The sequence below is a fragment of the Phyllostomus hastatus genome, unplaced genomic scaffold, assembly GCF_019186645.2.
Source record: "Phyllostomus hastatus isolate PE091 unplaced genomic scaffold, TTU_PhHast_1.1 phas_contig_98, whole genome shotgun sequence".
NCBI classification, from domain to species: domain Eukaryota; kingdom Metazoa; phylum Chordata; class Mammalia; order Chiroptera; family Phyllostomidae; genus Phyllostomus; species Phyllostomus hastatus.
The window spans coordinates 7,301,767-7,362,714 of record NW_025333999.1 but is presented as its reverse complement, the minus strand read 5'-3'; the positions used below and the strand labels follow the sequence as shown (position 1 = coordinate 7,362,714).

The 60,948-nt window shown below is 53.7% G+C and overlaps 3 protein-coding genes across 10 annotated transcripts; all 3 read left to right on the top strand.

Moving 5' to 3' along the window:
• Window positions 1-508: 508 nt before the first annotated feature.
• Window positions 509-15,339, top strand: ATP13A1 (ATPase 13A1). Of its 2 annotated transcripts, XM_045853379.1 has the most exons (26): window positions 510-930; window positions 3,332-3,421; window positions 3,527-3,717; window positions 5,002-5,074; window positions 5,254-5,409; window positions 5,492-5,561; window positions 5,638-5,744; window positions 6,250-6,379; window positions 6,500-6,555; window positions 7,111-7,237; window positions 7,313-7,450; window positions 7,526-7,646; window positions 8,019-8,176; window positions 8,520-8,695; window positions 8,771-8,881; window positions 10,012-10,137; window positions 10,646-10,754; window positions 12,216-12,415; window positions 12,490-12,586; window positions 13,235-13,395; window positions 13,465-13,579; window positions 13,663-13,859; window positions 14,260-14,402; window positions 14,590-14,701; window positions 14,788-14,931; window positions 15,017-15,339. In XM_045853379.1, exons 1-26 carry the CDS (start codon window positions 541-543, stop codon window positions 15,125-15,127), a joined length of 3,609 nt encoding a protein of 1,202 aa, XP_045709335.1. In that variant the 5' UTR covers window positions 510-540; the 3' UTR covers window positions 15,128-15,339. The 2 variants fall into 2 exon arrangements, with proteins under 2 accessions (XP_045709334.1, XP_045709335.1); XM_045853378.1 differs by having other exon boundaries at window positions 509-930; window positions 13,235-13,579.
• A 1,639-nt stretch (window positions 15,340-16,978) lies between these two features.
• On the top strand, window positions 16,979-26,475 carry LOC123828493 (GEM interacting protein). The gene is made up of 21 exons (XM_045853531.1): window positions 16,979-17,113; window positions 18,038-18,122; window positions 18,520-18,577; window positions 18,686-18,743; window positions 19,033-19,158; window positions 19,236-19,300; window positions 19,403-19,510; window positions 19,944-20,024; window positions 20,099-20,269; window positions 20,357-20,494; window positions 20,817-21,013; window positions 21,334-21,440; window positions 21,514-21,603; window positions 21,865-21,942; window positions 22,037-22,191; window positions 22,403-22,591; window positions 22,694-22,831; window positions 22,932-23,128; window positions 23,460-23,847; window positions 25,445-25,508; window positions 25,646-26,475. The coding sequence occupies exons 1-21, from the start codon at window positions 17,095-17,097 to the stop codon at window positions 26,023-26,025; spliced, it is 2,892 nt and encodes a 963-aa protein (XP_045709487.1). The 5' UTR covers window positions 16,979-17,094; the 3' UTR covers window positions 26,026-26,475.
• A 231-nt stretch (window positions 26,476-26,706) lies between these two features.
• Window positions 26,707-32,408, top strand: LPAR2 (lysophosphatidic acid receptor 2). Of its 7 annotated transcripts, none has more exons than XM_045853708.1 (3): window positions 26,707-26,865; window positions 28,235-28,973; window positions 29,676-32,408. In XM_045853708.1, exons 2-3 carry the CDS (start codon window positions 28,241-28,243, stop codon window positions 29,987-29,989), a joined length of 1,047 nt encoding a protein of 348 aa, XP_045709664.1. In that variant the 5' UTR covers window positions 26,707-26,865; window positions 28,235-28,240; the 3' UTR covers window positions 29,990-32,408. The 7 variants fall into 7 exon arrangements, with proteins under 7 accessions (XP_045709664.1, XP_045709660.1, XP_045709662.1 ...); XM_045853704.1 differs by having other exon boundaries at window positions 28,231-28,973; XM_045853706.1 differs by having other exon boundaries at window positions 28,181-28,973.
• The last annotated feature ends 28,540 nt before the right edge of the window (window positions 32,409-60,948 follow it).

Below are 60,948 nucleotides of genomic sequence, written 5' to 3'. Positions count from 1 at the left end.
GTGCTAACTCTCCAACCCGCCCGCCCCAGCCCGGTCCCCAGCCCCAGGTGAGGAACTTGGGACCCACCCATCACAAGCCCCGCCCCCAGAAGTCCGGAATTTTCATATCGAAGACCAGTGCCCAGAACGCCGGGACTTCCCTGACTGGCTCGCCTCCATACTGTACAAGCTTCGCCACTGATTACCCAGACAGGCCGACGACCATACTATCACGGAGGAGAGCCGGCGGCTTCCGGTTCGGGTTGTCGTGTTGGCGCCCAGCCGGCGTTGCCTCGTCTTTTCCGGTCTCCGTCTGGCGTGGCAGGGCCGGAGTCGGCCCTAGCCCGTTCAGATCCTCTCTGTCATGGCGGCGCCCTGCCACTCCTTCCGACCAAGCCTGTCATGGCCGCACCCTGATTAGTCACTTCTGGACCCAAACCCTCTTGCTGCACCAGCTCTTCTTACTCTAGGCTGCCATGGCGGCTCCCAGAGGTCACCGGAAGTAAAACTTTGAATGTGAGGCGGAGCCTCTGCCCGGAAGCAAGCGCGGCTCTGGGAAAGATGGCGGCGGCGGTGGGCAACGCGCTTCCTTGCGGAGCCCGGTCTTGTGGCGCTCGGCCCGGCGGGCAGCCCAAGCCCGTGCCGCAGCCACGCACGCTGCTTGCGGCCGGGCCGGCGCTCATAGCAAGCGGCGACGAGCTGGTCGCCGCCGTGTGGCCATGCCGGCGACTGGCGCTGTTGCGGCGCCTCACGGTGCTGCCATTCGCCGGGCTGCTCTACCCGGCCTGGCTGGGCGCCGCGGCTGCAGGCTGCTGGGGCTGGGACAGCAGCTGGGCGCAGATCCCCGAGGCCGCGCTGCTAGTGCTTGCCACTATCTGCCTCGCGCACGCGCTCACCGTCCTCTCGGGGCATTGGTCCGTGCACGCTCACTGCGCGCTCACCTGCACCCCGGTAAGTGCGCTGGCAGGAGCCGGACCCCCACAGGGTCGGGTCTCTCGGCGGGTCCCAGCCACGGCGTTTATGTCGATCCCCAGCCAGGCCCCGGCCTCCCATCATTTGGGCTTAGGTCCCCAGCAGCTCCCTATACCCTTTAGCGCTGGCATAATTTTGGTCCCACTGCTGACTTTCTGTGCCACCCTGGCACCGATTACGTCCTTTCTTGGAATTCTTCCCAGTGCTGTCCTTCAAATTTCATAAGGTAATGCCTGTAAAAAGCTTCGTGCAGGATCCAACACATGTCGCTGTTTGATAAAACTCCCATGCTAGCGAACTCGATTGTTTCTGCTGGAAACAGTCCTATCTTCCTTTTCGTCTGCCTCCCACCTTGATTTTCCGTCAAGCTGGTTTGTGATGCTTGGTTTGAAAACTGAACATCAGTCCTGCTCAGAGGCCTCCAGTACTGTGACCAGAACGAGCTTGAAGTGCAGTTAATGGTAGTGTTTAAGAGAAGCGTGGAGCTATTTGTGAGCAAGCAACTTAACTGCTTGGGGTCTCTTTATGTCTGTCTGCAAGATGAGGGTGGTGATGGCATGGACTGCTGTCAAAATGTGATCCTTAGCCCCAAGATGCAGAGGAGTGAGAGGTGCCCTGGGGTCGGCAGTTGGTATCCAGGACTGCACCACCACTCTCTAGGCCTGCCTGGTTTGGAGCGATGGATGTGGAGGTCAGCCTCGGGCCAGCCTCCCCTCTGATCCCAGGTGGGTGTCTGCTGAAAGAAGAGGGAAAGGAAACAACACCAGGGTTGCAGAAAGAGGCAGGAGCTGCCATCTTTGACTTCTAAATTGGACTGAATCTTCTTTCTCTTCTGAGTGTAACCAACAAGCCTTATTCCAGGGGAGGGGCTCAAACTTTGGGGCTTGATAGATTCAAGTCAGTATGTAACCAGAAAAGACACCGGCATTCAGGCTGCCTGTCACTACCAAATCCAATAAGCAATGACAGTGATTGAATCTTTTATAGGCGCTTTATTCAGATGGCCGGCGATCCAAGAAGATGGCAGGTTCATACCCTAACAAACTATCTCGCTCGTTCTTTCCCAGCCAGATCTTTTATAAGGGGGTTGGGGGAGGGCAAACAAGGTGTCAGTGAAAGCCTTTGAAATTTAACAGTTGCCTCCAAGGGGGAAGGGTCCTCGCTTGCTTCTTCCTGGTACAGAAGTCTCCAGATGAGGTAATCCCCAGTCAGTGCCCCAGGAGGTCAACTGCTTAAAATTTAGGCCCCAGGATGGGCCTTATCTGTAGTTGCTGAAACAAAAACTTAACATACACATTACTTGCTAGATTTATGACTATTTACCTTAAGTTAAATTTTCCCAAGTCTTAAACCCCTGTCATGTATGGTGAAAGACCCCAGCAAGAGAGAGGAAAAGGTGAGGGTAGAGGGAATTTGACACCCCCTAAACTTCCAACTGCCTTCAGACCTGCATCTTAAAAGTATGACTTAACTTCCTTTGCAGAGACGGAGAACAAGGAGGAGTTAAGCAGCTGTGGGGTTAAGACAGATAGATCTGGGTTTGCATCAGAGATCTCAGACACTGGAGTTTCAGTTTCCTGGGTTTCAGTTTCCCTGTCTGTAAAGTGAGAGCCGTAACCCCTACCTCTGGGTGCCATTGTGAGAAAAAACATGGCATCTGCACAGCTCCGGGCGTGGGCCCACGCCCAGGAGCGCTTTGCACTTTTCTTCCGTGGCGCTACCAGAGAGTTTATATATGTGTGTTACTGTTTTCTGCCTACTTCCATTGCCCATGGACCCTCCGAGGATCGGGCTTTGCTTTTCCTGGTCACTGCTGTAACACCTTCCCCCAAACCCATGCCAGCAGAACGGCAGTGGGGGCGGGGGCAGCTCATGACTGAAAGGGTGCTCATTGAGCTCCATTCGGTGCTTCCACGTCTAGGTGCTGAGGAAACAGCAATGGACAGAGCGAGCAGACAAAACCCATTCATTGCCTTCACAGTGTTAGTGGAAGAGACTTGTGTTCAGCAGTCGATGCTGAATAAAGAGAGAATAGGGACGAGGATAGGAATGTGGTGACAGAACTTCACGTGGGGCATCCAGGTGTGGCCTTCCTGAGGAGAAGACATTTAAACAAAGGCCTGAAAGCTGTGTGACCACATGTTCCAGACAGAACAACACAGGCCAAGGCCCTCAGCTGGGGCAAGGACTGTCGCTCCTCTCCTGGAGAACACAGCAAGAATAATAATAGGGTCGGGGGAGGAAGCCAAGCATCAGCAGGCCAAGTGAGCTCTAACAGCGCTGGGTTCACATGCATCAAGGGTTGCTCCTCATGCTGGGCAGTGTTCTTCCTACAGTGGGGGTTGGGAAGGGGTCAGCAACACCGCTTTGCCTCTCACAGGAGTACGATCCCAGCAAAGCGACCTTCGTGAAGGTGGTCCCGACCCCCAACAATGGCTCCACTGAGCTCGTGGCCCTGCACCGAGATGAGGTAGGGACCACCTGCCAGGCTGCCCAGTGCGGGACTTGGGTGTGATTCCCAGGCACTGACATCCCCCATCAGGAGCATCTGCCACAGATGGGCCTTCTCCCACAGGGTGAGGACGGGCAGGAGGTGCTGTCCTTTGAATTCCAGAAGATCAAGTATTCGTATGATGCCCAGGAGAAGAAGCGCTTCCTCCCCGTGGCCTTTCCTGTGCGAAATTCATTCTCTTACTACCAAAGCTACAGGGGGTTCCAGGAAGATGCGGAGATCCGTGCCGCTGAGAAGAAGTTTGGGAGTAACAAGTGAGTCATGGCACCCCTATGCCCCCTCTGCTAACAGGGCCAGGCCTCTGTCGGTGGGCACAGGTCTTGCACTGTCTCAGAGGCCAGTAACCCCTTTCCTGTTTCTGCCTCTTTGTACTCCTGGGTTGGGGGGCCTGAGGAGTAAGGGGGAAGAGTTGACCTTTCCAACAAAACGTCTCAGGTGAAAGGGGCATCCCTGGGGCAGTGTGCTGTAGTCTAGTCTCCCCTGAATTTGCACACTGACAGGAATCTCATGGAGGGCTCTCAACCAGAAGCCCTTCCTGGGAAGCCTGGCCCATGGCATACAAGAGTTGGCTGTGGGTCCTCGTCTTGTTTTTGCAATTCCCATTTTCATTTTAAGTTCTTTCCTTGCCCTGCCCAAATAGCTTAGTTGGTTAGGGTGTTGTCCCGATACACCAAGGTGCGGTTCGGTCACCGATCAGGGCACATACAAGAATCAACCAATGAATGCCTTAATAAGTGGAACAACAAATCAGTGTTTCTCTCCCCCCCCCTTTAAAATCAATAAATAAAAAATAATACTAATTTTGAAGTTATTTAGAAAAAATAATAAAATATTGCTTTAAATGTCGGTTCTATCCAAGCACTTAAAGAATGGTGATAAAAAAGAAGTCAGTGAACAGGGTAGCTCTTAACTGTATTAGACAGAACGGCAGGTGCTGCGTGTGCACTTTCTCCCTTAATCTTCACCTCAGCTGCCAGCGGCGGCGTGAGCCTGGGCAAGGACACAGCTGGACTTATGAGCCGCTGTCCTGGCCACCGTGGCAGTCATCCCTGTGGCCCGCAGAACCTCTAGGGAATTCTCTCTGGACTTAATTGTTTATTACAACCATTAGTCTAATAGGAAGATTTGTAAGGGATGTTTATCAGTTCCCATGTCCTCCCCGCCCCTCCCGTCACATCATCCTGGCTCCTTTCAAGGCTACAGAGCGAGGGCTCGGTTCATTGTTATCACAGTGGTTTCCCCTCTTTCCCCCATCCAGGAGCCCACTACACACAGTGCTCCAGGCCATACCCCTCACCCCCTTGTCCCATTCCTGAAGCTTTCATTCAGGGAGTTTTGGGGAAATTCTAGCTCCAGACCTCCCCTCTTCAGAGTGAGGTGGGGCTCAGGCTTTGTATTTTCAGGCCTTGGGGCCCAGAAGACATCTGGCTGCTAGGCCTCCTCTCATTTCCTAAGGAGGCCTGCAGTGCCCCCAGGTGGAGGTGTCAGGGTGGGGCCTCCGAGGCCTCCCAGCACAAATGGGGTCTGGTTTCTTGCAGGGCAGAGATGGTGGTGCCTGACTTTTCAGAGCTGTTCAAGGAGAGAGCCACAGCGCCTTTCTTTGTGTTCCAGGTAAAATAGCAGCTCCAGCCCTTTTCCCCCTGCCCCATTCTTTAGAACTTTCATAGCCAGAGTGACACATGTCCAACTCCAAACCCAAAAATCTTCGTCCTCGGGTCAGAGTCCGTCAGTGGAATGCCCCTCGGTGTGCATCCAGTTCTCAGCAGGCATCCTCACTGCATTCCGGGCAGGTGTTCTGCGTGGGACTCTGGTGCCTGGATGAGTACTGGTACTACAGCGTCTTCACACTCTCCATGCTGGTGGCCTTCGAGGCTTCCCTGGTTCAGCAGCAGATGCGCAACATGTCTGAGATCCGGAAGATGGGCAACAAGCCCCACACCATCCAGGTGCGGCCAGCAGGGTCCCAGAGGTCTTGGTGGGCCCGGCACAGGTGCATTCCCAGAGCTGACCATACACCACCCCTCACAGGTCTACCGAAGCCGCAAGTGGAGGCCCATCGCCAGCGACGAGATTGTGCCCGGGGACATTGTCTCCATTGGTGAGGCCCAGGTCTGCTCTTTCCCAGTGGCAGCTTAGCCTTGGCTTCTGCCTCACCCTCTGGCGGTACCCCGCAGGTCGCTCACCACAGGATAACCTGGTGCCATGTGACGTGCTCTTGCTTCGGGGCCGCTGCATCGTGGACGAGGCCATGCTCACAGGGGAGTCGGTGCCACAGATGAAGGTGTGGGAAAGGGGAGTCCTCAATCTTGCTGACCCATTCTTGGAGGGGCCACCGGCCAGGAGACTATTGGGGTGCTGCCCAGGTGCACTTAGAGGAGAGAGGGGATCCTGGCCCAGGAGGCTGGAGGAGGCTGTGGGTGCAGCATCTGGACAGAGCTGCCAGGTCTCTCTGCCCTGGGAAGCTGGGTGGTGATGAGGAGAGGAGAAGAGAGTCCTAGAGCATTGGGGGCGCCCAGGTATCCTGAAATAACAGACTGAGGGGGACTGCAAGAAACGGGGAGAGTGAGTTCTGGGGAGGACAGGTGCAGGGTCACAGGAAGTCAACTTACATACTAGTGGCAAGAAGACAGCAGTAGGACCTCTGTCCCTGCTGAGATCCACTGAGCCAGGCAGCAAGCCCTGTGAGGAGCAGGAGGGCCCTTCCAGCCCCAGGCCCAGCTCTCCAGAGACCGGGTAGAGGAGGGGGCCGAGGTGGGACCAACCATCGGCTTCACTGTCCTCCCCAGGAGCCCATTGAAGACCTCAGCCCTGACCGGGTGCTGGACTTACAGGCTGACTCCCGGCTCCATGTCATCTTCGGGGGCACCAAGGTGGTGCAGCACATTCCCCCGCAGAAGGCCACCACGGGCCTGAAGCGTAGGTGCCTTGGGGGTTTCTGGGGGTGTCCTGGCCCCACCTCCCACCCCCCTCCATGTCTGCTTGGCCATGAGGGAGTCTGGACAGACATGGTGACTGTGGCTCCAATTGTTTCCACAGCGGTTGACAGTGGGTGTGTAGCCTTTGTCCTCAGGACTGGATTCAACACATCTCAGGTGGGGCATCTTGCCTGGCTCTGGGGAAGGTGGGCTCCATGGCAGGTGGTGGACACTTGAGATTATGGCCCTTTTAGACCCCAGGACGTTCACCCGACAGGCTCACTCTGACAGCAGGCACTGGGCCAGAGGCCGTGTGGAGGTGATCCCAAAACCAGGCCCACTCTCCCCAGCTGAGGACCTGGTTGGGGATAGACAGCAGACCAGCTGTTACCATGTGTTTTGGGGTCATGAACAGAGTTGAGCCCATGAACTCATTAAAGCAGCAAAAACACTGACTGGTAGAGGTGATAGCCAGACCTCCTTCCAGAAACTTCTGCCCCCATCTCAGCCACTTCTTTCTCCCACCCCCTGGCCTTGGCCACTGGTCTCTATAGCTCTTGGCCGAGTTACAGCCACCCATGTGGTCATGTGGTCCCTGGAGCATTTGTGTGGTGGATTGCAGGATTCACTGGTGGATCCCCAGCTGAGGGTGGATCTGCTCCTGATGCCCTCAGGTGGGAGAGGCCACCACCCCCCACCCCCCAGGAAAGGCCTCTGACTCCGTCCTTCCAGGGCAAGCTGCTGCGCACAATCCTCTTTGGGGTCAAGAGAGTTACTGCCAACAACCTGGAAACCTTCGTCTTCATCCTCTTTCTCCTTGTTTTTGCCATCGCGGCAGCCGCCTACGTGTGGATCGAAGGTAAGTGCCACGTTCCCCACCAGATTGCTGGGTCCCATGCCCATCGCCCCAGGCTGGCAGGCCCTGTCTCCACAGGCACCAAGGATCCCAGCCGGAACCGCTACAAGCTGTTCCTGGAATGCACACTGATCCTCACGTCCGTCGTGCCCCCGGAGCTGCCCATCGAACTGTCTCTGGCTGTCAACACCTCCCTTATTGCCCTGGCCAAGCTCTGTGAGTGCGTGGGGCAGGGCTGGGGCACCAAGGGCTGGGGCCTGACAAGACCCTGACACTGGCTTCCCCTCCCAGATATGTACTGTACAGAGCCATTCCGGATCCCCTTTGCTGGCAAGGTGGAGGTGTGCTGCTTCGACAAGACCGGGACCTTGACCAGCGACAGCCTGGTGGTACGAGGCGTGGCTGGGCTCAGGTGAGTGTGGAGGCCTGTCCCAGGAGGTGCCCAGCCAGCATCAGGAGGCTTCCTGGGAGCTCAAGAACCTGACAGCTGCCCACCCACACCCCGAAAGGGAGGTGTCAGAGGCCCTACTGTAGGGGTCTGATCCAGGGGGCTGCCTGTGGAGTCTCAGTGAGTGACAGCTGCATGAGAGTCACCCTGAGCTTCGAGCAAGCAGCTACATGACGTCTAGGGGCATCCATGAGAAAAGTAAAGGCACCTCGAGGACCAAATGACACCCTACTGCCCCTGAAGTGACTGGCATGGAATATGGGGGCTCATACCTCCTCCTGGCTGGCAATTCCAGGGTCCTTCCACCCTGTAACCAGCTGTTCCCCTTCCTTACAGAGACGGAAAGGAGGTGACACCTGTGTCCAACATCCCCGTGGAAACGCACCGGGCCCTGGCCTCATGTCACTCCCTGATGCAACTGGACGACGGCACCTTGGTGGGTGACCCCCTGGAGAAGGCCATGCTGACAGCTGTGGACTGGACACTGACCAAAGGTGAGGGGCTGCAGTCTTGGGCCCAGTGCAGACAGCTGTCACAACCCCGGGCCAACAAGACCAACCCTCCAGAGACAACTGTGGATCCAGTTTAGGCTGGCGGGTGGATGGAGGCACCTCTGACCTGGGACCTTCCACCCCTTTGGGTGTCCCCTGGGTTGGAACCCACCCTACCCAAAGCTACAGGGCAGGGTCCTCCAAGCCCTGGTCTCTCAGCTCTGACTCGCTGGAGCCAGGAGCCCATAGGGTCTGGGGATGGGGGTGGGAGGAAGGAGGGACAGGCGGGGGCCTGGCTGCCTCTTTGGAGCGAAGGCCCTCAGGACTCGTACTTATTTGTTTCCAGATGAGAAAGTATTCCCCCGAAGTATTAAAACTCAGGGGCTGAAAATTCACCAGCGCTTTCATTTTGCCAGTGCCCTAAAGCGAATGTCCGTGCTCGCCTCCTACGAGAAGCTAGGCTCCACGGACCTCTGCTACATCGCAGCTGTGAAGGGGGCCCCTGAAACCCTGCACGCCATGGTGAGCTGAGCCCAGGGCTCGGTGGTGGGAGGTCAATGCGAGGTGGTTGGTGACGTCCTCCTGCGTTCCCTGCAGTTCTCCCAGTGCCCACCCAACTATCACCACATCCACACGGAGATTTCCCGGGAAGGAGCCCGCGTCCTGGCTCTGGGGTACAAGGAGCTGGGGCACCTCACCCACCAGCAGGTAAGGGCCCAGGCTCCCCACCTGCTGGCCTCTCCCACATCCGTCAAGGCCGCATCACTTTGTACCCTCTCAGCATCCCTGTGAGCAGGCATGGTTTCACCTTCCTCCTCCCCAATCTCTACCTCTGGAGATTGCAGGTGGCACTCAGTCCTCTGGCCCTTCCCCTCCACGGTGCCCTGCCTCCATGGGACCCCATCCCATCCCAGAGCCTAGAGCTCCTATCCCAACACCCAGGGGTCCTCATTCACCCTCAGGAAACATCAGAAGACATCTTGGAAGCCCTGGCTGGCGTAGCTCAGTGGATTGAGCGCGGGCTGGGAACCAAAGTGTCCCAGGTTCGATTCCCAGCTAGGGTACATTCCTGGGTTGCAGGCCATAACCCCCAGCAACCGCACATTGATGTTTCTCTCTCTCTCTCCCCCCGCTTCCCTCCCTAAAAATAAATAAAATCTTTAAAAAAAAAAAAAACAACTTTAAAAAAAAAAAGGAAAAGAAAAGAAAAAGACATCTTGGATTACTGTCCAGTCTATCTCTGCCCCTGCCCAGCCTGGCCACCTGGTTCCTGCATGGTTTGGGGACATCCCCAGTTGTCAGTAGTACCACCACATGCCATCTGTTCTTCTGTAACCTCCACTGCCAGCACTCCTTTACCTGCATCCACCTTGACCTTCATCCAGGCCAGCTGCACCCAGTGGCGAAGAGATCCTTCCAGAACAAATGCCTGATCGCATAACCACTCCTGCTCAGTGCCACCCCTGACCCTGCCTGCCCTGTTCCTCTGCCTTCATCTGTCTCGTGACACTCAGCACTCTGATTCTGTGGTTTTACTTATTGCATGCCTCCCCTAGGAGACAGGCTTCATGAGGGTGGGCATTTTTGGTTTCTGGGATGAGGGTGAGCACATGTTGGCTGGTTAACAAAGCAGAGTTACTGATGGTTACACAAGGCCTTTGCGACAACGTGCCGTGTCCACACCGGGGAACAGAAGTACCATTGGTGACAGGGACCACCCAGCCGTTGCCAGGCCCTCCAAGCCCTTCTCTGACCTCTCCACCCAGCACACTGTTGGAGCCCGGGAAATGGGGAAGGGACAGGTCACAATTGTGAGAGCCCCCCATGTTTGTCCACAGGCCCGGGAGGTCAAGCGGGAGGCCTTGGAGTGCAACCTCAAGTTTGTCGGCTTCATCGTGGTCTCCTGCCCACTCAAGGCTGATTCCAAGGCTGTGATCCGGGAGATCCAGAATGCCTCGCACCGGGTATGGCTACAGGACCCCTCTCCACCAGGTCCCTCAGGCAGGTGGGCGGTAGGTCTCGGCTCCTCCTTACAGACAAGAGGATATGGAAGCAGTACCCAGACAGCTCACATCTGTCTGTGTCGGTGTCTTTAGTCTCTTCACTCTGGTGGTGTGTGGCATCTAGTTTGGGACTCAGGATGCAGTTTAGCGTGTGGGAGATACATGGGCAGTCTCAGAGTGTCCCCACCCACCCCACACACACCTCCTGGGCACCCACCAATCTACAAAGGTCCACGCCAAAAGCTGACTCATAGTCTACACTGCAAGGAAAGGTACGGGTGTTCTCAGAAAGACACACATACCAGCATTATTTTTATAAAACATCCCCAGGTGGGGGTACATTGTGGTCTTGGAAGCCCAATCCTTCTGGGGGCCAGTACCTTCCTCTGTGACCTTCCTTAGAGGGGACTCAGACACCAGGTCACCAGGCTGGAGTTCTGCCCCACTGAGCCTCCGCCCCTCTCCCTAGGTGGTCATGATCACAGGTGACAATCCGCTCACTGCCTGCCACGTGGCCCAGGAACTACACTTCATTGAAAAGGCACGCACGCTGATCCTGCAGCCTCCTGCGGAGAAAGGTGAGACCCTGAGGGGCTGGGGGAGAACACAAATCCAACCCAAAATGGCTCCTGGGTTGCCAGGCCTGAGTGAGCATGCCCAGTGTCATCGAGTACCTGTGATGGTGGCAGCAGTGTGACATGGGCCTGTGGATCACAGCCCTGCTCCTTAGGCCATCTGGCCGAGGACCTCCACGCTCATGTGAGTAGTCATGGCTCTGGATCAGCAGTGACTTAAAATGTTGAGGCGGTTGACTACAGTCATGCCATCCCACGTTTCATATTGTCCATCTTCCTCAGACCTGACAGGCTGCCTGTGCACAGCGAGCACCCTCCTGCCAAGCTCGGGGACTGCCGGTGCTGGTGCTCAGCATGGCCAGGCCCTGAGCAGAGGGCCCGGTGCACGTTACCACACTGTCCCTTCACCCTGCGCGGAGGGCTTGCCATCCCCCTGCTGTGTAGGAGGGGGCCATCCAGAGCAGCTGTCGGCACCCAGCTTCATAGATAAGGAAATAGAAAGAGGTGAACCAACCCACTCAGGTCACTTGGTGCCACTGTGACTAAGCATTTAAACCTGGACAGCCTTACTACAGCCACTGGCCACTCCTAAGAAACCCAAAAGCTGGTCACTCAGTTGACTGCAAGTAGTACCCCAGAGTCAGACCAGTCGAGGAGCAAATCCAGCCCCAGCACTTTCTGGCTAGTGGGATGGCGTCTGTCAGATGCTGAAAGATGGTGCCCAGGGCAGGACCTGGCTAGGGCACGGCATGCACCAGGGTGTCACAGGGCTACAGGCCAGGGGAGGGTGTTGGTAAGGCCCAGCCAGGTTGGCTTCTGGAACCTCCTGGCCTTTCTCCTAGCCTGCACTGCTGGTTCCAGGGCTCTGTCCAGCTCCAGACTCCAGGCTCTTAAGAGGGCAGGGGTTGTGGGCAGGCGATCCAGAGAGGCAGCTGTCAGGGCTGTTGATTGGCAAGTGAAGCTGCTCCAACAAAAAGGCAACAACAAAAGCCGATAGAGGTTTCCTGCCCAGCCGAGACAATCCCGGGTGAGCCGCCCAGTGCCAGGAGGACGAGGGGCCAGCCATCTGGAAAGAGGAAGTTGGTAGCAAGTGTCTGGCCAGAGGAAGTGACTCGAGGTTCCCCAGCCCTGAGAGAGTGGGGTTCCGGGAAGGCCAAAAGGGTGGAGCTAATTAAATAACAAGCTTGGAGTATGCCTGGGTTGGAGTTTGGCGCCTTCACATGGTCTCGGGCCCTGGGTTCTGGGATCTCCCATCTGTATGGGAGCGTTCTGAACAACCTCTGTAGGGCAGCCAGGGGTCCAGGGCACAGGGGGTGTCGGTGAGGCTCAGGAGAGGTGAGGACAGGTGTGGGAGTGGAGGTGGTACTCCAAAGTGGAGAGACTGGGGCCAGGCATGTGGAGTCCGCGTGAGAGGTCTGCCTTGTGTCGGAGCCCCGCCCCTGACCCTGGGTACCGGCCCTGCAGGTCGACCCTGTGAGTGGTGCTCCATTGACGGCAGCGTCGTGCTACCCCTGGTCCAAGGCTCTCCAAAGACACTGGCCCAGGAGCATGCCCTGTGCCTCACAGGCGATGGCTTGGCCCACCTGCAGGCCGAGGACCCTGAGCAGCTGCTGCGCCTCATCCCCCACGTGCAGGTGTTCGCCCGAGTGGCCCCTAAACAGAAGGTGCGTGCACGGGTGATGGGCAAGCAGGGCCTTAAGGCAGCACACAGCATTCACTCAGTCCTTTGCTCGCACAGGAGTTTGTTATCACCAGCCTGAAGGAGCTGGGCTACGTGACCCTGATGTGTGGGGACGGCACCAATGACGTGGGCGCCCTGAAGCACGCCGACGTGGGTGAGCCACATGGGCAGGGGCTACTCCTTCCTTCACTGTTCTGCCAACAAGGGCGCATAAAAGGCACCTCCCCGAGCAGTGGAGAGGGCAGGGCTCACAGGGTCAGGGAGCCAGGGGTCTACAGGAACAGGGAGGAACAGTGTGGCAGGAGCCACCACAGCCGCGGGGAAAGTTCGGGGAGCCAGGGAAGCTCTGCGGGGCAAGTGCAAATTGGTTTGCTCAGGCCCCCTGGGCACCACGTGGGCACAGAGGCCAGGGAGAGCTGGGACAAGTGGGAGCAGACAAGTTACTGGAGCTGAAGCATTTGCCAGCGGTTCACAGCCTGGGATTTCTGTTGACAATAAATTTACTTGCCAACTAGAACATTTACCAAGTGTTATTTACCTCTTAGAACTATGATCCTTGGCAGTAAACTTCTTTGGAATTCAGTTAGTCTTGACCCATTTAGTATTGGGGGTTTGGGGGACTTTTGTTTTTTCTATTTTAAGCAGTTTATAGCAAGTAAGATAAATGCTCTCTAAGGTACTCCTTGGTGGGAGGTTTGGCTCCAAAGCCTGTGGCTCCATCTTGACACTGAGCAGACACCCAGCTCTGCCCTGGGGCCGGTGGGCTCCCCTGGACCCTAACACACATCTCCCCACCCCTCAGGTGTGGCACTCCTGGCCAATGCCCCAGAGCGGGTTGTTGAGAGGAGGAGGCGGGCCCGAGACAGCCCTGTCCTGAGCAACAGCAGCGTCAGGGCCACCTCCAGGGCAGCCAAGCAGAGGCTGGGGCTCCCACCCCCAGAGGAGCAGCCCACCTCTCAGAGGGTAAGTCTCGGGAGGGGTCGCCGGCTCCCCCTTGTGGCCAGGCCTCACCCACTGCGACCCACCCCACAGGACCGCCTGAGCCAGGTGCTGCGGGACCTGGAGGACGAGAGCACACCCATTGTGAAACTGGGGGACGCCAGCATCGCAGCGCCCTTCACCTCCAAGCTCTCATCTATTCAGTGCAGTGAGTCCCGCCACTTGCCTTGTCCCCCTGCTTGACCCTGCATGGCACCCGTGCCCACACTTGCCGCCCTCCTCCCCACACAGTCTGCCACGTGATCAAGCAGGGTCGATGCACACTCGTGACCACACTGCAGATGTTCAAGATCCTGGCACTCAATGCCCTCATCCTGGCCTACAGTCAGAGTGTCCTCTACCTGGAGGGCGTCAAATTCAGCGACTTCCAGGCCACACTACAGGGGCTGCTGCTGGCCGGCTGCTTCCTCTTCATCTCCCGCTCCAAGGTGGGCTGGGATCCCAGGCAAAACGATGGTTCCTGCCCCATGCAAGGGCACCCTCTGTCTCTGGGCCATAGCACCTGCCCTGGAGGCTTCGTGGGTTGATGGCAAGGGACACTTGGGCCTGGCAGGACAGGCTGTTAGAAGTGCTACCGGATGTCATCTTTATGGGAGTTGTCCCCACATTACAGATGGAGGTGCAGAGGGGAGCCCACTGAGGTTCTTCCGAGTAGCACAGTTGGGGCCCCAGTACTGTCCGTGGGCAAGCAGGGCTGTGGAGGCTGGCACCAACCCATGGGCCCAGGATGTACTGGGTCTGCAGGCGACGTGGTGGGTGGGTGGCCCAGAGCATTCTGGGCTTTGACACTCGCCCATCCCCTCACCACACCCCTGCCCACCACTGCAGCCCCTCAAGACTCTGTCCCGAGAGCGGCCCCTGCCCAACATCTTCAACCTATACACCATCCTCACGGTCCTGCTCCAGTTCTGTGTGCACTTCCTAAGTCTCGTCTACCTATACAGTGAGGCGCAGGCCCGGAGCCCTGAAAAGTAAGTGCCACCCTAGCAGCAGGTGCACGGGGCACCCAGAGGAGGCAGCATCCCTTGTGATGGGAGGTGGGAGGAGGATGCAGGTGCTGCAGGCGTTGGCCTGGGGCCTCCAGGGCCAGGCCGAGCCCTGGCTGAGGGCAGGGGCAGTGGGGCAGCAGAAAGGCCCTGACGCCCACACATCCTGCAGGCAGGAACAGTTCGTGGACCTGTACAAAGAGTTTGAGCCGAGCCTGGTCAACAGCACTGTATACATCATGGCCATGGCCATGCAAATGGCCACCTTTGCCATCAACTACAAGGTGCGGTCCAGCTCTAGCCCAGGCTTGCCCTTGCCTACCCACCCGGCCCCACACAGCACACAGCTGTTCTCTCTCTCTCTCCGAAGGGCCCACCCTTCATGGAGAGCCTGTCTGAAAACAAGCCTTTGGTGTGGAGCCTGGCCGTGTCACTCCTAGCCATTGTGGGCCTGCTTCTCGGTTCCTCGCCTGACTTCAACAGCCAGTTTGGCCTCGTGGACATCCCTGTGGAGGTGAGTGGCCCTGTGGTCGGGGCCCTAGGACTTGGCCTGGACCCCTCTGCAGACACCCAGCTCATCATTGCTCCCTGCCCTGCAGTTCAAGTTGGTCATCGCCCAGGTCCTGATCCTTGACTTCTGCCTGGCACTCCTGGCCGACCGTGTCCTGCAGTTCTGCCTGGGGACCCCGAAGCTGAAAGTGCCTTCCTGAGACAGCAGTGCCAGCACCCAACTGCCCACCCTGCTACCACCAGGGGCCCCATGTGGGCCCCAGAAGGGAACACTGCCCCCGTGGGGCCGGCCCAGCCTTGCCCACCAAGACTGAGCTGGGACTCCCCCACAGCCCCCAGTCCGCTGGCCTGGCTGGCAGAACCAGCCCCCAGCCAGCACCTTTGGTAAATAAAGCAGCATCCACAATTTTAAGAAGCCCTGTCTCCACATCTGTCCGTACCACACAAGGTGTCACCGGGAGGCTGTGTGTTCACCAAGGAAGATCCTGGCACCCTCCTGGCTGTGTGAGGTTCTTAACATTACTCTCTGCCACGGTCAGTGCTTGGATGGGCTGAGCTTCCAGCACAGAGAACTCTGCATAGTTCCTGGCTTAACAAGCACTCCCATATTTCCGTGGTCACTCAGCTTCATATTTTGACCCCTCAGGTGCCGGGGGAGCCTTAGGGTCTATGGCATTTTTCCCTTTTCGATAATACGCAAAATGACAGTGTGCCTCCACCACCACCATACACCCCCCATCACTCCCTGCCCTGGCTCTGCCCTTATACTGAAACTCAGTCTTTTTTTTTTTTTGTTATCCTCACCTGAGGCTAGGTTTTTGTTAATTTAAGAGAGAGAGAGGAAGGGGTGGGGTGGGGAGAGAACCATCAATGTGAAAGAGAATCATCAAATGGTTGCTTTCCATATGCACCCCGACTGGGGACTGGAATCAACCTGCAACCTAGGTAGGTGCCCTGACCAGGGGTCAAACGTGCTCCAGCCAACTGAGCCTCTGGGGCAGAGCAACGCTCCTTCCTTTCAAAGCACTCACTGCAACTCAGGAACGTCAGAGTCGGCATGCCATGTGAGAGGTGAGAGTCACAGCCCGCTGGCAACATGCCTTCTCAACAGCAAAAAATTCCAGGAAAAAAGTTACAAACATGGTCTTCATTTACAGCCAGAAATTCTATGGAGTGAAAAATGGGTGTGTTTTTACAACTTTTGACAAGATGCATGTGACACCTACAGGCCAGGGGACCTAGGCCCAGACTCCTGGAGACCCTCTCCCCACCAGTGCTCATTAGAGTGTTGCTAGTCCTTCCGGCCCCACCCAGCTGGTCATCCTCAGCAGCCCGCTGCTGTCTGGTTCCCCAGTCAGCCTAGTATTGTCTGCAGTCCGAGGAGCCCTCGGGAAGGGGCCCGGATGGCTGTGCACGCCTGCAAGCGTCACGTGAACAGGACTGGCCAAGGTCTCCAAAGCAGTGGCCCCAGACCCCAGCCTGCAGAGGGGTGCCAGTCCCTGAGACAATTTGAGGCGACTCAGTGGGGAGCACTCAGATTGGGCAGGTCCCAGTGCCACCCTGCCGCGTGCCTGAGAAACACCAGGGACACTTCTGGCCAACACTGTAATAGGGCCTCAAGATCAGCTCTAGCTTTTGAAGGCCACTGGGAGGCCCCCAGGCGTTAGGGAATTTCAGATTCCGCTGTCATTAGGCAGGACTGCAAGCCTCCACAAGGGGCTCCATGTCTCTGGCCAGGCTGGGATGGGTTCAGGGGTCTGAGAGAGGCTGTCACTGGGTGTTTGGAAGGGTCGGAAATAGACGGACTCTGGGGTCACTCCTGAGGGAATGTACTGGGGCTTTGGGGACACGCAAAGAGCTGGGGAGGAAAACCCTGGCCAGGATGGGATCCTGGAGTGTCCATGTCTGGGGCGTTTCGGGCTGGGGTGATCGCCCAGGATACAATTGGCCCTGCAGCACCTCCGCTCACTGCTCTGGGCTTCTGGGCCTTGGAGGCGTGGCCGGGGGCAAGGGCGTGTTTAGAGTGATAAGCTCGGGGCGTGGTCAGCCATGGGGCGGGGCGACGCTGAAAAGGAGTGGCTGCTCTGGCAGGAAATCTGAGCTAGGCCCCGCCGGCCGGCGCACGATCCCATCCCAGTCTTAGTCCCCACCGAGCGATCCCTGGGCCATGGATGCAGCAAAGCCGGGTAGGCGGTCCGGGATACGGGATCCAAGAGGGGCATCCCCAGCCATACCTCGCTTCCTAAACTGAGGAACCATGGTTGTTTCTCTCCGTACATAGGGCAGGGAGAGGAGTTCCTGAGTGGGGAGGATGCGGGGATCCACCATTGTGGGGACCCCCAAGCCGAGAGGGGCCCGGGACACCAGTCCCTGATCCCCTCCCCCTTTGGAGTCTTCACCCCGGATGACTGGGCGAAGGGGCCCAGGAAGGGGAAGTGGCTGCTTCTGCTTCTGATATTCGTGATGGGGGCAGGGTGTCACCACTGCTGATGAAGTGAGGAGAGGGCGGCAGCACAGCAGGACCCCCCACCCCGCTGCTCCATAGCCCAGGGAGGGGCAGTGCGGATCCGGGCCCCCTAGAATGGGGACCTTTGCAGAAATGCAGCAAGGTTCCCCTTGTGTTTTGGGGCTGTCTTTTGTGTCCCTGCTGTGCATGTTGAGTGTCAGTCTTTATGGCCCTCATGGTCCCAGTCCGCCAGTGTTCCTGCCACAACTCTGTGCCTGTTTGTCCCACGTGTATTTTCATCTGTCTGGCCTGAGAGGCCCATGTGATTCCTTTGTCAAATTAGCTGTCTCCCCTTGGGACAGCGTGACTGCATCTGGGGCATCATGTTTGTCTCTTTGCTCCTGAGCCCTGCATTGGTGGGTGTCTCTGTGCCCTGTGTTGGGCTGTGCCTGAGTCCTTCTTCCTGCCCTGAGTCAGCCCCACCCGCCCAAGCCTAGGCGCCCTCCATCCCAGCTCAGACACGCACTCCATCACGCATTCCCTACAGAACCACAGCTTTTCCTCTCTCTCTCTCTTCTTCCTGTCTCCCCACCCTCCAAAACAACCAGTCGAGGTCCTGTGGAGGGAGGCTTTTGTGTGCCCATGTTTGACCTCCCCCCTGCAGGGCTACCCCCAGTTCCTGATAGCAGGAAGAGATACAGTGACATCTTCCGGAGCCTGGACAACCTCGAGATCTCACTGGGGAACGTGTGAGTCTGAGACTGAGCCACCCCCACCCAAATCCTGCCAGGATCTGCAAAACACCTGGACATCCCAAAGTTCAACCCCCTAAATCCACTGGAAATCCCCAGAGTGGTCCTAGAACCCCCATATATCCTTCTTGTGACCCCTGAAAACATTTGAGATCCCTATAATCCCATTCTCTGAACCCCAAAATTACCTATAACCCATCAAATTCTGTCTCAAGTCCCATAAAAAAAGTTCACCTCGTTCTCCCCCAAAACCCTACCCCATAGATGTCCCAAATACAAGATATGTCACTGAGGTGATATCCAGGACCATCTGCCATACCACCCTGGGACCCTCAGCTCCCCTAGGTGGGACAAGCTGGGTGGAGGGTGGTACCCTGACATCCTTACCTCCCAGGACCCTTGAGACGCTAGTTGGAGACACAGAGCCTGACAAGACTCCCACAGCCACCGAGGTGAGAGGCAGAGCCAAGGAGGCAGGGCGGAGGGGGCCTCCAGGAGGAGGGATTTTAAGGAGGTGGCCCCTGCTCTGCTTGCTTCTGAATCTGTCTCCTCCCCCTCAGACCAGTGAAACCAGCCATTGGAGTGGCACCTCCCCAGAGGGTCCTGCACCCTTGACAGGTAAGGGACTTTGAGGCCAGGGTGTGGGGACAGAAGGAAGCCCTTCCCTTAGCCAGCCATCGCTGACTGCCTGCCCTACAGTGCACACAGCCGAGCGGAGCCCCTGCCTTCAGGGAACCTCCAGTCTGGGTGGAGGACCAGTGCAAAGTTGTGACTCATTGTAGAAGGGCACTTTGGGGAGGCTTAAAGTATAGAATAAGGTCACTAGTCTGGTCTCTGGGCTCAAGTGAGGCCAGGGTTCCATGGGAGTTTAGGATTCAGAGTTCAGAGGTCCATCCATCTGCCCCAGGGCAGGAACTGGACTTACGGCTCATTCGGAACAAGGGTGGTGTAGATGCAGCCCTGGAGTACGCCAAGACTTGGAGCCGCTATGCCAAGGAGCTGCTGTCCTGGACTGAGAAGAGAGCCAGCCTTGGTGAGGGTCCCTTCCACCAGGCCCCAGGCTCCAGGCAGCATCCGTATCCCGCCTAACTCCCCTGCTGTCTCCCCCAGAGCTGGAGTTTGCCAAAAGCATTATGAAGATTGCCGAGGCTGGCAAGGTATCGATCCACCAGCAGGTAACCAGGACCAGACCATCCCCCAGGGAGCAAGCCCTCAAGAACCCCTGCCCGATCCCGCTCCCCCTAGATCCTCAACATCCTCCAACACCCCCACCCCAGAGCCACATGCCACTGCAGTACATCTACACCCTGTTTCTGGAGCATGACCTCAGCCTGGGAGCCCTGGCCGTGGAAACGGTGGCCCAGCAGAAGAGAGACTACTACCAGGTGAGGAAGCCGTGCTGTCCACAGCCGCCCAGCAGGTAGGCATGGTTACTGTCAGTGCCGTTGTGCGGATGAGGAAGCGGAGGCCCATGGACGCTGAGGAACTTGCCTAAGGTTACACAGCAGAGATTCAAGCCCGGCTTCCTGTGCAATTGCAAAACTGTGCTTTTGTTTGTTGTTGGGACGCAGGGTGAGGTGCTGAGTGTTCCCAGGAAGACAGTCTTGGCATCTCTGGGTTGAGACAGAAAGGCTGAAGTGACCACTAAGTCTCTCTGTTGGAACAGGGGGTTGGGGGAGAGTGGGTCTGGGTGAGAAGACTCCCCACCCTCAGGAGAGTCCAGACCCAGAAAAGGGTCCAGAGGATGAAAGGCACATGGCCCTGGGGAATGGAAGGATCAGGTGGCCCTGAGACATTTACATCCCCCACCATTGCCAGCCCCTGGCTGCCAAACGGACTGAGATTGAGAAGTGGAGGAAGGAGTTCAAGGAGCAGTGGATGAAAGAACAGAAGCGGATGGTGAGGCCCGGGGTGCGGGAGGGCAAGCCAGGGGAGGAGACAAAGGGGCACTGACTGCTCCTGCCCCGGCACAGAACGAGGCGGCGCAGGCGCTCCGGCGGGCCCAGCTCCAGTACGTGCAGCGGAGCGAAGACCTGCGGGCCCGCTCCCAGGCATCCCCAGAGGACCCACCCGCCCAGGCCTTGCCGGGACCCACAAAGCAGCAAGAGCGGCGGCGGCGTTCACGAGAGGAGGCCCAGGCCAAGGTGGAGACCAGCCCCTTGCCCCTCCAGCGCTCCGGCGCCTCCCTCCCCACGCTGTCTCCCACACGTTCCCTGCCGTGGTTTCTCCAGGCACAGGAGGCAGAGGCGCTGTACCAAGCCTGCATCCGCGAGGCCAACTCTAGGCAGCAGGACTTAGAGGCCACCAAGCAACGGATCGTGTCGCACATACGGAAGCTGGTGCTGCAGGGGGATGAAGTGATGAGGCGGGTGAGACCCTTCCCTCCAGCTGAGTGCCCCGCCCCCCTGCTCTCCCTAAACTGCCTCCAGGACACAGGACTCCTCCATCTCCACCCACAACCAGTTCCCACCCCCAGCCCCTGACAGCGCCTCTGCCTAGGCCCCACTCCTCTGGGTCCTACCCCCAGGGTGACCCTGCCAGCTCTGACCAGACACCCCCACAGCCGACTACCCTCAACCCTGAGCTGCCTCCCACTGCTGAGCCCCACCCCCCAACCCTGACTATGCTGGTGTTTGTAAGAGTCAGCACTCCGGCTCCACCAGCTCCTCATTCTTGGTCTCTGCCGGGCAGGTGACCCTGAGACTGTTCGGGCTGCGGGGGGCCCAAGCAGAGCATGGTCCCCGCGCGTTTGCCGCCCTGGCCGAGTGCTGTGCGCCCTTCGAGCCGGGCCAGCGCTACCAGGAGTTTGTGCAGACACTGCAGCCAGAGGTCCCACCACCCCCACCACCTGCCTTCTCTTTCAAGGAGTTCACACCTACCTTGCACAGGTGAGCCCCTGGGAGCAGAGTCAGGAAGAAGTGCCCCCAGAGGCAGTGCCAGCTGTTGGCACCATGGGGCTGAGAACTCAGGGCCAGAGACTCAGAGCCCCAGTATTTGGAGTTAGTGCCCGAGGCTCTCACTTGGGAGCGGGGTGCCAGTCCTGGGAGAGTCAGGACCTGAAGTCCCTGCGCTAGCCACGGTGCTCCTGCACACCAAGGCGTGCAGACTCAAGGGCCTGGTGTTGGATCTGAGGAGCAGGGCTGGGGGCTGGGGACTGTCACCCCTGCCAGTGTCTTGGTTCTCAGAGCCCTCAAACCTGTGCTCTCAGCTCCCCTCTGGACACAAGAAAAAAGCTTCCTGGCCCCTCACCTCCACGGCTGGACGAGAGTACAGCTGAGCCAGGCCCATGGGAGGATGCAGGCCCAGGATGGCAGGGTGAGTGCGGTGAGGGGCTGGCGGGAGCGGTGATGGGCAACAGCCGTCCTAACAATTGACCTGTCCCCCCCAGGGACTTCAGGCCCCACTCCAGGCAGCGATGTGGACAGCGTGGGCGGTGGCAGCGAGTCTCGATCCCTGGACTCTCCCACTTCCAGTCCAGGTGTTGCCAGGACCTGGCCCTGACCCACTCTTAACCTCTGCCCATCCTCTGGTCCCAGCCAGGCTCTGACCTTTGATCTCTAACCACATTCCTATCCTATTTCTTCAGCCTCTAACCTGTCTGACCCCCTCCTGACCTCCAACCCTTTCCCCAAGGTCATCTGTGGGTGGTTCTGAAAGGCCTGAAAACCAGGAAGGTATTCTTAGCCTTGGAACCTCTCCATGGCCCCTATGACCCTGAACTCTGACCCTCTGACTCCAGGCCCTGGTACGAGGCGGCTGGTAAAAGTCTCATCCACAGGCACTGAATCCTCAGATGACTTTGAGGAGCGGGACCCTGGTGAGGCTGGAAGTGGGTGGAGCAGGGCTGGAGGCAGGGGCAGGGGGCAGGGGGCCGGGACAAGCCTCCCTGACCTCCTCTCCTTTTACCACAGACCTGGGAGATGGGCTCGAGAACGGGTCAGGCAGCCCCTTCCGGAAGTGGACTCTGTCCAGCGCAGCCCAGACCCACCGGCTGCGGCGACTGAGGGGCCCAGCCAAGTGCCGAGAGTGTGAGGCCTTCATGGTCAGCGGGACCGAATGTGAGGAGGTGTGGCCCAGGCCAATGACCCAATGCCCTCTGCCGACCCCCAGTGACCTCCCTGACCCCAGACACCTCCGTGACCTGACATTCCTGTGACCTTCCCATCCCGGGAACCAGCCCTGATCTGATGATTTCCCATGAGCTTCCTATTCCCTAAGGACCCTTACAACCTCCACTTCTCCTGCTGACCTCCCTGACCCTGTGACTTTCCCCCTAGTGCTTTCTGACCTGCCACAAGCGCTGCCTTGAGACTCTGCTGATCCTCTGTGGGCACAGGCGGCTCCCGGCCCGGACATCCCTCTTTGGGGTCGACTTCCTACAGCTGCCCAGAGACTTTCCAGAAGAGGTGCCCTTTGTAATCACCAGGTGCACGGCTGAGATAGAACAGCGCGCCCTGGGTGTGCAGGTGCCACCTTGACCCTTGACATTTGACCATCCCCAGCAATTGCCTGTCCCTCTCCATGACTGGATTACAACCCAGGTGTTAATTTCCCACCCTACCCTGCAGGGCATTTACCGGGTCAGCGGGTCCCGAGTCCGAGTGGAACGGCTGTGCCAGGCTTTTGAGAACGGGCGAGCATTGGTGGACCTGTCAGGGAACTCACCTCATGATGTCTCAAGTGTCCTCAAGCGGTTCCTCCAGGAGGTGGGTACTCAGCGGACAGGGGCAGGGTCTGGGCAGGCTCAGGCTAAGGACCTTCTGTAGCCCACCCTCACCCACGTTCCCTCTGCCATTCCACCCCCAGCTCACTGACCCCGTGGTCCCTTTCCACTTCTACGATGCCTTCATCTCTCTGGCTAAGACCCTGCATGCAAAATCCGAGCATGACCCTGGGACCCCCAGCCCCAGCCCTGAGGTCATCCACTTGCTGAAGGCCCTCTTGGTGCAGCTGCCTGACTCTAACTACAACACCCTGCGGCACCTCGTGGCTCATCTGTTCAGGTGTGCGCTGTCCCTGACCTTGAAACAGACTTCTGACCTGAGGCACAGATCTGTGAGCCCTTCCCTGGACATGTGACTACTGACCCCTGGCCCTGACCTTTGACCCTTGCATGTGTTTTCTGAGCTCTGAACCTTAATATATGTGACTCTCGACTTTGAGTGCCTGCTCCTGACCCCCATTGCTGGGCATGTACCTGCTGGTCTCAAACAATGACGAGGGCCACGGACCCGTGACTTGGGCAGGTTGACACTAGTGTGGCCTTCAGGTCCTACCTGATGAGTGATGACTGTCCACGCTGTGCCCTTACCCTTCTCTTCACCCCATCCCCAGGGTGGCTACACAGTTTGAGGAAAATAAGATGTCTGCCAACAACTTGGGCATTGTGTTTGGACCAACGCTGCTGCGGCCACCAGATTGTCCTGGGACAGCTGGCACTGGTTCTGTTACCTGCCTCCTGGATTCTGGGCACCAGGCCCAGCTTGTCGAGTTCCTCATCGTGAACTATGAGCAGATCTTTGGGATGGACGAACTCCCCCTAGTCACTGAGCCCCCACCTCCAAACCCCAGCCCGGTCCCTGGGCCCCTCACAACCAGCTCCCAGCCACCAGCCTCATACCTTGCCCCAGATCCCCAGCCCCCAACCCTCCCCTCAGACCTGCGCCCAGATCCTGAGCCCCACGGTGCCCTGGACAAGCATCCCGAGGCTGCGACCCCCGAGGTAGGAACCTGCTGAGCCTAGGGGCAGGGGAGGGTCTTCTCTCCATTTAATCTTCTCACTCACTCTCCTTTCTTCCTTCCTTCCCCTTTAAAATTTTCTTTCATTCCTTTCTTCTTTAAAATATATATTTATTTTGAGAGAGACAGGGGAAGAGAGGGAGAGAAACATCCATGCGTGAGAGAGACATCTATCAGATATCTCTCTCTCGCCCCCAACTGGGGATCTGGCCTGAGACCCAGGCATGTACCCTGACTGGGAATCAAACTGAGGACCTTTTGCAGGCCAGTGCTCAATCTACTGAACCACGCCAGCCAGGGCATCATTCCTTTCTTATGTACCCTGTGCTCATTCTAGGAAGAGAAGTGAGGAATGGAGTGGGTGGGGGGGTAATAATGAAGTAACAACAGGATATAGCCCTACAGAGATACTAACATGGGTGATCATTTATTCCTCCAGCAGAATATTTATTGAACACCTACTATGTACCAAGCACTGTTCTAGGCGTTACATATACATCAGTGAGCAGAATATTCAAAGACCCCTTTCTCTTGGTGCCTACATTCTGGTGGAGAAGAAACCATTAATAAACAAGAAATACGATACAGAGTTAGTTCTATAGGATGTTACATGGTGACAAATATTGTGGAGAAAAGAAAAGGCAGCATATCAAAGGTAAGGGATATCAGGGGCACCGAGGTGAGAGGTAATGGACAGTTTATAGCAGAAAGTAGGGTGATGTGGACTTGTCTCAAGGTGGATTTGAGCAATGACTGGGAGAATGTCGAGGAGAAATAAGCCAGGTGGAGACCAGGAGAAGTGTGTTCCAGGCGAAGGGAATAGCCGATGCAAAGGCCATGAGGTGGGAGCGTGCCTGGGGTGTTCAAGGCACAGCTTCATCAGATTGTGACGAATGAAGAGAAGGTGGTCAGGATAAGAGCCGAAGAGCAGTCTGTGGGCTGGCACCAACTATGCATGGGCACTCATTAGGCTTCCTGTCAGTCTCCCCACAGCCCTGAGTCATAGACACTATTAGTGAAAAGCATTTACACGTGAGACTCCTAGGGAGGTTTCCCTGACCCTCATTCTCTGCTGTACCTGCCATTCCCGAGAGCACAGACCTCCTCCATGGAGGCCCCGGGCTGGGAGAGGGGCTGCCGGTGTGCGGCCGGACTCTGCGCGCTGGGGTGGCTCAGAAAGGGCTCAGGACAGTGTCTGACACATAGAAAGAACTCTCGCTGCTATTAGCATTTAGTTAAAGACAGAACAGTGAAAATATACAGCTAAAAAGCAGGCTTAATATGGCAGAGAATAGAGCAGAAAGGAGATTTACCTCATCCCTGTGTGGGGATGGTTAAGTCACAACCTGGCCTGGCCCTCTGCTGAGCCAAGGAGCCGCTGCCCTCACATCCCGCACCAAGACCAATGACAATGCCCTGCACAGCAGGACAAGCAATGCACTGTTAAGGGCGTTACCTCTCCCCAGACACCAAAACTACAAAGGAATTTGCAGATCCAGGAACAAGCCCTCAGTTCTCCAAGAGTCTCAAAGAACTGCGATTTCATTGTTAGGGTCTTGGTCTTGGGTTTCTCCCTACAGATTCCGACTCTACAGAGTGACCAGAAAGAAGTGGCCAAAGATAGGACAGATGAAAGAGGGGAAGGTGAGTGTGTTGGAGAGTAACCCAGGAGTTCTGTGGGTGCCCCTGCCGAGGATAGTTTGGCTGAGAGATGACTCCCTGGGGGGTGGGGACATCTAGAGGACTTGGGGATGCTCAGCAATGACCACCCCATTCCACAGTGTCCAGCCAAGACCCCGAGGACTCACTCCTGGGGACACAGTCCCGCAGCTACTTCAGCCGCCAGCCAGTGAAGTATCCCAGGGGAGGCATGCGACCTGTCACCCACCAGCTGTCCAGCTTGGCCCTGGTGGCTTCCAAATTGTGCGAGGAGACCCCTGTCACATCAGGGCCCCAGGGGAGCTTGCGGAGGAAGGGGCTAGGCCCTACTGCTGCTACCCCTGAGGACAGCCCCCTGCGCCGCACCACGCTGCCCAAGCATTTTGAGATTACCCAGGAGACAGCCCGGCTACTCTCCAAGCTGCACACAGAGGCTGTGCCCAAGGCCCCCTGCTGCCCGGCCCCCCAGCCTGAGGAGGAGGAAGCTGAGGACCATCTCTGACCACCCCAGCACTCTGACCAAGTGGCTCAAGACTGAGGAAATAGACCCACTTCTCCTAGAAGTTCAATGTTGGGGTTCTGGAGAGTTCCTATAAGGAAAAACCGCATGGCCTGGGGGAAGACCGAAACCCTTTTTGGCGCAATGTACCGGGCTCCCCCCACAAGACACAGGTCACTGTCAAGCATCAGGGCCACTCAGATTCAGAGGTCACTCAGGGCCAATACTCAGGTTCAGTATAGATCACAGGATCCTTGGGGTCCACCCTGGGATCCCCTGGGATCCTCTGACCCCTGGGACAGGGGTGCCTTTTGCTACTTCGGTTGTAGCCACTTCCCCACCTCCGCCTGCCTCCTTAGCTGACCGGAAGTGACCAGCTCTTAGAGTGGGAGAGCGACAGCTCAGACGAGACATCTGGAGGTGCCTGGGGTCTGACAGTCCCTGAATAAACTGTGTGTCTTTATGCCCTTGAGTGTCTTTCTTCGCCAGGTGAGGGCAGCATCCTCAGGCCCCATTTTACCCCTCAGGGAAACCGAGGCCCGCTCTCCTTGAGCGCCTGCGGGCAGGCAGTTGAGCTGGACATGGGCGCTGAGCTGAGTCACACTGCCCAGCCCTCCTCGAGCTCCGTGTCTCGGATCCGGTCCTGCATAATCAAATAGGACAAAGTGCAGATAACCGGGACAATGGGGCAGTGTTCTCTGGGCCGGGGCCGTGGGAGCGCAGGGCCGGCGCAGGCCTGGGCCGGGCAGGGGGCAGTGCCGCCAGGGACTGGGGGCGAGGGGGCGTGATTGCAAAAACCCTGAGTGCAGCTGGACGGTCGGGCGGGCCGAGGAGGTCCGCCGGGTAAGAGGTGGCGGCACGCGGTAGCTGCTGGCTAGGGAAGCCGCGGTGGGGCGGGGGTCCGGGCGGTGGGAGCCTGGTCGGATCAGGGCGTGGCTTGGAGCTCGGCGGCGGATTGGACGCGTGGGAGCGGGGTTGAGTGGGAGCGGGGGTGCGGACCCTGGGACCACCCGGCGCTGAGCCCGGGCAGCGTGAGGTCACGGCGGGAATTCTCCCGCCCCGACTGACTCAGCCGCCCCCAAGGCCCGAAACTGAGGTCGCGTAGGTGTGCAGGGGCGGGGAGGTGGTCTCGCCGGAAGTGGGGAGGAAATGGGGGGCTGAGGTTCCGGGCGACTCCAGCTTCTTTGGGCCGCAGAGGCCGGGCTCCCCCAGGTGGCGGGGGCGGGGCGCCGGGGCTGGGCTGGGACAGCGCGGTAGGGGCGGGACTCGCCTTCGGCGCTGTCTACGGCGCTAAGCGCCCCCAGACTCGCCACTTCCTACACGGTCGCTGGGCTATGGGCCTCTGACTCTGCCCTACCCCCTGTGAGGCCGTCCTGTCTGCGGCTTGACGGGTGGCCTAGGTGAGACTGGAATGGAGGGTGCGGGTGGACGCGAGTTCCCGGGAGGGTGGGGCAAGTGGCTTCGGGGGGCCGGGTGCTGCCCACTTCTCCCCTACCTACATCCTCCCTCAGCCTGGGGCTCCGGAAAGCCCCGCCAGCTGCCCCCTTTGACGCGGAGGCCAGCAGGGTCCTCCGTTCCACCCAGAATGGCCCGATACCCCGCCCGCTTCGGGAGCGCCCTTGCCCAAAGCCTGCCTCCCAACTTCTGGGGCTGGCTCGCTGCCTTCCCAGGTCTCCCCAGTCAGCTCCACACCCGAGCACCGACAGCCTGCAGGGTCCCAGCACTGATCCCGCCTTGCGCACTGGTGACTTCTGAGCTCTGCAATCTGCAGAGACCCCGACACCAAACGGACCTTCCCTCCCCTACTTTCACAGTTCACACCCCTTTGTCCCACCCTAGCCCCCACCACCGACAACACAGACTGAACACAAATTGGCAGCATGTGGGCAGATGGGTTTTGTTTTGTTTCTTTAAACTACAAAAGAAAACCAACTGGAAAAGAAAAAAGAAACCCAGCTAGTCGTTTGATTTGGGAGATACCTTTGTAACAGTCTTACTAGTAAATAAGCAACAGCTGATCCCCCCACCCCAACCCATAGAACTTGCTTTTCTAGGACACCCCGGTCCCCCCAAACACCACTTTGCCCAGAGGCATTTGAGTTTGAGAGCTTTGGCCTACCTGTCTCGACCCTATCCTCTGGGTGCTATACCTTTCTAGGTCCTTTGGATGATCTCCGCCTGCACTGACCTTCTCCTGTGTGCCTCCAGATAGGCCACCATGGGCCAGTGCTACTACAATGAGACCATCGGCTTCTTCTACAACAACAGTGGCAAGGAGCTGAGCTCCCACTGGCGGCCGAAGGATGTTGTTGTGGTGGCGCTGGGGTTGACCGTCAGTGTGCTGGTGCTGCTCACCAACCTATTGATCATCGCGGCCATCGCCTCTAACCGCCGCTTCCACCAGCCCATTTACTACCTGCTCGGCAACCTGGCTGCAGCCGACCTCTTCGCTGGTGTGGCCTACCTCTTCCTCATGTTCCACACTGGCCCGCGCACAGCCCAGCTCTCTCTCCTAGGCTGGTTTGTGCGGCAGGGTCTGCTGGACACAAGCCTGACTGCGTCAGTGGCCACACTGCTGGCTATTGCCGTGGAGCGACACCAGAGCGTGATGGCCGTGCAGCTGCACAGCCGCATGCCCCGCGGCCGTGTGGTCATGCTCATTGTGGGGGTGTGGGTAGCCGCCCTGGGGCTGGGGCTGCTGCCTGCCCACTCCTGGCACTGCCTCTGTGCCCTAGACAGCTGCTCACGCATGGCCCCCCTGCTCAGCCGCTCCTACCTGGCCGTCTGGGCTCTATCCAGCCTGCTCGTCTTCCTACTCATGGTGGCTGTCTATACCCGCATTTTCTTCTATGTTCGTGGGCGGGTACAGCGTATGGCAGGGCATGTCAGCTGCCACCCCCGCTACCGTGAGACCACGCTCAGCCTGGTCAAGACTGTTGTCATCATCCTGGGTGAGTGGAACTCTGATCCCCCCCAGCTCCTCCAAGATCTGGTGGAAAAGCATGATGGGAGGAGATGATTTGGGTGGGGAAGGTTCTCTAAGCGGTGATATCTGAGCAGAGACCTGAGTGCTGGGGAAAGGAAAAAAGTTCCAGGCAGAGGGAACAGAGAGCCCCAGACAGGACCAAGCAGGCCTCGAAGGGCACAGATAGAAGTCAGATTTTGTTCTGAATTCCGTGGAAGCCCTTAAGAGTTTTTGGCAGGGAATAACGTGGTCATTCTGGCAGTTGAAATGTAGGCTGGTCTGGGTGGGACAGGTGGCAGGAGACTGTCCCATTGGGATATACCCCCCACACACATAAGAACAAGGAGTGACTCTTCCCAATGATCGCCTTCCCCCCACTGGGTGACTGGCCTGTCCACAGTGACCTGCTATCCCCCACAGAACACACATCCACATAGAAACATCCAGGGCGCTGCCCACAGTGTACCAGTTAGGAAAGGAGTCCCTTCTGGCAAACAAGTTAGAGTAAAGAGTCCCTTCTTATCACACCTGCCCCATCACTCTGTGGAGGCAGCCAGACGAGCCTCTCTGGCACCGTAAACCACAGCTGTTGTCTGAGTTCTGGACACCCCTGCAGCCCTGAGTTCAGAGCTGTGGGTGCCAGGCTCCCTGACAGCTGGCCCTGCTCACCTTGGGCTTCATCCCACAGGGGCATTTGTGGTCTGCTGGACGCCGGGCCAGGTGGTGCTGCTCCTGGATGGTCTGGACTGCAAGTCTTGCAACGTCCTGGCTGTGGAGAAGTATTTCCTGCTCTTAGCCGAGGCCAACTCACTGGTCAACGCTGTGGTGTACTCCTGCCGTGATGCAGAGATGCGCCGCACCTTCCGCCGCCTCCTCTGCTGCCTGTGCCTCCGCCGGTCCACTGGTGATTCTCCCGGCTACACAGCCTCCACCCAAACAGGCGCCAACACTCGCATCATGCTTTCCAAGAATGGCCACCCCCTGATGGACTCCACCCTTTAGCCAACCTCGGACTTCAGTGGGGTGCAGCAAGTGCTGATTGCACCCCTGACCATTCGTGGATGTGCCTGGTTCAACCTAATCTGAGGGACAGAATTAAAGGCAGACCCTTGGTCTGGATGACACCAGAGCCCGGCCTCCCCAGACACACAACTCTGCCTGCTTCGGGGCCTGGGGGTGTGTGGTCATCTCCAGTGCCCAGGAGAGTGTCAGATGGGGTTCAGGAACTGGCTCTTCAATCGTCTCAGATTGTGGGGTTTTCAACAGACATTTTCCTGTTTCTACGCACCCCTGGTGCACCCTGTGGCTTGCTTCTTTGTGTGTGTTGGTGTGGGTTAAAGGTAAGAGAGGTGAGGACTCTCCGGCCACACTGCCGAAAATCATAAGGATGGATCATGGATGCGCCGTCTGCCTGAAGCTGCTTCTTCAGTGGCATGGGCTGAAGGGTGCTGAGCGAGAGCTGGGAAAGGTGTGTGGCCCCGTAAAGCCTCCGGGGCTTGCCTGTCCCTGCTGGACTTGAGGGTGTCCACGAGGAGGGCATGTTAAGAAGTAAACCTTTCTTTCTCCTCTGGGATTTCCAAAGCATTTTCTGTCATTAACTCAGTCTGTCACTGTGTCCCAGATTGTCCATCTCAGCTTTCCCTGGCAGGGACCCTTCAGCCCTGTTCTCACTCCCCTTCAGTCTCTGGCCAGTTGTTACTCCATCTGCCTTGGAGTTTTGCGTTTTGCGTCTGTTCCCTCGTGTCTGTCTTCTCTACTTGTTCCCCTGCTTCACTCCCGCCAGCTGCCTGTCTTCATCCTCTGGAGCCCAGAGGAGTCCATGGCCCACGTAAGTCCTCTCGTGCCTGCCCTTCTGTCCCAGTCCAGGTTAACAGTCAGGTGTGTTCATCCCGTTGCATGCCACACACCAGGGCCAGGGGTGGTGGGATCCGTGCAGCAGGGTGTCAGCTTTGAGTGTTGCCATTTCTCAAGCTCCTCTGACGTTGCCTGGCACACTGATAAGCACTTCAGGAGCATTATTTAATCATCACCTGCAAGCATTACACCTATTTCACGTGAGGACAGTGGCTCTGAGAGGCTGAGGTCTGGCCCATGGTTACACAGTTTTGAAGGGACACAGAGATGCATCCAGGGACTAGAGAGGCCCCTGGGGAAAGGGCTTCAGATTCCCACAAAGTATGGAATTGGTCACAGCTCAGCCTGGATTTTTTCTTTTTTTTTTCTTTTCTATTTTCCTTTTTTACTGTTTATTGACTTTAGAGAGAGGAGAGAGAGAAAGGAGAGAGAAAGAAACATCAGTTTCTTGTTCCAGTCATCTGTGCATTCATTGGTTGATTCTTGTATGTGCCCTGACCAGGGATCAAACCTACAACCTTGGCATATGGGGACAATGCTCCAACCAACTGAGCTAACCAGCCAGGACTCAGCCTAGCTTTTCCCACCTCACCACATAGTCCCTGAGGGCCTCAGATGGGTCAGACTCCTGATGATAATAAGTCCTGTCTCAGATGCTCATAGAGCTATCCCGCTAGGCATGGTATAGACCAGAATCTGGATTCTCTGCTTCCACCTAAGGAGACAGGGTTATGTCCCTACTTCAGGTTCACACACAGAATAACAGCCAAATGTGAAACCAGGCCTCCCAAAGAGGCCCAGTTCTTAAGCTACTAATGTAAACATTGCCAAAGAACCAAAAACATCTAGGTCCTGCCATGTTACATGCGGCTGGACTTCCCTTTGGGAGAACCCCCTGCCCTCAGGCAGCTTTGTGAGGAGGCAAGAATGAACTGGGGTGCTGGGTACTTCTCTAGGGCCCAAGGGGGGCAGCATGGCTCCTAGGGCCTGGGGCCTGAATATCCAGAGGTGGTGACCCAGACCAGCAGCTTCCACCATGTGCCTGGGTTCACGCCCATGAACGATGCAGTCCTGCCTCCACCGAGCTTTGGGCTTGCTGGGCAGACATATCACTGCAGGGGTCGAGGCAGCCAACAATTCCTATGACCTCCGAAAGACAGCTCTGTGTTTCGCCTGCTCTGAGCTGGCTGCTCTCACATCGGCATCCTCCAGGTCCTAATTCACATTCTGGGGTTCTGTCCCACCAGTTTTCCCCTCTCTTGTAGGTCTCTCTTCTCTACCAAGCTTTTGTCTCTGCTGGTCTTTTAAGCTTTCAAATCCCTATCCCCTACCGCATTCTCAGAAGGACACCAAAGTTCCCCACTATTTTCAGGCCTCCTGTGCAAGTGCTGTGCTAACAGCTGACCTTTCAATACAGAGCATTGGCTCTCAATGGCACCCACACATCTTCTAGTACTTCCTGTTATTGGGGCCAAGTGTCAACTCTCATCAGGAAGCCCTCAAGGTTGTTCTTACACAGCCCACATCACCCATTTCCATTCCCTGATGTCTCTTGGAGTCCCCCAATAAAATCACTCCACATGATTCTTGCATTTCCTCTCCTGCCCTGCCCGAGGGGTTGGCAGCCAGGCTTGACCAGGCTAGACCTTTTATGATCCTGTGCCTGGAGACTACCCTTAGAGCAAACATGCCCCAGGAGGTCCCATGGAGTTGGATAAGTAATTCTTGTCCAGTCTGTTCCTTTTCTCTCGAATGAGGAGCTGCTGTCTTGGGGTGCACCGCAGGGTGGGTCTTCCATTCATTAATTATCCATGTGGTAGTGCTTTCTAGACCTGGAATACTGCAGGGCAAGAGAATGAATAAACAAGAGAGAGGTCATGCTGAAGCCAGACCTTGAAAGGTAAATAGAACTGACTTACACAACTAAGAAAATGACTCAGTTCTAACCTCCCAGCCACCAGCAACACACACTTGTGACCCTCACGGAAAGCTTCCAGGCAAGAGCCAGAATGCAGGGAGCCCCATGACCCATCCGAAGGGGCTGAGGAGAGCTTTAGGGGACTGAGCAGGGGGCTGGGACTGAGCCTTCTGGAAATGAATTGGGGGGTGTTGATGGAGTCCAAGGGAGAGTCTGAGAAGGAAGGGATGGCTGGGAGGAAGAGTGGGCTGCCCTGAGAAGTGGGGACGCAGGGAAGTGTGGGTCCCTGAGGAGTGGGGGGCTCAGGTATGAAGTCCTCTGAAGAGGGGTAGGATCTCTGAACAGAAGGTACGGAGAAGAGTTGGGATCTCTGAAGCGGGGCAAAGCTGGCCTTGGCCTCTCTAGGGCTAGAGGATGGGGGTGGAGAATGCCGTTGCCTGGGCAAACCAACTGACTCCTGGCTATTGAGTGGGGCTGTTGGGGGCGTGTCCGTGGGCGGTGCTCCTCGGCCAGGGCCGCGGCGTTTGGCTGAAAGCGGCGGCGGGGGCTTGTCCAGGCGCGCGCAGTGCACACGTGGCCGAGGTTGGCTGCCAGGTCTGCGCAAGTTCTCTAGACCCGGTGGCCCCCCATCAGCACCCGCCGTGCCCCGCAGGCCCTGGACGCCCCAGACTCGGGCGACATCCTGCAGCAGATCACGTGCATCACCGACCAGAGCCTGGAGGAGGCGCAGGCCAGGTGCTGCAGGGGCTGGGCTGGCCGAGGGGCCGGGGGCTGCTGGTGTGGAGCAGAGGAGGGGCCAAGGTGACGGCGTGAAGTATCCGAGTCGGGAGGGCAGATGTTGGGCGGAGGGGTGGCGGGATAGGAGCTTGAGGAGAACGACGAAGGCATTTATGGGGTTGAAAGGGAACGGATTGAAAGGTTTATGGGGCTAAGCAGTGGGGTAGTGAGTTTTAGGAGCTCATCCTGGAGAGAGAAAGATGGGTTTAAGGGGAGTTTGTGGATAGGGAGGTTTATGGTGAAAGATGCTTTCAGGGTTTATGGAATTGTAAGGAGGTAAGAGGAGTGCTGAGGGTGTAAATGGATGGGTTGGTGGGATTCATGAAGTGGGAAGTTTTGAGGACAGGTAATGGTAAGCTGAGGCATGGGACTTGGGAATGAAGAGATGGGTGACTGAGTAGATGTGGCAACCATCAGGAAAAATGGTTAGTGGGGGAGTGGGGTGGAAGCCAGACAGGATCCCCCCTTTTAATTAATTTGGCAAATATTATTGGATACAATGTGCAGAGCACTGAACTGGCTGCTGGCAAAGTCCTAGTTCTCAAGCTCGTGGTTTGAGGGAGAACGCAAGTGCAAAAAAGTTACTGTAAACGGTGAGAAAAGCTGTAAGGAAGGGGGTGACATGCTGTGGGAAGCCAGGTGGAGATGGCGCGGCACCTGCAGAGGCCCTGAGGTGGGAAACAGAAGAAAGAAAGCAGAGTCAGAGACTGAAGGTCCACAGTTGAGTTTGGAGACAGGGTGGAACTGCATCCCAGTAGGTCTACAAGTCTCAGAAACAGTTTGGGTTTTATGCCAGTTGCAGTGGGAAAATCACAGCAATGATCAGACCCCTGCACAGCCCCATTTTCCTACACCCACCGCTGTCAGCCAGCCAGGATTGGCAAATGCTCCTCCAGAAGGCAGCCCATCGTGTCTGGGTTCTGCCCAAATTATTAGAAAATGGGAAAGGACTGAAGTCCTTTTGGAGGATAAGTTCTTGTTAAATGGGGGCCCGTTTGGGGGAGAAGAGTGGCCCCTGGGGTTGGGACCAGGGTCCAGTCGTGTAGCCTGTGCAGTCCATCACTGAAGCTTTCTGGAGAATAGGGGTCACAAGGCCAGTTGAACGGCAGCCCAAGGCAGTTTCACAAGCTCTGTCTGAAAAGTTAGGGGTGTCACCCCCCCACCACCACCATGTTTACTCTACTTTTTGAAGTACTGTGCTAGGTGCTAGAGAGGCCAAGATAGCTAAGAGAGCTCTGCCCTCTTGGGTCTCACTGAAAAGTAGAGTGTGTGGGATTATAAATAGCTGTCATATCAGGAATATTCTGAGTAGAGGTATTTCCTGGCACGAAAGAGCAGGGCTGGGAGAGGGCACCTTTGTGTGATTCACAATTTGCTGGGCTGGTCGGAGAGCAGGGGCCTTGTTGTACTTTCCTTCGTATTGCCGGGGCCTGGCACCTCGCAGTCATAAAGTTTGGTGGCATTTAGATTCTGGGAGGATTAGCCGGAGCTGGGGGAAGGGAAAGTGGACTGTTCGCCCTCAGAAACCACAGAGGCAGTGCTCTGGGTCTTCGAGTTCTTTCTGTTCCTTGGTGCAGGGTAGCTTGATAAGTGAGCTCCGCCCAGCGATGGCCTTCCTCAGGAGCCTATGGCCCCAGCACAGCCCCTGGCTGCTGCTGTTTTCCTGTAGCAATCCCTTGACACTCCCCTAGATAGGCTTCAGAATAAAATGCAATCAGTCACCTCTATCTGCTGTTCTTCAAGACAGCTCTTTTTCTTTCAAGGCTAAAAAAATGAATAGTGGAGCATTATATGTGCTTGACAACATGACTGTTAGGTATCTGGTTCCTGGTTTCTTACTGTGGCAGAAAGGCCTCTGGGGTTTTTATTTTGAGACTTAGATTCTTTGTTTGTTTGTTTGTTTGTTTGTTTTTAGAGAGGAAGGGAGGGAGAAAGAGGAAGAGAAACATCAATGTGTGGTTGCCTCTCATGCACCTCCTACTGAGGACCTGGCCCACAACCCAGGCATGTGCCCTGACTGGGAATTGAACCGGTGACCTTTTGGTTTGCAGTGCAGCACTCAATCCACAGAGCCACATCAGCCAGGGCTGTCCCCCTTCTTTGGATGTTGCGTTTAGATGAACTCAAGGCCCTAAAAGTCACCCAAGTCCAGACAACAATATTCAGTTCTCAGGGGGGCCACTTACTCTACTGTGCCAAGAACAGCCTGAGTGGGTCTTTTCCTCACAGTAAACTCTGCAGCGGGTAGGTTGTGTGTCTCCAGGTCAGCTGCTGGGGGGAGTGAGGCTTCTATAAGTCTTTCTGACCCTGTTCTCTCACAGTGTGCCTGCTGACCCCTTCTCAGTCCCTGGGGTCAGTTTTACTCAACTGGCTAGCAAGAAAGAATTTTTCCTCTCAGCTGTGAGGCCCTCTCAACCTGTTTTGTCACCATAAGTGTGAAAGCACACCTACTCTCCTTAAACCTAGATTCTTGTATCTTTCTGCATTATTAAGAAGGCAGCTCCAGCCCTGGCTGGTGTGGCTCAGTGGATTGAGTGCTGGCCTGCAAACCAAAAGGTCGCCTGTTCAATTCCCAGTCAGGGCACATGCCTGGGTTGCAGGCCAGGTCCCCAGTTGGGGGTGTGTGAGAGGCAACCGATCAATACATCTCTCACACATCAGTGTTTCTCTCCTTCTCTTTCTCCCTCCCTTCCCCTCTCTCTAAAAATAAATAAGAAAGGGGAAAGATTGTACTTAAATGACAATTTTAAAAAAGAAAGAAAATTACTATAAAAATATAAATAAACAAATATTTTTTAAAGGCAGCTCCAAGTTCTTATGCATAATTCATTCCTTCATTATAACTCAATAGTCTGAGGACAGTGAACTGTGTGTTGTTCTTCCTTCTGACTACACAGATAGTGGAGAGACACTGGGAACTTTGGGATGCACCTTCTTTGTTTAGATTCAGCCCAAGACAACTGGGGACTTCCTGTGTGAAAGGTGACCCTGGTCTCCTTGAATGGTCTTCTGACCTCCTTAGGCCATACCCTGAGCCCTTCCTGGAGAAGGGGCAGTTCCCCGTCTTCTCACTGGAACCTTTCACTGATCGTGTTCTCATTCATCTCTTGTATGGACCAGTAAGGCAGACTTTTATAACCCATTTGCCAAGGATTGTCTGAATATTTTGCTTTATCATGCATAGCCTTATCTTTTATAATAATATATTTTATGACATTTTACAGTTTACATAGTTATTTCATCTGCTTTTCTCAGCCACCTTTATGAGGGGTTTATGAGGGTTTCCAGACTAGGGTTGAGAGCTCCTCTGTTAGGATTGTCAAGCTCCAAAGTTCTTCCCACTTCTCAGGGTCCTTGGCCAGTGTTTCACTCTTGGGCCCTTTTGGAAATTTCTTGCCTGCCCTGGGCCCTCCTCCCGTCCCTTTGCAGCCTGGCCCTTTGCCATACCTTCAAGGGTCCTCAAGCCTCAGGTGCCCTAGAGCCTGGACTCCTCTGTCTAGTAGCAAATTTCTAAGGAGTCAGTATGAACACTCTAGAGCTAGGAATGGCTGAGGGGTGAGTTTTGGAAACCAGATCAAAAAGGGAAGCAGAATGGTCAGCAGTGTCACCCTGGAGACCCAGACTCCATACCTGCTGTTCTGGTAGAAGCAGCTGAAGAGGATTGACCCTTCTTCAAGTCATCCACGTGCTGCGAGGACAGGTGGGCTGTGTTGCAGGACTGACAGATTTGGCTGCAGTGGTTACTTCTTGACCCTTTGCTTGCAGGTGCACCCAGATACGCTAGAGAGTTGCACTGTCCATTGTGGTAGCCACTCACCACATGTCTTTTTAAATTAAAATGAATTATGCCCTGGCTGGTGTGGCTCAGTGGATTGAACACCAGCCTGCGAACCAAAGGGTCACTGGTTCGATTCCCAGTCAGGGCACATGCCTGGGTTGCAGGCCAGGTCCCTACTGGGGGGCACTCGAGTGGCAACCACACACTGATGTTTTTCTCCCTCTCTTTCTCCCTCCCCCTCTCTAAAAATAAACAAATAAATCTTTTTAAAAAATTAAATTAAATAAATGAAACATCCAGCTCCACATTTCCATAATTACAGGTGCTCAACAGCCACAACGTGTGGCTAGTGGCTACCATGTTACCTCAGAGAGAGAACATTTCCATCATTGCAGAAAAGTCCCCCGACAGTGGTGTTCTAGAACAGTGCTGCTTAGGCCCCACGTGCGGCAGATCTCTGTGGGCATCTTACGGCAGTGCAAGTTGTGATGCAGCAGGTCTTTGGGGGTTGGGGGCAAGAGGCCACATTTCTAACAAGCTCCCAAGGGGACCAGGGTTCCTGATACCAGACCACACTTGGGGAGGTCAGGTTGTCAAGAGTGGAGGTGATAAAGTCCCTTTGTTTCAATTTTCATAAATCAGTTTACCATGTAGATGGTTAATCTGACAAGTGGAAATTATTTTTGAGCCTGAGTAGTATTTGCGGGCATAACAGATTTTAAATTAATCACAAGGGTCACATACAAGGGGGGACCCCAAAACACCAGAATTTATTTATTAAAAATTGTGTATTTATTCTTACATGTTTAAATTTCAGTCACCTTCAGAGTACTCTGCATTTCATGCTATACACCTATTAAGATGTTTTATTCCACTGCTCAAAACAGTTTTTGAACTTGTCCATTTTGATGCCTTTTAGTGCTTCTGCCTTTTTTGTTTTGCCTCTTTCACATCAGCAAAACATTTCCCTTTGAGGACTTTTTTTCATCTAGAGAAATGGAAAAGAAAAAGTGGCTCAGGGAGAGATCAGGTGAATAGGGGGCATGGGCTAAGCATGATGCCTTTTTTTGGTCAAAAACTGATAAATACTCAGCACAGTCTGGTCAGGTGCACTCATAAATCACCCATTATGAAATGGGCAAACGTATTGAAAGAGTCTTTAAAAAAACTGAAGCCAAACACAGCCTCTCACAACACCACCAGCTGGTACAATGATACAATTGGGTCCCTAGAACACTCACCTAGTGGGGGAAGCCTGTACTACAAGGCACCTGCTTTGTAAAAGATAATTCCAGTTGCTTAGGGGGGACTCCCCCCTCATATTAGCATTGTTTTTCCTATTTAATATAGAAAGAAAATTAGAAATAAAATTCAGAAAATATTTCATTTTTTTTCTCAGTGAATCACATGGCCTGGGGCCATGGGGCCCTGTTGTTTTAGGGTCTGTTTACAACTTTCCATCTAAGAGAATCAGGCTTGCCCTGGCTGGTGTGGCTCAGTGGATAGAGTGCTGACCTGCAAACCAAAGGGTTGCCAGTTCAATTCCCAGTCAAGGCACATGCCTGGGTTGCGGGCCAGCTCCCCAGTAGGGAGCGTGAGAGGCAACCACACATTGATGTTTCTCTCCCTCTCTTTTTCCCTCCCTCCTCTCTCTCTAAAAATAAATATATAGAATATTTTTAAAAGAGAGAGAGAATCAGGCTTTAGAGTTTCCGGGGTTGTTTCTGCATTTCCTTTGAGTCTATAAAACCACAACTCAAATTTGTGTTAATTTGTAGAACTTGAGTATAATAGAAAATGACCATTGGGGAATGGTAAGAAGATTTTTAAGGCAAAAAAAATATTTACATATAGTGACTAGAAGTATGATGGAGAATGGCCACTGTTATACATGTTTTAGGAGCAAGCAATTTGGTATATGGGGTGGTGTACCTGAGACTAAAAATATTATATTTAGAAATTGGCATTTAGGCAACATAACAGCATAACTGTATCCATAGCATTTCTTAGGAAGAAAAGCCTCTGAACATTTTTATCAGTTTTTTTAAAGATTGTACTTATTTATTTATTTTAAATATTTTATTTATTTGTTTTTAGACAGAGGAGAAGGGAAGGAGAAAGAGAGGGAGAGAAACATCAGTTTGTGGTTGCCTCTCACACACCCCCTACTGGGGACCTGGCCCACAACCCAGGCATGTGCCCTGACTGGGAATTGAACCAGTGACCCTTTGGTTCACAGGCTGGTGCTCAATCCACTGAGCCACACCAGCCAGGGCTATTTATTTATTTTTAGAGAGAGGGGAAGGGGAGGAGCAAGAGAGGGAGAGAAACATCAGTATGTGGTTGCCTCTCATGCACTCCCCACCAGTGACCTGGCCCGCAACCCAGGCATGTGCCCTGACTGGGAATCAAACTGGTGACCCCCTGATTCACAGCTTGCACTCAATCTACTGAGCTACACCACCCAGGGCTGAACCTTTTTTAAATTTGTTTTTACACATATGACTTCTTAACTTTTTTCTACCAGTAGAAATTTGCCTGACTTTCTTAATTCATTCAATATTTCTGCAGATTGACTTTGCTTATAATATGGATTCAATTCTAATTATTAAAGGGAGATGATGTAATTTTTGACTATCCTTAGAACTTACCCAAATGGCAAGGCTTAAATCGTCCACTGAACGGTGTGGTGTGCCCTCGTCTCAGCACCTCTAGAACACTAGACAAGGGGACATAGCCCTTTAGAAGCATGCATGTTAGTGCACGTCAGCCTCGGCTTTCAGCACACCCATTCAAAGAATTCAGCGGGTCAGAGGAGGAATTTATGGTTTGGAATTTCCCAAAGCCAGAGAGCATTAGCATGAGAGATTCTATTCGTCCAAACCTGGGAAGTAGGATTTCAGAGTTGAAATTTTCTTTTTCACCACTCTTCAAGAGCTTCAGTAGATACTAACCGACCAAGTGCCTGCCGTCCTTGCTCTCAGCCTGCTTGCAGGTTTCAGTTTCAGACTTGAGTTGTTTGTTAACATGCTTGTCTTGGCTTGGCTTGGTCTAATGCCAAAGGAAAGTCTTGATGTCTTTGGTGTACTTGGAGTTGAAATTTTGGGTTTTAAAATGATTTCTTGAAGCTATGTAAAATCTTGGATTACACTAAAATCCATTTTGAAGTGATTTTATTAATAAGTAAAGAAATGTGCCCTGGCTGGTGTGGCTCAGTGGATTGAGCACCAGCCTGTAAACTTAAAGGTCACCAGTTCGATTCCCGGCCAGGGCACATGCCTGGGTTGCAGTCCAGGTCCCCAGTTGGGGGCATTCGAGAGGCAACCATTGATGTATCTCTCACATCAGTGTTTCCCTGTTTCTCCCTCCCTTACCCTCTCTCTAAAAATAAATAAATAAAATCTTTTTAAAAAAAATGTGCAGAATATTTCAGAAGTTTCACAAATGAGCAGGTGCCACTCATTTATTTTTAAGTGACATAAGTGACACTCATTTTTGAATGTCTCAGGCTGAATACAGACCTCCCAGTAATCCCAGGAAGTGGGTGGTTTTTCTTTAAGTCTGTCGATGAGGAACTGTTCCTGAATGAGTAAGAACTTGCCTGAGGTCAGACAGTGAGGGGGTGGTTGGGTGGAGATTTGGCTCTATTCTCTTAAACTTGGGTGCTGCCCTGAGCCCCACCTCCTCCCACAGTCCCTGTGTGCTCACTAGAATAAGACATCACTTCTTGTTTCAGGTACTTTAGGAGATCAGGCTGTTGGGCTAAGGCTTCAACTAGGAGGGCTAAGGCTTCCGAGGAGCAGAGAGATGAGGTCACTAGCTAGGGCAAGGGAGGCCACGTGTCAGCAAAACGAGAGCTCCTGGAGCACGAACAATAGGAATCCAGCTGAGATAGGCTGGGGCCCAGCACAGGAGCACGCCCCCGAGGAGATGACCTGGATCTGGATGGGAGCCTGTTGGGGCAGCAGAGAGAGTAGGCGCAGCACTATAGGCTGGGGGGGAGCCCCTGTGCAGGGCAGGCTCAGAGCAGGAAAGCGCGCATTGTGGTTTCATCTGGCCTGAGTGGAGGCTGTGGCTCGGAAGGGGGACTCACCAGGTGACCGCCTGCCTCAGCTGCTGTTCAAGCAAGCATGGCTTGAACTCTTTGCCAAGCAAGAAGTATGTGGTTTGTTCTGGTCCTTGTTCCTTGTCAAAGTACTCTGACCTTCCTAAATTACTTGTCTCAGATCAGAGGAAGTAGTCATCACATCCGTTCATCTGACCACCGCTGGGAGAGTCTGTGCACTTCTCAGGCTGAGAGTGTGATAAGAGTGGGGTCCGTTCGCATAACCCAAGTCAGTCTCCCCATCTCAGGACCCTTAACCTTCATCACATCTGCAGTGTTCTCCCTCGTAACATACCCGTGGTTCTGAGGATGGCACGCAGACATCTTTGCAGGCCATTCTTCTGCCAAGTACAGTTCTCATCACAGGCAAACAAAAGCCAGAGTCGGCCCCACCTGTCCCTCTAACTTCACCACGTGTTCTCTCAGTCCCCTCCTACCCTACAGCACCCTGGTCACTTACAAAGCCAGGTGTGTTCTCACTGGGCCCTTCACACTGGCCGTTTCCTCTGCCCAAATTATTATTCCCTTCAGCCCTTTCCTGCCTAACTTCTGCTCACCGTTCCGATCTAGGCTTTGTTGCCGCCTCAGAGATGTATAAATCCCGGTAAACCTCTAGTCACCGCTCTGGCTGAAGCCATCACAAGCACCTGCCATGGCTGATGGTTTTGTGTGTGTGTGTACTTGGTGTCTTTCACTCCCTCCATCTTAACGGCCACATGGGTGGGAACCTTGTTTGTCTGTGTCTCTGTGACACTAGAATGGTGTGTGGCACACAGTAGGTGCTCAGTAAACACCTGCTACATTAACCTGGCACAGCCCTGGGTGGGATGGCTGGGGTTTCCGCTTACGCACCGAAGCACCACTGCAGGGCCATGATATGAGCACGGCTTTCAAGCCCCTAGACCTCGAATACTTCTTGATGAGTTACTGCGTTATTTGTATCGTTTAAAATTCTACACGCAAAGGGAAATGTTTTGACTATTTACTTATTGCTCTATTCACACTTTGTATAAATCGAATCTGTATGAAATGCTATGGTACTGTACCTTTGTGAGGGATTTTCAACAGAACTGGGAGACTCAGTGTGGAGGATCTTTACTCTGGTGGATAGGGTGACACTGTCTTTGTCACACACTTCTCAGTCAGCTCTTTCAGAAAGCATGCTCTTAACTGCCACTGGATGAAGCCTGTAGTCTTTAGTGGGCTCTGTGAAATCAAGGAAAAGACAGGTGGGCTGCTGAGCAGGCCCCTCCTGTGCAGACCCAGGGCTGGGTGAGCCGCACGCCTCTGCTCCTGGCTCAGCCCGGGTGTGAATCGTGGCCGTCTTGCGCACGACCTCTCTCTGTGGCAGCGACGGCTCATTGTGTCCTGTCAGAGCCCTGCTTTCTGATGTGTCACACCCATTTGTTTCACCCGTTCTGGCTGGAGCAGTGAGGCAGCCAGGAGTAACGAGCAGCCGCATTGGTCTTAAGCAAGACCCAAGAGGCGCTGCGGCATTCATTTGGAAAAAGGGAAAGATGATAGAAATAACGATTTTGTCTAGTTTGTTTTAAAGCATCAAAAGTTATCCCCATGGAAGACTTCTGCCACTGCAAATCCTTTGTTTAAAAAAAAAAACAAAAAACTTTTCATTTTGAATTAGTGGTATATTTGCAGGAAAGTTGAAAAAAAATACCACAAAGAGTTCTCCTGCACCCTTCTCCCAGCTTCCCCTCTCAGGCTGACGCCTTCAACACCAGAGCGCGATGATGAGAACCTGAATTAATGCCGTGACCACGCTCTTCCACTGAGTCACGGGCCTTGTTCGGGTTTCCCGGTTTGTGCCCTAATGCCTTTTTCCAGCACAGGCTCCCACATGGCTCGGAGTTTCACGTTCCTTGGTCTCCTCCAGCCTGTGACAGTTCCTCACCTGTGGTGGCTCCTCTGTCTTCCCACTCCTCCCATGACCCACACACACTTGCTGAGAACTACTCAGCTGTTCTGTGTTGTGTCCCCGGGTGGTTTGTGCGCCGCCACCTCACGAGAAGACCGAGGCATGTCTTGGCAGGAGTCCCACAGAAGTGAGGCTGTGCTCTTTTCAGTGCACTGTCGGGAGTGCGTGCTGTCCTTGTTTCCTGTTTCTGGCCGTGCTGACCTTGATCTATTGGTCATTGTGAGAGACAGTTTGAAGGTATTTGACAAGAGAGGCCACCGAATAAGATCAAGATATCATTGAAATCAAAGATCATCAACAGAAATGTTGTCACTTGATTTCTTAGAGTGAATTCATCTAGGTCACTTATTTGAATTTGGGGTGCCACGTTGGAGCATGGCACTTCAGATACTCGGGGGACCGTGGAGGGTGTGTATGGGGCACAGAAGGACAGTCTGTTTCTTCGTGAATGTGGCTTCGATACAAAGTTGTCATGACCTGACGTGCAGAGTAGCCAAAAGGAGCAATAGGGTCTGAGTTTCGCTTCCCCTCTGTCCGGCCCTGGCATGTGATCCAGTCTTCCGTGACCCCCGCCGTCTTCCGTGAACAGGGTCAGTGGGAACACGCAGCTCGTGCTATCAAGGACTGTGTGAGTTTGTGCACATAAGGCTGTGGGTACAGTGCCAGCCGCCAGTAGTTACCTGGTGCCCGAAAGAGAAATTATTCTACACCTACGTTTAAGTTTCACCCAAATGCTGGAAGGACGTGGGATTCCTTTTTTCTCCCACAGATTGAGTGTTTTTTTATTGCGATAAAATATACATAACGTAAAAGTTACCACTTTAATAATTTTTAAGTGTACCGTTCAGTGGCATTAAACACATTCACGCAATTGTGCAGCCATCACCGCCGTCCGTTTCCAGAATTTTATCTTCCCAAACTGAAACTCTGTCCCCGTCAAGCACTAAGTCCTCATTTCCCCTCCCCTGGCCTCTGGTGACCGTCATTCCACTTTCTTTATGATTTTGATTGTTTGAAATGCCTCATGTAAGTGGAATTATACAATATTTGTCCATTCGTATCTCGCTTATTTCACTTAGCATGGTGTTTTTAAGGCTGAGTGACAGTCCAGTGTGCGAAGGACCATGTTGTGTTATCCAGACACTGGTGGCAGAGCATTGGGGTCGCGCTCCACTTCTGGGCTGTTGTGAATCATGCTGCTGTCGGCGTGTGTGTACTGGCATCTCGTTGAGTCCCTGCTGTCAGTTCCTGGAGATAGCAGACCAGGAATGGGACTGCTGAATCATGTCACTCTATGCTGGACCTTCTGAGAAACCGTGAGACTGTTTTCCACAGTGGCTGCGCCATTTTACGTTCTTACTGGCTGCTTGTGGTTTCAGTTTCTCCACATCCTCACCAACATTTGTTACTTTCTGTCTTTGTCCTTGTTTTTGTTTTGTTTTTTACAATAGCCCTCCTAGTAGGTATGAAGGGGTTGCTCATTGTGGTGAGCATGATCTAATTCTTTTATACTTGTTTGATGTTTTAAAGACTCTATTTGATGACAGCAGATTCTGGGAATCATATTAGTTCAAAGAAATACCTCCTTATGTGTCTTCACGGTGTCTCCCCTTAACCCAGGGAGAAGTCAGGTTTTATCTGTTATCTTCAATACCACCCTCCTTTTTCATAGAAGGCAGCCTGTGCTAGATTTCTTTTTTTTTTTTTTAGGAGTTTTTTAAAACTATTTTTTATTTTTCATTTATGGTTGACAGTACAATATTATATTAGTTTCAGGTGTGCAACCCAGTGATTAGACATTATATAACTTACTACGTGATCATCCTGATAAACCCAGTACCCATCTGACACCATGCATAGTTATTACAGTATTATTGACTGTATTCCCTATGCTGTACATCCCCATGACTATTCTGTAACAATCAATTTATACTTCTTTATTTATGTCTTTTTAAAAATATTTCATTTATTTATTTTTAGAGAGAGGGGAAGGGAAGGAGAAAGAGAGGAGAGAAACATCAATGTGTGGTTACCTCTTGTGCCCCTTACTGGGGGCCCAACCTGGCCTGCAACCCATACATGTGCCCTGACTGGGAATCGAACCGACCATCCTTTGGTTTGAAGGCCAACACTCAATCCACTGAGCCACACCAGCCAGCCAAGGCCAATTTGTACTTCTTAATCCCTTCACCTTTTCATCCATCCTTACAACCCCACTCCTATCTGGCAACCATCAAAATGTTCTCTGTTGTCTGTGACTGTTTCTGTTCTGCTTGTTAGCTTATTTTGTTTTCTAGATTCAATCATTGATAGATATGTATTTATTGCCATTTTATTGTTCATATTTTTTATCCTTTTTTTTCTTTCTTAAAGAAGATCCTTTAACATTTTAGGTAATACTTGGTGGTGATGAACTCCTTTAGCTTTTTCTTGGCTGGGAAGCTCTTTATATGTCCTTCAATTCTAAATGATAGCTTTTCTGGGTAGAGTAATCTTGGAGGTACGTCCTTGCTTTTCATCACTTTGAATACCTCTTGCCAAACACTTCTGGCCTGCAAAGCTTCTATTGAGAAAATCAGCAGACAGTCTTATGGGAGCTCCCTTGTAGGTAACTAACTGCCTTTCTCTTGCTGTTTTTAAGATTCTATATCTTTAATCTTTTCTGTTTTAATTATGATGTGCCTTGATGTGGGCCTCTTTGGGTTCATCTTGTTTGGGACTCTCCACGCTTCCTGGACTTACATGTCTCTATCCTTCTGCAGATTAGGGTGGTTTTCTATCATTATTGTTTCACATGTGTTTTTGATTCCTTTCTTTCTCTCCTTCTGGCTCCCCCATGATATGACTGTTGGTGTGCTTGAAGTGGTCCCAGAAGCTCCTTACACTATCCTCATTTTTATGGATTCTTTTCTCTTTTTACTGTTCTGATTGGGTGTTTTCTGCTTCTTTATCTTCTTTTTTTTAAAAGATTTTATTTATTTATTTTTAGAGAGGGAAGGGAGGGAGACACAGAGAGAGAGAGAGAGAGAGAGAGAGAGAGAAACATCAATATGCGGTTGCTGGGGGTCATGGCCCGCAACCCAGGCATGTACCCTGACTGGGAATTGAACCTGCGACACTTTGGTTGTAAGCCCACGCTCAATCCCTGAGCTATGCCAGCCAGGGCTGCTTCTTTATCTTCCAAATCTCTGCTTTGATTCTCTGTTTCATCTACTGCACTATCAATTCCCTGTAAATTATTCTTCATTTCAGTTAGTATATTTATTTTTCATTTCTGACTGGTTCTTTGTTGTGGTTTCCAAGTCCTTTTCTATACTGTTGAGGTTCTCTCTAAGTTCCTCTACTTTTCCCCTAACTTCATCGAGCATCCGTATAACCGGTGTTTTGAACTCTACATCTAGTAGATTACTTATCTCCATTTTGCTTAGTTCTTTTTCTGGAGTTTTGTTCTGTTCTTTCATTGGGGTGTGTTTCTTTGTCTCCTCATTTGGCAGCCTCCCTGTGCTTGTTTCTATGTATTAGGTAGAGCTGGTATGTCTCCTGGGCCTGGTAGAGTGGCCTATTATAGTAGGTGTCCTATGGGGTCCAGTTGCACAGCCTCCCAGTTCACCCAAGCTGGACCCTCCAGGTGCACCCCACCTCTGTGCGGGCTGTGTGCACCCTCCAGTTGTAGTTGGGCCTTGATTGCTGTTTGCATGTCAATGGGAAGGATATATTGCCCAGGCTGATTGGCTGCAAGGACTGATTGCGACCACCATGGAGGATCAGCTGTTCAGGAGTCCACCTCACATAGCAAGACTTCAGTGGGACTCTGGTGCCTACTGAGTCCGTCTTTGTCACTTGTCATTTGTGGAGGTGGTTGGGTGGTGCTTCAACACAGTCTTAAGCTATCTACCAGGTGCTCTGGCTCTGGAGCCACCTGGGAGATGCAGGCCAAGTTCAGCCACAACCTGCGCTCTACCTGGGGCCACCTGGCATGAACCACAAAGCAATCTGCAGATGGCTGCTACTTGTGCTGGGCTTGAGGCGCCCAGGAGAGGCCGAGCGGCAAACCAAGGCTGATTGCCACAAGTGCTAGGCATAGGGCCCCTTGGCAAGAGGTAGAGGGCACACTGAGGCCAGGTGCTGCTTGTCTGAGAGATTTTAGGAAAGCCTCAAGCATAAGCCAAGACAGGCTGTTTGTTTGGAAAAGTCACTGGGAACAGGTTGGGTGGACCCACAAGTTGGATGGGGCAGGTCTCAGGAAATCACAAGGGTGGGCTTACAGTATTAGTAGTATTACAGGTTGTTGGACTCCCAGATTTGGTGCCCACCTATGGGCTCTGTGTGGTGAGGGCTCAGAAAAGGAACAATGGCCTCTGCCAGCACTTTTGTCTGGGAGAAAGCTGTCCTTCCAACTTTAGCCCCAAAGCCAAACACTTCATTTCCTCCTTGTATGTCCCTGGTGCCTTTTGAGCTGCTGCCACAGTGCTGAAGCTTAAAGCCAGTGAGTTCAAATAAGTCCATACACAACCTTTAAGAGGAACTGCCTGGGGCTCCAGAAATACTCAGTCTTAGTCACAATTCCCACTGGTTTTTACAGCCTGAAGGTATGAAGACTTCTCTCCCTGTCCCTGGAACCTTACACTGGGGGGCCTGGTATGGGGCTGGGACCCCTCACTTCTCAGGGGGGACTTCCACAGCCAAGGTATCCCTCCCAGTTTTTAACCACCACACATGGGTGTGGGGCCAACCCATTCATGTCCCTCTCCCTCTGACCAGTCTCAGTGTGGCTTCTTCTGTATATTCTTGTCATAGAATTTCTGTTTAGCTAGACTTCAGGCAGGGATGAATGGTGGTGGTTCTGTAGTTCATTATATTTTTGATGTGGTTCTGGGAGGATGCGAGTACCACGTTTACCTACGCCGCCATCTTGACTGGCAGCTCCTGTTTTTCTGTTCTGATTCTTTTCCTTTCTAGTGCACTTTGTAAAGAGAAGGTTATATTCCTTTGGGATTAAAAAGCCATTGTAGCTTGAGTGCCACATTTTTTCTCATAGGTATTTAACTTTTTATTTTGAAATAATCACAGATTTACAGAAATATTCATTAAGTTTTCCATTTGTCCATCAGTATAAATTCATGGAGTCCTATTTTATCAGTCATTTACTATCATCATTCATTTTGATGCTCAAATTATCCCAGATTTAGATAGAAGCCCCTTCAAGATAGCCTTGAGTCCTTCTGACGCCATCTTCCTCTAAACACTTCCTTACTTGCTGCTAAAAGGTTCTGTACCCGATTTCCAGCGTGTGGTGGGAGGTTCCCCCACCACCAGCAAGTAATTCTTGGACACCAGCTGAGTGTCCTACGTTCAGCTGAATTCTGAAACTAACTGCCTATAACCCTCAGACCCCACAGGTTCAGGGCTTAGCCCCAGACTGCACGCCCCGCCTCCTACTTCAGATGCTCAGGTGTCACCTGTGCCTCCAACCCCCTGGCTGTGGATTGGAGGTTCCAACAAAGCCCTCTTTGCGTTTAATTTCCTAGAATGGCTCACAGAACTCAGAAACATTTCACTGACTAGATTATTATAGAAGGATGTAACTCAGGCACAGCCAGATGGAGGCTTCGTTACATAGGCACGATGGATTAAATCATTGGCCATTGTTGATTTATTCAACGCCGGCCCCTCTCCCCTCCCTGGTGTCTGGAGGTTGAGAGTGGGGTGGGTCCCCTGGTAACCAGTTCCTAGCCCTAGGTACTGTCCCAAAGCCACCTAATTTACATAACAAGATACTTTTTCCCAGGTGGGATTATTTTTATTTGTTTGTTTCTTTGTTTGTTTGTTTGAGAGAGGGGAGAGGAGGGAGAAAGACAGGGAGAGTAACATTCATGGGGTTGTTTACCTTACACACACCCCCAACCAGGGACCAAACCTGCAACCCAGGCATGTGCCCGACCAGGAATTGAACTGGTGACCTTTTGGTTTGCAAGACAGGATGCCCAATCAACTGAACCACACCAACCAGGGCCTTTTCCAAGGGTTTCATGAGCTCTATGTCAGAATGGGGATGAGACCAAATATATGCATATATTTCTTATTATAAGTCACAATATCCCAGCTGCCATAATGTGCTCGGGCTCATAGTCTGCTCCCTTCGCTCCAGCCAGAACAGCCATTTCTCCGACAAGCCCCGGCTCCTTTTAGAGTAGATCTCAGCCCTAGGTGCACTTGTTGCTGTCGAGGAGTCACCACTCTGACCACTCTCTGGGGACAGAGCTGAAGAATGTTTGTGGTTGACACATATATGTGTATACATACACGTTCACATCTTTTTGTCTATATCTATGTATATTGAAAACCATGAGTTCATTCCAATATATTGCATTCTAGTTCAACATCACAGGGTTCATTCTGTTTTTTCTCTTTACAGATTTGTAACTCTTTTCTCTGATAGTGAGAGCCCTGCTCCCAACAGCCTCAATACTTTTGCTTATTTAATCAGTCATTCCCCTCCACTGCAAACACCCAGTCCTCTCCCCACCGCTCCGGTTCACTCCCTCCTGACCTCTGTTTCCCGACACCCACCGCTGCTAGTAGCTCCCACTCGATGCCCTCCTCACCCTTCCTGCGCTCCCCCACCCAAGGCTACATTCCCCTCCTCCAAAGGCACCGCCTCACTCTGCAGGGCTGTGACCCCCATGCTGAACCAGGGTGTGCCTCACAGGTGTTTGAACGTCTAATGGTCTGGTCTCATCTGCTCCTTGTTTAGATTGTGGGGAGTGGATATCATGGCTTCCACTAAGTGGCAGCACAGAGGTCGGGCTGCTGTGAGTTGTTTGAACAGGTACGCAGCATTCCCTTGTCCAACACCTGCGGGAATGAGACCGGCCACGGGGCGCATGCCAGCCTCCAACCCCTGGAGTCACTGGCTTCTTAGTGCCATTGAATTCTGTGATGCTGATCACCCTAACGGTGATGCCTTTCAGCCCTTCAGCCTTCCAGCGGGTCAGACTCCCATCCTCACCTTCTCCCTCAGGCTGCCGGTCTCCTCCTCTCCGCTGGCACCTAAGGGCGGACCCGGGGAGGCCTCCCTGCCCATGTCTGATGTGAAGCAGGAAGGGTTCCTGGTGAGTCCCATCGAGCAGTGTGAGAGGTGCCTGTTATCAGGTGAAGGAGGGTTCTTTCTATTTCTACTTTGCTAAGAGTTTTTATCATTAATATTTTACTTGATTTTTTCTTTTTGTATCTTTTGAGTTATGATTTTTCTCCTTTAGGTTATTGTGGTGATTTAAACCAGGGGTGTCAAACTCATTTTCACCGGGGGGGCCACATCAGCCTCTCGTTGCCTTCAAAGGCCCGAATGTAATTTTAGGGCTGTATGACTGTAACTACCCCTTAACAGTTAAGGGAGAGCTCGGCACTGCCGCCGGGAGGAAACAAGGTACCGGGCCGGGTAACACAAGGTGGAGGGCCGGATTTGTGCTGCGGGCCTTGTGTTTGCCGCTTGTGATTTAAACCGAGAGATTTTCATTTATACTTATTTACCTTGATTTCCATCTACACTGGTGATTTACACTGACAGCTTTGAAAGTGCTGTGTGCAGGGATAAATCCTCTTGGCTGTGCTTCATACATTCACACACATACACACACTTAGAGGCTGCCGACTATCGTCTGCGAGCCATTCTCATAGCCGTTTTGGCTCTCTCTGTGGATGGGCTGGGCCGTGACTCCCTGGGAGAGCACCGTCGGTTTCTTTGTATGGGGAGTGGGTGGCCTTTCTTGATTCTCTTCTCTGAAGCAGTTTGCTGGGGAAAGGGGTTCTCCCTTCACTGAGGGCCAGATAGCCCTGGTATGCAGGCTGTCCTGATGGCCTTCTGGGAGAGGTTGCTTAGCACAAATCCTACTTCTGGAGCATGAGTCGCAAGGCCAGGTGTGTTCCAGGAGCTGGGCCAGGAGCAGCACAGTCTCTAGTGAGCAGGGCAGCTCCACACGGCAATGCCAGGGGGAGGCCTCCAGGCTGGGTTGGGGTGCTGAGGGCAACCCTGGGGCCCCAGGCCATGGTCTGACGGGGTTTTTCACAGCAGCAGCAGCAGCTCCCAGGTACTGGGGTGCGGGGGCAGGAGGGCAGTGTGCCCCATGCTTCCCTGGTGATCTCATTGAATCCTCATGTGTGGGACTCCCAACTTAAAGATGCGGGAACTAGGGCTCAGGATCTGCCCAGTACCAGTAACAGCAAGTGCTGACTGAGTCTGGATCAAACTGGTTTCCCTGACAGGAAGCCTCTAATCTGCAGCCACTGCCAACTACCCCAGCCCCATGGGGGTGGGGGGTGGGGGTGCAGACACCATTCATGGGCCCCTGGTGAGTCTGGAACTGGCTTGGGAGACCTCTGGTCTTTTGGATGAAAGGACCCCAATAGGACAAGACTCCTGGATCCTACGCACAAGCTCTACTGGTGTCTCTGCCAAAGGAGGGACCCAGGGGACACCCAAGAGATGGAAACAACAGAGTCAGAGAGAACACCCACAGAGCATCGAGACCTTTCCTGTAGCTGAGTTTTTTTCTTAAGCAGTTGGGGTCCAGGAACAGAAGGTCATTTCCCTCCCACTGCCCCTTTCCCCCTCCTCTGGTGTCGGAGGCGTCGTTCAGGGAGGAAGCACCTTTGCAGGCGATGACGGAGGTGGTCGTTGGGATTAGCGCTGTGCCAGAATTCTTTGTGCCTTATCACCTTTGAATCTTTGACTATAAGAGACACTGGAGCTAGTGGAAGCTGAGCTCAAGTTCAAGGATGAGGACAGGACAGGTTAACCTCACAGGTCACAGTGACCCCCTGGGTCCATGCTGAGGCCTTGTTGCTGCCTAAACACAGCCCCCAAAGCCCCTGCTTATGCCCAGCACTTAACCAACACTCAGTAAGTAATCAAAAAAAAAAAAATTAAACGGTTTCTGGAAGCAAATCCTCAAGCTTTTCTTCCTCGTTTTTTCTCATCTATGACTGCAGAAACTGTTGGGAACCACCCTGACTGGTATCAGAAGCTGAAACCCCCGCCTAAGCTAAGGCTAAGGGAACGCCCTTGGAACCGTAAGCCAGCAAGGAGACAAAAGCTTATCTCCCTGGCGGGAATGCTGCTTCTGCTGCTTTATTCATGACTGAACCCCCAAAAGCTTGGTCAGTTAGCCAAAGACGGGTAAGATTCCCCACGGGGGGAACGACCTAAGACAGGCACGATCACTTTGGGAGGCCCCCCCAAAAGAAGGACTTGGGGGGCTGCAGCAAAAGGGGGTGATGGACCCTCGCTCCTTGGCTTTGACAAAGTCTGAGTTCTCAGCGTCTGGGAGAAAATCTCCTTATCTCTTGGTTGCCTTAGTTCCCTTGCTCCACCTAAGCCTGAAACAATGACAGGGTGGTGCAGCTCGGTACTGAGAAGTGCGGATTCCCTGGGTGATCAGGCCTAAGAAAGAACATGTAAATTACTGTGAAACCTTCTTTGTTTAGATGCTCTCAGTTGAATGAGAAGGGTCTTAGGAGGAAGTTAGTTTGTTCCTCAGTCTTACAGCTCTTTGACCCCAACTCAATAGACCGGCAGAGTTCTTTGTTTTCTATAGTTCCTTACTTCCCCTAATGAGTACTATACTTTACCTGAATTATTATGCAAAATGAGCCTAATAAAAGCAGGTGTGGATGGTAAATCAGCGCGCTCCCCACTAGGGGGGGTGGCCATTTCGTCCCTACTTCCCCACAGAAACTAGCTTGTCTCTGTGCATGTGGTGTTTTTTCTTGCGTGTGTTTCGGCGAGCCATCCACAGCGTTCCGTGGTCACTGCTGGCCGGTGACCCACGCGCAACAAGAAACACAGGTGCTGTGGCTTACAGACTGGCTCTGTGGGCGGGCATGCGAGCAGATGGACATGGGGACTAGTGTGAGCAGGGCAGACACCGACCACAGGTGCCCAGCCTGTGCTCGGGACCCAGGGGCTCAGGCCTGACCCTGAGGCCCCTCCCCAGGAAGCACTTCAGTTGTCCTTCGCTTGGCTCCAACTCCTCTTTCCGTCCATGTTCTCACAGCTTAATCCACCTCAGGTGATGGATAGTGGAGACCCCACAGTGCTGGAGAGGGGGCGGACCGAGCTCCCCCGACCCGAGCTTTCAAATCCTCCAGCCTAGGGGCCCACGGCCTTCCCGCAGCAGGCAGCAAGGAGAGAAGGGAGGTGTTTTGCTGAGTGCCACTGCCTGGTGGGCTCCAGACCAGGCCTGTCCTGTATCATCCCATCAACAACAAAGAAGTGAGTCTCTGAAAATATTAGAATGGTTTTTATTTAGGGCCTTGGTAAGGACTATAGCCCAAGAGAATAGCTTCAAGAAACCTTAAAACTTACACCCTGGCTGGTGTGGCTCAGTGGATTGAGCGCGGGCCTGTGAACCAAAGAGTCTGTGGATTGATTCCCTGTCAGGGCATGTCCCTGGGTTGCAGGCCGGGTCCCTGGTAGGTGGTGTGCAAGAGGCAACCACACATTGATGTTTCTCCTTCTCTTTCCCTCTCCCTTCCCTTCTAAAAATAAATATAAATAACTTTTTTTTAATTGCTCTTAACAGTTTTACACCAAATGAAAGCAATGTATAGAAAAATTAAGTTGATCGCCATGCCCCCTGGCGTCGGGAAGTTTTATTTGCAGTTTGGAAACAAATGACACTCTTTGAGGTGATTTTTATCAGGCTGTGGCAAGAACAGGCACTGTTTTCTACAATCATTGACCTTCGGTGCTAAAACCGTGTAGGTCACATACATGACTATCCCTCATGGTTTGTGCCTTAGTGAGAAATTTTATGAAGGCTCATCGTTCTTTCAGTTACGAGTTCAGTAAGCGCCCTTTCCTTTCCTCAGCCCGTTCCCAGCCAAGGCCTGCAGGTGACATGTTTTCACGCACTCGGTTGGAAGGTGGCTGATTGGAGGGGCCAGTCAGGCATCTGCTGTCTCTGGCATTCGGCCGGTGGTTCAGACTTCCACCGGGGCAGCGGAGAGTCCTGGAGTGGGTTCCGCCACCCTCCCGCCCTGGCACAGGGAAAGCTGGGGCGCAGCTCCGCGGGCAAGCACGAAGGCCCCTGAGTGCGCGAGGTGGCCGTGTGGGGCAGTCAGGGCCCAGGAGTCTCCTTCCGAGCCTCCCTCCCTCCCCCAGATAGCCACGCTTTGTGCCATGAGCACAGAAAAACTAAAAACAGCTTGAGGTCATATTCCTGTCTTAGTCTGCTCGGGCGGCCGCAGCGAAACACCGCAGATCGGGCGACTCAAACAACAGACATTTGTTTTCTCACTGTTGTGGAGGCTGTGAGTTGAGGTCCGGGAGGTGTGCCAGGGGAGCGGGGAGGTCTCTCTTCTTAGACGGCCACAGTCCTTCGGGTCAGAGCCCCAACCTGTGACCTCATTTGACCTTAATCACCTCCTTGCAGACCCTGTGTCCACACAGAGCCCTGTTGGGGGTTAGGGCTTCCACATGTGAATTTGAGGGGAACACAATTCAGTCCCTAGCGGTTCCATACTGTTGCTTACAGGAAACATAATGGGCTGATAGTCACAATGTGATTTACTTCCTTGTTTGGTTTCCGAGGGTTGTTACAGCCCTCACTAAATTGGGAGCAGAAGGAAACTCTTCAGTTCCCACCTGCTCTTCCAAGTGCCCCGCACACGTGGTGGCCCTGAGCTGAGCTCCTGGCCCCCAAGGCCTCCTGCCTGAGGTCAGATCGAATGACCTCCGTTCCTGGGGGAACGGAGGAGCATGTCTGAGATGCTCTGGAACAGCCCACTGGAAATGAACTTGTTGTCATTGAAGACAGTGAATGTCTAATGACTGCAGTTAGGCCAGTGACGGCGCACTGGGAGGACAGATGTACCACTCGAGGGAGACACGGGCGACTCTGGACCGGCAGCTGATGGAGGGAAAGGGACACTTCGCACGCAGGGAAAGTGAAGCCCAGACGCATGAGCCTGGCGTGGCCTCATCGACGGTGTCAGAGGTGACCAAGGTACCAGGGAACTTATTTTTTGTAAGCTTGGCTTTTACTTATAGATGTTGTAAAAATATATAGCCTTAAAGAAATAAAGCTTGTATTGTGATTGGGTTTTTTGTTTTGTTTTGTTTTTTGTTTTAAAGATTTTAGTCATCTATTTTTAGAAAGGGGAAGGGAGGGAGAAAGAGAGGAGGAGAAATATCAGTGTGTGGTTGCCTCTCGAGCGCCCCTTACTGGGGACCTGGCCCACAACCCAGGCATGTGCCCTGAGTGGGAATCAAACCAGTGACCCTTTGGTTCCCAGGCCGGCGCCAGCCAGGTGATTGTTTTTCATAATAGCGTCTCAAGACACGTGCTTGGTTTTCACCGTCCATAAGGCGTGTGCAAGTTGTCTCCTTACTTATGGTCATTGGAACAGTTCTGTTTCTCACAATTACCAACAGCGTGGCCGTGCGTGTCCTGTGAAGGCAGCGTGCATGGGGATCGGTGCTCCTGTGGGGTAAACTCTCAGGCAGGAGTTTGGAGATTAAGGGACATGTGCTCTTCCAACACTGGTCAGCATTTCCAAACTGCCCTCCAGAAAAACCTGCACCAGAACACACACCCTGGGAAGAGAAATAGGAATAGCCTTGGGTATTCTCTCCACTATTTTGAGTTATTATTTTGAGAACAGTAAGCTCCCTGGGTCAGGGTGTGTGTGTGTGTTTGGTGTGGTCCCGGGCTTGCTGTCGCATAAGTAAAAGAATGAAGGAAAGACTACCAGCCCCGCAGCAGCCCACTGTCACATGTGCACATGCCCGTGAACACATCCCCACACTCCCTCCACTGAGCCGTGTGCCCCAGTCTTGCCTGCTCCTTCCCTAATTCAACTGAAGCTGCGGGCATTACAGTGTAATGGAAGGGTGATTGTGGCCTCTCCACCCCTGGGTGTCTGGCCATGCTGGAGGCCCTGTGGGGAGGTACTAGGAGCTGTGCACTCCTCTCGGCCCACTCCTGAGCCCTGGCCTGGACGCAGGGAGGAGCTTCTGAGTCAGCCTGGCACAGGAGCAGACGTGGGCGTGCTGTCAGAGCTCGGAGCAGGGCCCAGCAGAGGGAAGGGTCATGAAGGTGGGTTTGGAAGGATGTCAGGCAAAGCTCCAGGCTTTACCTGTGGACGCCAAGGAGGTGCTGCCATCTTTAAACAAAAGACTGGTGTGAGGAACAGAGCACTGGGAGATGGCTGGCCTGCAGGTATGCTCCATGGATCGGAGGGCAAAAGGGTTTTCCTCCACAGGTCAGAGGCTCGAGAAGAGAGGTGCAGCAGGGCCCGGGAATGGCATTAAGAGAAGGGGGTGGGTGGGTTGACTGTGAAGGCAGACCAGGAGGAGGTGAACACAGAGGGACCGGGGGTTGGGGAGAGGGCAGGTGGGAGGGTGGGAGGGTGGGGCCTGTGCAGTTCCTGTGCAGGTGAACTGGAGCAGACTTATGTCCGAGAAGCTGCCCCCTGGAGTCTGCAAGAACCAGAGGGGGTATGCACAGCCTGTGGGCACTGTCCTAGCTGAGAGGACTTGTCCCTGGTGGACAAGGCCCACCCTAAACCCTGGAACCATCCCCAGGAGGTCCAGAGCTGCTTAAGTCCCCCTGAGGTTTCCCCAGACCATGACCATGTGCAAGGTGGGAACATGGCGGCTCTGGTGCAGACAGCACACTGTGAGTGCTCTGCCTGGCTGCAGGCCCCCCACCCTGCTCGTGGCAGCCCCTGCCCCGGGCATGCACAGCTGCGCCTTCAGAGAGCAGGTCTCGGGCACCCAGGCTGCCGGGGCTGGGAGCCATCACCTCTGCCCTGGGCGCCCAACAGGTGTCTGAGTTGCCCTTTGGCTCCCAGTCCCCCCTGTGTGCCAGTCTGTCGCCTCCCAGTCCTGGAGGCAGACACCTCCCCTCATCACTCACGTCTGCCTTCTGGGAACACAGGCCTGTGGGCGTCTGTATGAGCACAGAGTGTTGCCCCCATGACGCCGGTGTTTGCCTCCCAGCGTGGCAGCTCCTTGGAACACGGGGAGGAAAGAGCTGAGGCGAGGGGGGTCCTGGTGGGCTGGATGGGGTAGAGGGCCGGCAGGAGGGCTCAGCCTGTAAAGGAAAGTTCCAGAGAGGAAGTTGAAGAGGCTCATGCTTCACTGCCCGATAGCAGCAGCCATAGTCTCTGGCGGAGTCAGGAGAGGCTGAGCGCCGAGGGTCACGTGGTGGGTGAGAAATCTGTGAACCACTGGCTTGGAAGCCAACTCCAGAGCCTGAGCTGGGGAGGGGAACAATAGCCCAGCTCTCCTGGGCTGCAGACAGGGCTTTCACCACAGAGCAGACCGCCTGAGAAGAGTCATTTTCAATGGTGTTTTCCACTGGCGGAGGGGGGCACATTCTGTGGACAAACATCCCAGGTCATGTGTGCTCAATACATCTCTGCAGACGGAGCCCCCGAGCATCCAGCCGGGTTTCTGAGCCTCTTCCCACTCACTGCATCCCTCCGTGATGTCTCCGACCGTCCTCAGCTCCAGGCCTGACTGGGTCTCCCTCTTGCTCAGCATCTTCAGCTGTGCTGAGATGCCACATTACTCCTTCTCCAGGGCCCCATGGGATGGCCCCTGGCTGCCAGTTTCCTGCTAGGGAAGCACCTTCATGTCACGGGTCAGACACTGAGGCCCAGGACTGACCCCTCTGTATCTCTCCTGTCTCCTCTTTGTGGTTCTCCAGGAAATGGGCAAGACAGGCCATCAGTTCCACAGTGGCCCCTCTGATACTCTGGTACTATCTTTTTAGGCCAGGGGCAGCTGGCAGAGGACTGTCCCCACCCCCATCCCCCCACACACCACCAGTGTTGACTGCTTCACCTGCTGGCGATCCTGGCAGTGTCAGCTCGGGTGCATTTCATTAAGTTTTGGGGACAGCAGAGAAAAGGACAGTGTGACCTGCCGTGGAGTGCCAGCATTGGCGTTTTTACTGGGTGTGCAGCTGATGACCTCAGAAAACCCACAACTGGCAGCCAGTGGCTCTCCCTGAGCTGTGCCGGGGACATCACACTGACTCTTGCTTGTGAGCTGAGAATTGAAATGGGCCAAGATGCCACTCATTTTCCCAACTCTTTTTATTTTATTTTATTTTTATTTTTTATTTTAGAGAGCAAGAAAGGGAGAGAAACGTCAACACAAGAGAGAAACATCAATTGTTCACCTTCCACACGCGCCCCAACTGGGGACCCAACCCACAACCAAGGCCCGTGCCCTGACCAAGAATCGAACCAGTGATCCTCTGATCTGCTTGGACGATGCCCAGCTAACTGAGCCACATCAGCTGAGGTCCAGCTCTTTTTCTAAGAGTAATTTTATGGCAAAATAATGAATTGTCTCTTCCAGGACTTACAAATTCTCCCATTAAAATTTTTTACCTTAGTTTGATATTGTTCACCAGCTTCGCTTCTGGCGATAGTTGGCAGCGGGGTCGCGGGGTCGCAGTGTCGCGGCTGCTCAGTCATACAAGTCGTGATCCCATCCGTGCCCTGGTCAGACACTGCCTGCCGCGGTATCATTTCATATGGTTTGGGTTCAGGTCTGTCGTGGGCTCAGATTTTTACTGGGGATTGGTGTTGCACCTTTTTCTTTTTGCTGCTAATACAGATTATACCATTTTCAGCTGAAATGTCATTTAAGTCCCTGACGGCACTCTCAGAAGACAGTGGTGCCTTCACCTTTGGTTCTCGTGCGCCCTCTTGTGGCCATGGTGTGACTGCAGATGGTGTTTGGATTGGCTACTGACTTCAAGCTGGGCCTACTTGGAGAGTTTTAATTTGAGGAAACGCCCGTAGGTCAAATTCTGCACATAAAGTCGCATTTCACTAACATTTCATATTGTGCTATTAAAAAAATGCTTAAAATGTGGCCCCATGACAGCAATCAAACTGTAAAATTTACGGGAGCCCAAAGGAGTTGCCTCGGCACTCCCGGTGCCTTCCTGGTGGGCAGAGACCCACCCTGCAACAGGTGGGGACGCTGAGGCTTGGAGGCTTCCTGACCTGTGCCCCAGCCCCCAGCTCGGAGGGACTGGCAGAGGGCCATGCTGGGGACTGCTCCTCAGCACGGCTGCCCAAGACGGCAGTTTTCTAGAATCTATTATTAAAAATGCAAATACCAGCCCTGGCTGGCGTAGCTCAGTGGATTGAGCATGGGCTGCGAACCAAAGAATCGCAGGTTTGATTCCTAGTCAGGGTACATGCCTGGGTTGCGGGCCATGACCCCCAGCAACCGCATATTGATGTTTCTCTCTCTCTCCATCTCCCTCCCTGCCCTCTCTAAAAATAAATAAATAAAATCTTTTAAAAAATGCAAATACCTTTTCCCTCACCAATTCCCCTGTACAGGGATTTTTCTACAAATACTTGGATATGAACACAAATTATGCATTTCTTCCACTTTTTTTTTTCAAATCGAAAACAGATGCCTGTCATTTGGGGACTGTTTAAATCAATGATTGCTCAGCCGGGCATTCGAGTACTGCATACCTGTTAAAAAAGCTGATGGGGCCTTTCTCTATGATGTTAAGAGTAAGAAGGTGACATCTTGTATACATTTTTTTAAACTGTAGGGGAGGGACTTTTATACAGATATCTGGAAGAAACACAGGTCACAGCCGTGGCCTTTGGAGAGGAAGCCAGGGACCTAGGGGCTGACAGGAGTCAGTCTCTCCTCTCTCCTTCAGCAGTTTGCGTTTTAAAAATCCTAAGAAGATGGTGTAAGGAGGGAAGCAGGAGCCCTTGAGATCCTGATCACTCCCCTCAGCCAGTCCTGCTCATTGTCCCGCCTCCAACCTGAAACCTGGAGGTGGGTGGTCAGGGGTCTCACCTGAGAAGGGAACTGGAGACCGAAGCACAGAGGTGATCAAGATGGGGTCGGGTGAGAAGTCCAGCCTCCATGTCCCAACACCAGCACCAGAGGTCGCTGTGGCCCACACATCCTGCAGAGAGCACAGAGGTGGAGATGCAAGTCCTGGAGACCTGTGACTGTGGGGTCTCAGCAGGAAATGGAGACCTTGGTCATTACTGTTGTTATACTCAACGTGTCCCTTGCAATGTGTCTGATGACTTCCACCCCAGACCCAGGCCCCTTCCCTCAAGTTATATTTGCATATAATTTGCATGGTCTGCTGTGTTTGAATTTAACTTGTGATATTTGCTTATTGTTCGCATGTCATTTGCATGGGTTTTCATAGACTTGTCTTGATTTGTGAACCATTTTGGTGGGAGACAGACACTGGGGAACCAGGTCCTGGGGCCACCTCTGGGATGTGGGTGGACACTGTAGCCTCTCACCTACCAGTTCCATAAAATCTCAACTTGACTCGCCCAGGAGCCCTAGGAAGGCATTCTCTGTCCTTTTAGGGCAGGTTCACTGAGGCAGAGGCCACCCCAGCCCTAGCAAGGTTCCAAGCAGTGGGACACAAGACCAACCGGGAGTCCTCCAGTCACGGGGTTCCCCACAGGGATATGGGCCAGGGCCTCTCAGATGGCTAAATGCAGGCTCTGGCCATGTGTCTGGGCAGAGAGGCTGCCAATATTCTCCCCGATCCACTCATCTTAACCTCAC

Excerpts from the sequence above, each read along its gene's own strand:
- LPAR2 (XM_045853708.1), top strand. The coding sequence starts at position 28,241 with ATGGGCCAGTGCTACTACAATGAGACCATCGGCTTCTTCTACAACAAC. Across the intron at positions 28,974-29,675 it reads GACTGTTGTCATCATCCTGG|GGGCATTTGTGGTCTGCTGG; the intron begins GTGAGTGGAACT and ends TTCATCCCACAG.
- ATP13A1 (XM_045853378.1), top strand. The coding sequence starts at position 541 with ATGGCGGCGGCGGTGGGCAACGCGCTTCCTTGCGGAGCCCGGTCTTGT. Across the intron at positions 5,562-5,637 it reads CGGGGACATTGTCTCCATTG|GTCGCTCACCACAGGATAAC; the intron begins GTGAGGCCCAGG and ends GGTACCCCGCAG. Across the intron at positions 7,647-8,018 it reads CGAGGCGTGGCTGGGCTCAG|AGACGGAAAGGAGGTGACAC; the intron begins GTGAGTGTGGAG and ends CCTTCCTTACAG.
- LOC123828493 (XM_045853531.1), top strand. Across the intron at positions 18,744-19,032 it reads GGGTCCTGCACCCTTGACAG|GGCAGGAACTGGACTTACGG; the intron begins GTAAGGGACTTT and ends CATCTGCCCCAG. Across the intron at positions 19,159-19,235 it reads TGAGAAGAGAGCCAGCCTTG|AGCTGGAGTTTGCCAAAAGC; the intron begins GTGAGGGTCCCT and ends TGTCTCCCCCAG.